Source organism: Diceros bicornis, chromosome 9 (assembly GCF_020826845.1).
Source record: "Diceros bicornis minor isolate mBicDic1 chromosome 9, mDicBic1.mat.cur, whole genome shotgun sequence".
Taxonomy (NCBI): domain Eukaryota; kingdom Metazoa; phylum Chordata; class Mammalia; order Perissodactyla; family Rhinocerotidae; genus Diceros; species Diceros bicornis.
In genome coordinates, this window is record NC_080748.1 from 82,827,307 (window position 1) to 82,899,395 (window position 72,089).

Consider the following 72,089-nt stretch of genomic DNA (forward strand, 5'->3'; position numbering starts at 1 on the left):
CTTTATTTGAATTTCCTTAGTTTTTACCTAAAATGCCTTTTCTGTTCCAGGGTCCCATCAGGAAACCACACTACATTTAGTCATCACGTCTCCTTAGGCTCCTCTTGGCTGTAACAGTTTCTGAGACTTTCCTTGTATTTGATGACCTTGACAGCTTTGAGGAGCACTGGCCAGGTATTTTGTAGAATGTCCCTCTATTGGGGTTTGTCTTATGTTTTTCTCAGGGTTTAGAGTTGGGTTATGGGTTTTGGGGAGAAAGACCACAGAAATGAAGTGCTATTCTCATCACATCATATCTAGGGTACATGCTATCAACGTGGCTTATCACTGGTGATATTGACCTTGATCACCTGGCTGAGGTAATGCCTGATGGGTTTCTCCACCATAGCATTACTCTTTTCTCCCTTTCCATACAGTAAGGCAAGATTTCAACCTCCCTGAACCTCAGTTTCTTTCTGTTGTAAAATATGGACAAAACCACCTCAAATAGTTTTGGAAGCAACTCTACAAAATTTTGTTCATCTTACTGGGGCAGTATCTACTCTCATCTACATCTAGATGAGCCTGGGGCAGCACCTACTCTCATCTACATCTACCTTGAGTAGGACAAGGAAAGTTATGTACTCACACGTATTTCACTCCCCAGTTCCAAAGCCAACCTGAGTCTTCTAAGAGTCTCTCCTCTAGCCCATTCTCCATGAGCCTGCAGGCTCCAACTGCAGATCCCATCTCCTTCAACATCTCTCCTCATCTTCTTAGTCAAAGAAATTTTGAAGCATAACACCAATCACTTAATACAGTCTTCAAGGGTACAAAAGTCTACTACACTCTCCCTAGTAAACCTTATGGTCACTTCTATTTAAAAGATTGGAAAATAGTAAGTGACAAATAATCTTTTATCGTATTCTGTTTTCCTATTTTACTTGTATAAAATGTAGTGTGCCTGGAATATAGGAGGATGCCCAATACATGTAGTTCTCCCATTTTCCCTCATTACTTTTTTCTGACATATCTGTGTAGTCAAGTCTCTGTTGATACACCCAAGGGAAGAAATGCTTTCAAAGAAACCAAGAGGGTCAAGGATGAAGCTGGAACTGAGAGTGTTTTACTTTAGGAGAGGTCTCTTATGAGTTGGGGCCTTGTGTGTGTGTGTGTGTGTGTGTGTGTGTGTGTGTGTGTTGGAACATGACTTCAACACTCAGCCAGGCGTTGACAACTCTGCCTTAGCCTTCACTTCCTGCTTGTTCAGAGCCTCAAGGTCAGCTGGAGGTGGGAACTTGGGACCTTCTCAGGTCCTATTCCTGAGCATATGCACAGCCCTGAGTATGGACATGACCTTCCAGACTCCCAGGAATATGTAGGAGCTTTTCAAGTGCCCTTATGGACATTTACTTTCCCTGCTATTCCTTTTAAGTTTTCTGGTTAGCTTATAGTTTGTTCCAACGTTATCTCAGCTCAGGCAGGTATGATGTCAAACAATTGCCCCGATTGTCTCCATCAATGCCCCCAGGGAAAAGGCTGCTTGCCCAGGACCATCTCTGAGTCTAATAAAATTAAAATAAGCCTTACAGTTGGGTTTTCAGGAAACTGCCAGATAGGTAATAATGACAAGCTGACAAAGCAGCTTTAAAGAACTCTAAGCCTCTCTGACCCCCACCCCCATGGCTGTAGGATGCTGGTTTTTACTATCATTGCGGGAGGCCGATTTTCCCTATAGGCTACTAGTTTTCACTGTCACTGGAGGATTCTGGTTTTCAAGGGAGCTGTGGAATTAGGGAGAGGGAATGTGAACAAGGCAGGTCAAAATACCATAAAGCTCGCCACTCTTTCCAAAATTCATCTGTTTTTCTTTAATAAACATCCCCTGCATTTTTGTAAGCCTTCATTTAATTACTAGAGTGCTAACAAAAAGTTGATTTTAACAAGTTTGCCGGTGTTCTTGTTGCTTTTATGAAGGAGAGGATTTTTGAGGTCTTTTCTCTGCCTTTCTCAATGACGTCACTTGATCTCATATCTAATCTTGTATTTTTAATTTGTTTTTCAATTTTCTTATAAAAAAGTCAGAAAATTTTACAAGCTTCAGACCTCACAAGACTTTATCTGTCCCTGGTGCCAAGCAATTATTTTAAGTCCTTTACAGATATTAACTCATTTAATCTTCACCACAATCCCGTGAGGTAGGTCCTGTATTATCACAATTTTACCTAGAAGTGTACTTAAGCTCAGAGCTGCTAAGTTAACAGCCCAAGGTCATACAGCTTTTTTAGTCACTAACAGCACAAAATCATCCAGCAGCTATATTAGATGCAGGCACACAGGCTCCAGAGTCCAGGCGTGCAACCACTGCCCTAACACATCTTAAAAGCGGTAGCAGGTGCTACCTGCCACTAACAATCCCCAGGTTTCACCCCAAACACGTGCTAAACCATCTCATTTCTGCAGTTCGTTTTTGCATATTTCTTAGAGTTAACTTTAGTCCCTCTGCCGATTCCTTGTTAGCCCAGATTTTTTTTTTGCTTTGAAATTAGATACCAGTGTTCCTCCATGGAGTTTCTTCTTTTCTAAATATCCATTAGAAATGCTCAGTTCCATAAATTATTCTTCAGCAATCTTATGGGACAATATATACTTACCAAGTTTTTGGCTCAATTACTGTTTTTATTGAAACACTACTCAGACAAAAATACAAGTATAAATATAAAATTGTACAATAATATCTAGTCAATTAACTAATAGGCATTTACTATATACCTCTATAAAGTACAACTGAGTTGGGAAAAATCCCTTAAAAATGTAGGTAAGAGATTGGATTTTCCTGAAGATCTACTAAGACTACTATAACCATAGATAAAGAGTGATTAAGTACTAAGTTATTTGGTTTAGGCCAAAAACACAATAGGGGTTCAGAGAAAGGGAAAGTTAGAGGAGGGTGTACATGTATGGAGCAGGTTAAGAGTTTTGAATGAGCCACATAAAACATGACGGACATTTTTAGGCAGAGGGATGGGTCAAGGGTGCTTCAAAATCTGTGAACATAACGCAAGGGTATAAATAATAATAATACATATATCTTTCCTGTCTTTCTTCCAGAAATTGTTTATGATAGACTAATGGGCCAGTGGGAAGCCTATCAATTAGAACAAAGATTTCATGTTGAGAAACTGAAGCATAATTTGAGTGTTGAAGAGGAGACAATGATGAATAGGTGATAGAGATCACTGATGAACAGAGGGGTATCTTCCATGACCAGCAAATGACATTCTACAGTTTCTCAGTCTCCGAGCCATTATTTTTTCTAATTGCTCTCTCTTCTAATTTTTATTCATTGTCCTTAATAGTCACGATCTGCAAGCTAGATTTTTTTATTTACATAGGAATGCTAAACTGCACCTGGTCATTAAGCTCATCTTAAAGCCTCCTGAGAGAAGACTGAAGAAACCAAGAATCATGATTTAGTTACAATGCATTTGATATATGCTGCCAACTTCCTAATTTATAGTTCCTCTCGCTTACACAAAGGACACCTCATGAATTTTTACTTCTTATCTTACTTTATTCTGATATATAGTACTACAAAATCAGTTCCTTGTTTAAAGAAAGTAGGGAAAGAATGTGTATGTGAGGTTCATTTTCATAGTATTCTATTCAGTAGCCTGGCCCAGTCAATCTAATGTGATTAGATTTCACAGCAGGAAGGACGAGAAGAACCGGAGTTCAGGTCTATGACATTCCTGCCCCTATTTGGTGTCAGCAAGACCATCAATGAATTAGAACTAGATGATACCTAACAATTTACAATTAGAATAAAACATAACTCCTGTTTTCCTATTAGTAAAAACTTGTGAAATAAATGAGGGAATCCTTAGAAAAGAATAGATGTCTGAAAAATTAAATTAGCCAAGAGAAAAATAAATGGATATATATTATGAATTCCACCAGGAGAAAAAAATAAGATTACTGATTTCAGTGTCCAGTTTCAATGTTCAGTGTCTCATTTTTAAGTTCGTACTAATTTCATTTTACTGGAACTTTTCCCTCAGTGTAGAAGTACTGAAAAACTCAGAAAAACACAAATAAAAAAAGGCATTCATAATTAACTGCACTTAACATATAATTGGTGTTCATATTTTGATAGATTATCTATAAGGCTATTTTTTTTCTATGCATTTAAAGTAAGCTTTTTAAAAATTGCATGCTGTATATATCATTTTGCATACATTGCATGTTATTAAATCTTCTTCCTCAATAATTTAATGGCTGTCTATCATAACATTGTATGAAGTATTCTATTTTACTTAACCATTTAGATTGTTTCCAGTTTTTTTCCTATTGCAAATAATATTGTGATGAGCATTCTTGCACATACACTTTCCATACATACAGAATTTCATTTTAAAGAGTGATGCTAACCAAGAACTAGATCATGAAAAATGTAACTCCCTCATTCTCACTATGTTCAGATAAATGAATAAGATTAAAATTATGCGTATCATCTCCACCTCTCCCGTCAGGTATTTGATGGGTAACTGATAATTAGCAACTGCTCCTACAGTGATCTCATTTACACTAATTAACAAAATCAAATAAGGTTGAAATTTATTGTCCTGTTCAGTGAATCATGAGTCTGGCAGCTGCTACTACCAAGGCAGGCGTTTGTGCCTGGCTGTTAACAGATTGTCTGAAAAAGTATTTTGCTGATTATCTTCTAATGAACTTATTCTTTGGAGACAATATTATAAGATATACATCACCAAATTTCTCTACTGAAAAAAGTTTACGCTGATTTTACATTGAGATTTCCCATACAAAAAGGGAAACTCCTTCAATTAGTAAATTTACTTTAAGGGAGAATGAAGATGCTCTGCAGAACAGCCGCTTTGAGATCCACTACGGAGGGCGAAACTGTATCTTCCGCAGGATTTTCCTCTGGTGATGTTGGTCAGAGAAAGACAGCACTGCTGAGTGGAGACTGAATCCATTTGGCAAGCACTGTACTCTTTAATCTTCCATCTCATCATTAATCTAGAGTATCCATTTGGGACATTCCAGATCTTATCTTTTTATCTATGTTTACAACAAAAGGACCAAGATCCAAGTGTGTTCCTTATCAGTGCAATAACAACAAGGACAGAAAGTGACAGGTCTCTGTTGTGATTAGACAAGTTGTTAGAATTAGTACTCATTCTTGAAAAACAAACACAAAACACAGTTTGAATTTAGCTTGGCTCTAATGCCAAACATGAATGCCAGGTAAATTTAATCACAAAAATGTGTGAAGAAGATAGTCAAGGCTTCTTAATCCAGGCTGTTTCAATTAGACAACATCCCTTAATTCCAACAAAATTTCTGTGTGGTTAAAGTGGCATTGTACATTTGAGTCTTTCTCAATAAACAAAAACCTTTTTATTTTAAAATACTTTATTTCTACATACTGAATAATCAAATATGATATAGTTTTTCAATACCAAAATCAATGCAAAAATCATGTTTAAGTTTTTCTACTGGAAGGATGGTTCTGCACAGCCACAGAAGCAAGGCAATAACATTTCCTACATCTTTGAGTGGCGACACGGCATGGATATTGAAAAACATTAAGGGCAGTGGCGATTATAGTTGTGAGCGTGAACAGGTATTTCACTGCCGGTCTTTCCTTGTTGTCAATAGATAGTACATAAACATAGTACAAAATTTAGAAGGCACAAATGAGTGTAAAGAAAGGAAACTTCTATTTCTTACCCCCATCTACTTAGCCCCTCAGTTTCCTTCTCCAGAGGAGGAATTTTGACAGTTCTTGTGTAGTCCTGAAGTGACGTGATAGCATGTATAAGCATACTAGTACATACCTCCCTTTAAAAACAAGAAAACAGGTGGTAGAGGACTCTACACAGCGTGCTGCAGCTTCCTTTTCTTTCCCACTGAATATATCGCAAAGATATTTCCATATTAGTATCCATTAAAATGTCTTATTCTTTCTAATAGTTTCATGTTATCATAGGCTGATGTAATATCATTTATTTAACCAAACTTCTGCTAACATTTACTTCTTCGCCTTCATTATAGTGTAATTTTATAGTAACTATTCTTGTAAATACATCCTTTGGTATACGTGTAACAGCATCTGTAATATAAGTCCCTGGAAATTAAATAACTTGGCCAGAGTATAAATGCATTTTACATTTTGATAGGTATTGCTATTTGCCCCACAGAGAATCAATATATACATAATACAAATATTTGCATCAAAAAAGCATGAGAATATCTATTTTTTGACATTCGCATCAACAGAAAATATTATCAAAGTTTTGGTTTGCAAATTTTGTAAATATAACTTTAAAAAGAAAATACAAAAAAGAAATATAGCAAAATAGCAAAAAACAGCAAAAAGAAAAATACAACTGTAGTTTGTCTTTGCTATGGATGAGGAATATATCTTTTTATAAGTTTAATAGCTATTTGTTTTCTTTGACCTATCCTTTTATGTTTTTGAACATTTTTATGTATAATTGTACTTGTTATTTATTATCTAGTTGATATTCTTTCTTAGAGGAGCCCTTCATACAATAAAGAAAAAAGTCATTTTTATACTATTTCCTTATGAATATTTTTCCTACCATGTCACTTCCTTTGAGTTATTTATGGTGTTTACTGCAGAGTATTTTTATAAATTTTATAAGTAAAATTTAGCAATCTTTTCTTCTCTGGCTTCTGTTTTTGTTTTCAATGCTTAAAACAGCCTTCCTCTAAATTTGAATTATTTGTATGGCTTCTATTATTTGTACAGCTTTATTTTCTTACTTTTAAATATTTGGTTTACCTGAAATATATTTGGTTTAAGCAACGAGAGAGGGGTCCAAATTGACTGTGTATTTTCTAGATGACTACACAGTTGTCACCAAACTATTTATTAAATAATCCATGTTTTCCCCCATTGACATGAAATACACCTTTATTATATACTGAAGTTCACATATAATTGGGTTTATTTCTGGACTTTCTGGGTCCTTGATCTGTCTGCTTAGTCATGTACCAGGACCACATCATTTCATTGCTAAAGCTTTATACTATCTTGTACTGTTGTCATTAGTGATGCTCAATTTTTATACTCTGTGTATAACATTCCCTTTCATTTCTCTTCCTTTCGTACTATTGCTTTATGTTCCTTCATAATATTTTCCAAGTACTGTTTTGAATCCTATTTTCTAGATTGAAAAAAAATCTAACATTATTTTTAAGTCTTTTTTTTTCTGGCATTATACTATTTATTATGGTTGGGAAGGAATATGGTTATAGCAGGATGTATCTCTGCCATCCAGGAGCTTACAATCTAATGAAATAAACAGACACCAACTTAGACATCATCTAGAGGACACAATAACAATTTGTATAAACAATTGACAGCATATCTAGAGAAACATGTTGTAGTAAAGTAACATGCAGTCAGGCAATAAAGTATGCTGCTCATCTGGATTTACTTACTGGGACAACATAATCTAGACTTTGATAGTCATGTAAGGACCAAACCAGAGGAAATGTGCACATATAACAATAGTAAATTGATTTCTTTAAGTTGAAGCTTCATGAAGAGAATAAAAGCACAACCTAGAATATGATCTGCGTACACACTTCACTATGTAGAAACAATACAAAATATAGAGAGAACAATTCTAAGAGTATTATATGATAGGATTCTGAAAATTAACTTCCAGTTCTTCCTCTTTAAAGACCGGACGCAACTCTTAGTATTTAGCTAAGGAAATAATTGCTGTTTTAGTCTAGTATGCATTTCTTTTCCTTTAACTTCAGCTCATAATTTGTGTCTCATTGGATGTAAATGTTCAGGAGGCAGAGTTCTTTATAACTCTCAAGCCCATTACCATGTTACCAAGGGTGAACATACAAATAGCATTTTTCAGTAACAGGTGCTATGGACTGAATGTTTCTGTCCTCCCCAAATTCTTATGTTGAAGGCCTAATCTCCAATGTTATGGTATTTGGAGGTGGGGCTTTTGGGAGGTAATTAGGTTTAGATGAGGCCATGAGCGTGGGGCCCTCATGATGGGATTGCTGCCTTTATAAGTGGAGACACCAAGAGATCTCTCCCTCTCTCTGTGCCACGTGAGGACACAGCAAGAACGCAGCCAACTGCAAATCAGAAAAAGAGTCCTCACCAGAATCTGACCATGCTGGCACCCTGATCTCAGATTTCCAGCCTCCAGACCTATGAGCAAGATATTTATGTTGTTTAAGCCTCCCAGTTCATGATATTTTATTATAGCAGCTGAGCTGACTAAGACAAGAGGTTTTGATGGGATTAACACTGTGGTAGGATTCAGAAAGGACCAAGGTTAGTGACATATATTTAATTTTCAGTTCAGAAAATTTACAAAAACAACAAAAAAAGAGATAAAATTTAACTAAAATTTTAAGGGACAGTTTTATTAGAGAAACTCAGACAATTGACATTTTGCATGCAAAAAACTGGAATCTAAGAATGGAACAGAGCATAAACTGACTGAAATATTGAGTGTGTTTACACACTGGGGAATGCAGAGATGGAGAAGCAGGTGGCTGAGCTAAAATCCTGGGTCCACACATTACCAGCCGTCTGATATTGAGCAAGTTATTTAACTCGTCTGTGCCTCTGTTTCCCCTTCCTCCTGCTTTGTTGTAAGGATTAAGTGAAACAGTAATATATGTAAAGCATTTAGGACAGTACTTAACATACAATAAATGCTCAATGAACAGTAGCTCTTTATAAGGATTGTTATGTCATGTTAAAGATTTTGGACTAAATTTTATAGACAATACAGATATTTGTATTTTAAAAAGAAAAATCTGATAGCAATTGAAAAATGATTTGGAAAGAAAAAAGACCATTTAGGAATTCTGTAGTTTATTATCTTAGGTAATAAATCTTAGGTTACTCCTCAAAATAGGGAACATAATTATACCCATCTCTCAGAATTATTGTGAGAATGAAATGAGATAGTATGCATTGAAGTTCTTAATAAACTGAGATATTTTAGACAAAAGTTAGTAGTTATTATGGTAAATTTAAGGAAAGAACAATAACATGGTTGATTTATTTAAATGGTCATTCCCCAATAGGTGAAAGTAGAAAGGAGGAGATGTAGGAAAAATAATATGAGGGGATTTCTAAAGGTGAGAGGCAAAATGAAGCTGCCTTCTCTTTGTACTCCTATTTCCCTAGTGTTTGGGGTCATATTTTCCTTACTCTGTAGTTAGACATTATAAATTGGCAGTATTGTAATGGATTCAATGCATTTGAAATTGTTTCATGGGAGACATTTTTTTTTTAATTAGAGAACAAATAAATCCTTCTTTCCAATCTGTTCAGTGTTGGCGGTATCAAAAAAAAACCTAATAGTTCTGCAAATAAAGTAATTACCAAGCAAGAAGAAAGAGCCACATAAGTCAATAGTGTCTAAAATCACATGTGTTCTTGATTCCAAACAATTAACTGCTATTTGTGAGTGCCAGATGCTAAAACTTTGACAGAACAGAGAGAAAATGTAGGAATCCAGATTACACTTCTGCTTCCCTGCCTAACTTCCTCTAGAAAGGCTAAAATACAAAGAGCTAATATACGATTGACATTTTTGAATGCTGCAGTACTCCTGAAAGCAAGATATTGTATATAAACAGAGGTGGTATCTCATCATTATTGCTCCAAATATAGTAAAATATCCTCACATTATAAATTGATCTCCTACAGTACAGTCGTGGACCTCCAAGAACAATTCACATTTACCGCTTTGTAAATGTTTAAAAAGGAAGAGAAATAGTTTATTTCTTAAGACTCTTTGGAAACTTACAGCCAATAATTTTTTCCAGGAAAGGGTGAATTTCCAATTCAATAGTCCTTTAATTCAGAAACATTAGAGAACAAATTTGTTAAAGGCAAGAATCAAAAAGTCTCTCCTGGAAATGCAAGATTGACACAACAACCAAAGAGGCATAGCTTTTAAATCTTATTTGCATCTTTCATAAAAATAGATAGAGCCACTAGAATAACCAACAACACAAATACAACAAACAACAATAAAACTAGGAAGAAAGTATCCCTGCTAACCCCTGAATATAAAGGGACAGGATTAAATCAATTACCATAGCAAGAGCTGTGTAGAAATAGCAGTTGTGCTAGACAAAAAAGAGAGAAGGCAAGGGGACTTCTGATGGTTCTCATAGGCGAGAAATACAGAAATTACCAAGCTCCAAAAAGGAGTCTCCACTTGGGGTGCAGGATCTGAAAACAAGGTTTGAAATTAGAAGGAGGATTAGAAAGCTTGAGTTTCTGTGGAGTACAGAAACTGGAGTACAAGGGGAGGAGTACAAGGGGACCGAGCTGAAGAAGCCTAGGCATTAAGGAGCTCTGAAATGAGTAAAGGACAGAGCCCTGTACTGAGGAAGATCTGTGAGAGAATACAATCCACATTGATTTGGCCTGGGATACTGGCGGTAAAGAAAATAGAAAGTTTAGATGGAGGGGAAAGAGGAGGCAGAGAACATCAAGTATTGGAGAGATGGCCACATGAAAAGATCGTATTTATAGTACTTTGTAGAAACAACAAAGATGGAACCCCAAAAATGTAAAGTTAACAAAGTTATCTTCACCCAACTCCATCCCCTAAATAGAAACTTTCTCCTAAAAGTATAGGAAAACAAATTTACTTAAATGCTAGCAACATAAAAGGTCTGCAGCCAAAACCCATACCAAGATATTGTAAGAAAAATTGAATAAAAAAAATCTGAATAACATTCTACAGAAAAGGAAGACATTAAAGAATATGGCCACAAAAGAGAGAAAAAAATGTAATCTAATATTTCAAAATATGCTATATTAAATTAAGAAAACAATGGAATCTATGGAAGAAAAGCAATGTACATCAAAATTACAAAAGATCAGTACTGGGATGTCTAAACAACAGAAAAACATGGAAAGCTCAGCTTGCTCAGAAAAGATTGTGAAATAAAAGAAAAACGGGTTTCAGAAATTAAGTCTAAACTTAAAGGAACATAAGAAAGAATAGAAATCACAGAAATTATTGTTAAAAAAACAGAGGATAGAAAAGAACATTTGGAATAAATACATAATGCAAAAATCAAGAGAGAGATAGAAAGGATTCTGTAAAAACTGAGAGAAATAGAAGATAAAGAATAACCAACATATGTAGAATAGGAGTCTCAAAGGGGGAAACTAAAGCAATACAGCAGTACTTAACGAATAGAATAACTTAGTAGGCAAGAACATAATACAAGAAAATATTTCAAGGAATAAATGCCTTGAAATCACATTTGGAAGGTCATACTGTGCACCTAGAAGAAGTAACTGAATTCTCAATACCAAGAAATAGTCTAGGAAAACATCTGGAACATTTTAAAAATAATTTCTTTTGGCGTCCAGGCAAAGTTCCCTAAAAGGAAAAGATAATCTAATAATCACACTTTTAGACATCAATGTTTTAGGCCAGAAGACAATGGAATAACATATTAAGATACTTAGGGAAAGAAAATGTGAGCCTATGATTTTATTTTCACTTACCTAAACTGTAAATATAACAGTCACAGGCAAGCTATTACAGAAATGTAAGAATTTAGGAATATTGTTTCCATAAACTCTATCTGATGAATTCACAGAGAACAAGTGTCAAACCATCAAGAATGACTGTAGAAACTCCGACAAAATAATGACCATTGAAACATTTTAAAATATGGAAATAAGAATGACAGAACAGTACGTAATGATAGATATATGACAACCATAAAAAAATGGGAGGAGAAGGGGAGGATATGTGGAAAGTATAATGCTCACCATATTGCCTTTTAGGTGTTAACTGAGAGTGAAAAATACTATATCAAAATACAAGCTGGGGAGGATAAAAAGATGTGTTATATATTTCAACATAGCTCTAATAGAGAACTAAACAGATTATACATTTAAAAAGAGAAAGGATTAAGGGTATTATGTCCAGTTTTATAAAGTTAATCCATTAGAACCAAAACACATTTTACCAATTACCAAAAAAAATTTTTTGAGAGGAAGTGAGAATGTGCAATAACAAAAGAAATCTCTCTATAAAGCTTATGTCACCTCAAATGAAAATATTGAAATGATCTGATGGTGCAGCAAGAGGCTCCTTTCTGATTCTGTTTAACCAATTCTTCTCCCTCCTTAAGGTATCAACTCAAATCCTACTTCCTTCCCTAGATCATCTCAATTAGGAAAGATCTCTTTCAAATACAAACATTTGTCACGTTTTCTACTACTCTGATCAGTTTAATACACTACCTACTACTGTCATCATATCTGCCCTTCTACATTACAACCTCCTTATGGGTAGGAATTCTACAGTATTTGAACCTGCACCAAGCATCATGCTTTTACACATAGAAGGTGTATAAATAATAAACTAGTGCTGAATTAATTTGTGAATGAAAGTAGGATTATATCATAACACCATAACAGTGCAAAGAAGCTAAGGTGATATAATAGATAAAGAACCTGTCGGAAACTGGCCATAGAATTTAGAAAATCAAAAGTTTCCACAGTAAGACTCTGGCTTGTCAAGAGAGCCTGGTCTAATTAGAGAGACGCTGAAAGTTAGTAAAGGAAAGCACAAGATAACCAGATTATAGTCAAGTTCTCACGAACAGATGAGACCTTAAAGGCCATGTGTTCCAACCTCCCATTGATTGTTGGCACGCTCTGCAGAACCCAGTGGAAATGGCCACCTTGGCTAGGCTTCCAGTACAACAGAGAACTCGGCCCCCAAGGTAGCTCATTCCACAGTTAGTCTGCTATTCCTTTCTCCTGTTGAGGAGAAATCTGCCTCTTCCCAATTTCAGTATTCCTATTCTCCCCCTGAAGACATTAGCAGAGAAAATATTCCCTCTTCCCATGTCAGTTCTTCTGGATTTGAAAAAAGTTGTCTTACACTCTGAAAATTTTCCTGGTCAGACTCTAAAGCTTCCCTGGTAATACTTCTCTCGCTGCTCCCTATTTCTAAATTTCACTCCCAAAATGAGGTACCCAGGAATGGATGTTGTTGATGGACATGAAGCAGATTCATCCATGCAAATACATTTCACCAAAAACTGACCAAGCCAAATCCCACAGCTTGGACTTATGCCTCGACAAGGGTAGCCAACCCAGATTTACCCCAGTATGTCACCAACACATACTTTATCCAGGTTGGTGCTGAGTTAAAGATAACATGGTTATATAGATCTAGAGGTTAGACTCTGTGCCCTAAGAGGAAAATATCACATTAGGTAAGCTCAAGAGCTATATCGAAACTTAAAGACATTTGTAGTGTCAAAGTACTTAATTATGTTAATGGGACATGATTTACACTTCTTCCTTCAAAAAAAAAGCATACTGTATTATACTCAGTTTCTTGGTTTCTTTAAGTTTTTAAAAATCATTTATTGTCTTCATTTTATCATACACAGTCCAAATTATACAAGGACTCATTGGCCAAAGAAAATCAGTTTATAAACATAAGTAATAGAAATTTATTTCTATGAATTATTTCTGTTTCTTCATAATCATTAAAGTGGTATTATGGATTCTTGCTACTGCTCTCTCTTGCTATATATAGTGTTGCAAAATTGGAAGAAATTTACTCTAATTTAGCAAACATATCTCAAAGCAAAATCTATAGTTTTCTTGATCATAATGAGCTAATTTATATACAGTCATATCCCAGCTATCTAAAATTGGCTTAGGTCCCTGATGCCTATCTTTCTCATTATAAACGTTCCAACTTATCAAAAATAATTCAGTATTGCTCAGGTCTTTGAGGCTTGGCTGTACTGGTGAACAGGGAAGCTCACAGCAGAGGCCTTCCAAAATGGTAATTAATAATAAATAGCATTTACATAGGACTTTACATCTTCAAAGGACTTTGCAAACACTAATTAACCCACATACTAACCCTTTTAAAGGAAGTAAGCAGGATTTAGCGTTCGTTTTATGAATGAAAAACTGACTTGCAATAAAGCTGTGATTATGCACGGTCTAAAGGAGTTACTCACAAGTAATATAATGTCTCCTCTCATTACATTTCAGAAGATTCTAGAACAGGTTTTCTCAACCTCAGCACTATTCACATTTTGGTCTGAATAATGACTTGTTCTGGGGAGCTTTTCTGTTCATTGTAGGATGTTTAACAGCACCCTTGGCCTCTACCCTCTAGATGCCAGTCACACCATCCCAGTCTTGAAAACCAAAAAGTCTCCAGATGTTGCCAAAGCCCTGGGGGGCAAAAATCATCCCCTGTTGTGAACCACTGTGTAGAAGAAAGGGCAAAAAAAGATTGATAATGCCTGTTACAAGGTTTTCCCTTACAAACACAGTTCTTTTCTCCAATTCACATTCTGCGATTACTATCACAGAACCTCTGCACCTACTATTTTTCTTCTCACATTATGTACAAAAATAACTGACAAGAAAGAGTATTCTAAGCGTTGTTCTAATACACATCCATACATGCATGAGTACACACACACATTTAGTCCTCAAAACAACCTGGTAAACTAGGTACCACTATTATCCTGTTTTATACAAGAGGAAACTAGGGCACAGCAATGTTCCGTAACTTGCCCAAGTAGGGAAGTCTGGGTTCAGACTCAGGCACTTTGGTTCCAGGGTCCATGCTCTTAACTACTGAGCTATACCTGTAAGTATGTTTTTTCCAGCAGAAAGTTTTTCAGCAATGGACACTGTTAATTTCATATGTGCCAGCATAAAATCTCTAAAAACAACAGTGACACAGTGGATAGAGAAAGAAGAATGTCTCAAAAAAGAAGGGGTAAGGTTATATTCCAAATGTATTTATGAGTCATTCAACAAACACAAGACACAGTGAAGCATTAAAGAGTCACACAGCATTATTCATATCCTCAAAGAGCTAACCCAAAAGATAATATCAGATAGGTAGATTATGATATGGTAAAATATCATGGCATATAAGCTGTGCTTTAAAGATGAATCAGATTAGAAATTTGAGAATTGTCATAGCAGATGCCCTCAGAGAGGGTATTCCAGAAGAGGAAGCAGGATATTCATGGAAGTAGAAAGGGTGAAGTGCAGTAAGTCAGTCTGGCTGGAATTAGCTAGGCAGAGAGGGATAAGACTGCAAAATTAGTTTGAGGTCAGGTTATAAATGTATTACAATCACTTTGGACTTTTTTCCAGTAGGTCTTACAGAGCAAATGAAGGAGGAGGAGGAAGTATTTCTTTATTTGCTGAACACTGCTGAGCACTTTGACATACATTACCTTATTTAATCACTGAAGTGTTCAGAGAGAGGTGAGCATGACGCACTGTGTATTAGTTATCAATTGCTGCGTTCTCATCTGGAGGCTAAACTGGGAAAGTATCTGCTTCCCTGCTCTCTTGGTTGTTGGCAACATTCAGTTTCCTGCAGCAATAGGATCCGTGACAAGGAGCTCTGTTTCTTTCAGTCCAAGCTGGTGGTGTTTCTGCTGAAATAATTTTCTCAAGAACCTTGTGTGTCTCCTGAGGATTTCAGTGGGGTTCACTCTGCTGGACAAAAGCGACACAACAGGTCTTTGCAAGATAAGACCTTTTTTACTTTAGCCTCCTGCTGAGATGGCTCTGAGGCAATAGAAACTGGAACAATATTCATAACATATAAGTCCAATTTTTGTTTTTTTAATAATTAAATTCATTTTAATTGTCTTTAAATGAATTATGAATAATTGGAAGAAATTTTAAAATGGCACACCATATCACATTTGGGAACCTATTGTATATTAAAATATATGCTAAAAATTAGTTGTTGTAGCATGAAGAATGTATAAAAATATTTTCACTTCCTGATTTTTAATTTTTGCAAATTGTACTTCAAAAAAATCAAGTGGATTATTTCTTTTAAATGGTTGTAGTTTTTTTTCTCTAAGTGGTTAGAGAAAGAATGGAGTTGTTCTTTGTAAGCACTACTCTACAAAAAATACATTGGGGGGCCCGGCCCCATGGCTTGGCGGTTGAGTGCTCACGCTCCCCTGCTGGCAGCCCGGGTTGGGATCCCAGGGGCACACTGACGCACTGCTTCTCTAGCCATGCTGGGACCTCGTCCCACATACAGCAACTAGAAGGATGTGCATCTATGACATACAACTATCTACTGGGGCTTTGGGGGAAAATATAAATAAAATTAAAAAAAAATACATTGGGGTTGTGAATAATGCTCTATTACCAATAAATAAAGGGAAAATTGGAAATGGTTGTCAATATAGCTTATCTTTTGTTTAACATTGTTTGGGAATGGCTAGAACTTTGGAACTTGATGATATATAGAAATTTTGATCTGATGAATACAATATTAATCTGGTGATCATCTTGATATGTATGTGTAATATTACTTATAATGCTCTTTATTATTTTGTTTAATTTTAATGTGCCTTATTTTTCCTCCTCTAACTAAAGATATATTATGAGAAAAATGAAGTTATACGCAACTAAGAATTAAAAAAATTTGAAACTAAATAACGGCCCCAACCTCCATGCCAGCAAGCGGTGCTTGCTTAATTTTCACTCGGAGAATTTCAAATGACTCCATTTTCAAAGGAAAATTAATTATCTTAGTTATCTGTTCATATAAAAAGCCAAAGATATTAAAACAACTACTAACTTTAGATGGAAACATCTTTGTAAACTCTTGAGGTCTCCAAACTATCAGTTGAAAAATGATGCTCTACTCTAAAGCCCAACACATTACAGATTGCCTGTTGTCACTTAAGACCAAATTATATGACTCACAGCACCCTCTGCAGCTATTAACAACACCAAATTTCTGGGAGAAAGGAAGTAATTTACAGAATGAAATGGAGGGAAAAAATTAGCACAATTACTCCTACTTTCTTTTGGGACTGTAACCTCCCAAAACTCTTGCTCCAATAATTGTAAAAACCATTGTTAGAATCATAAGGAAAAGGATGTATCTTACTTACTTAAATTATGTAAAGCATGAAATTTAGGAAACGCATAGTGCTGAATGGTATTTTTGCCCTTAAATATTATGATTCATATTTTGTAAGAATTTGAAGGCCTGTATTATTCACTGGATTCAATTTACTTTTATTCCTTGAAAGGATATACCATAAATTCATAGTAGCTGCCAGATTCCTTAATTAGCAAGTAGAAAAATCTAAGAAACAGTAGTGCTGTTCATTAAGACTATCAGGAGCTTCAGGAATTTTACAATCATTAACTAAAAGTAAATAACAAAATTTCAACTAACTGAAATTCTCAAGAATTCATGAGTTTGGGTTCATTTATTTGTCTTATTCCATAACAAAAAGGATACTAACACTGATATAAAAACAACATCTACTATTATTTGAGCAACAACCCTGTTCCAGGGTTATGTTAAGGTTTGGCTTTTAATCACCATGCTATACTGACTTTGATAGAGGTTGCTGGAATTGCAGTGGCTGCTCCTGAATTTCTATACAGAAATTTCTCTGTAAGAGGGGCTTAGCGAAGGCAATCTGATAGGAATCATGTTTGCATTGTTGGAAGAATGGCAAGATGATTTCTCTTCATGTGCATTTGTTTAGCAAGTAGTTCGTTCATACTTATATTGATGTTAGAGATTAGTAAAAATGTCAAATCTATGAAAGATAATTTTATTTACATAAGATAGAGAAATCTCATATGTCCAAAGCAAAATGTTTTTGGAAATGAGAAGCCATTCCTTGGAAAAGCCACTGCTAGATCAAATGTCATAATTCTCCTCTGGATCTCCCCATCAGCTGCCCACCAATCCCATGTACCAACCAAATCATCACACTAGCTCAACTTCTCATCAAAAATGAGAGGCACACTAAAACATGAGGTCTAGTTAGCAGCAAATGGCTTTTGGATGTACCAGAATGTTAGAGTTGGAAAGGATCTCAGAGATCATCACATTTATGCTCTCCTGAACAGCCAAGGTGCAGGAGGTTATGTGGCCTTTTAAAGGGTCACATCTGGGACTAGAATGCAGATTTTTACTGCTGAATCAACACAATTTCCACTGTACCGTGCTGCTTCATTTTTTTCTCTCTTCAGTTTTCCCACTTCCGTTCAGTTTTTCTTCTCTTTGTTTTGTTTCTTTTACTTTCTCAACCAGTCGTCTCTTGCATGTGTCCTTTCTGTTTTCTGCCCCTCAAGTCTCCCATGTCCATGTTGTCCTCGTTGGATATTGGGGAGTTTAATCTGCTCTTCTACACAGCTCCCTTGAACTTCATTCACCCTACCAGCATGAGAGATTAGACTCAGGAACAGCAGATAGAAAGCTACAGTAGTATTTCAGGTTATTAGAATCTGAAGTAGGTAGTAGCAATGACAGTCATGATGGTGGAGATAAAGTAAAGATACACTCCTCATTAAATAAAAACAGCTAACACTTTTATAGGGCCTGCCATATGCCAGGCTCTATTCTAAATGCTTTAGGTATTTCAACTCATTTAGTCCTCCTAACAACAGTGTGGGGAGGGTATCTCCATTTTACAAAGGAAGGAATGGAGGATCTCGCCCACCTAGAGCAGAAAGTCCCACCCAGGCAGCCTTGCTCCCTTGTGTAGTTATCTTGGGGTGGATTTTCTGAGTCGCAAAGTAGGTATATAACTTTATTTTAAAATTACCAGTTTTTCAAAGTGGCACAATTTTATGCTCCCACTAACAATGTATGAAAGTTCTGGTTGCTCCCAATTCTGTGCTTTATTTGTTAGGTGTCAGTATTAAGGTTATGAAACCCTAAGAAATGATTTGGGTAAACTTCCATGTTTTTTCTGTGCTCCAAAATGTTTCAAGTATCAAAGTAATTATCTGTTTCTTTAAAAGCAATCCCCCCAGGACATGTCACTCAGGAATCATCAGGGTTTACCTGGTTAAGCTGGCTCCCTGGGTGGGTGTTCCCGTCTTCCTTCAATGTTCCAAGCACATTTCTTCAGAAAAGGATTATCTTTTCTTCTTGATGGAAGCTCTGTAAGTGTCTGTGCTCCCTTAATAGAATCTTCAACAAGCTCTTAACACTGATGGGATGTAGCAATAGAGAGGTCAAAGACCTTATAAGAAAATTATATATGTAATTTTAAGAGTAAAAAGCCCGGAAATGAAACTAGCAGTTTAGACAGTTCTTTAAAACTGCTTGTGTATGAAAAGAAAAATCAGTAAAAGAATACAGGGTTGTTTCAGTGCTGAGGGAAACAGTCTGTAAGAGAGAATGCGGAGACCAGAGAAAGAAGGAATCACTGATTATCCTCCTTCTGCTCTTACCCACTAAATTGTAAACTAGAGGAAGACAATTTTGCCCATTTTGTGTACTGCTGTTTGCCCAGGAACTAGAACAGTGCTTGCGGCTTAGAAGATGTATTTGTGAACAACTAAAAAAGGCAAGGGGGTGCTATGGATTGAATGTGTCCCCCCAGAATCCCTCTGTTGAAGCCCTCATCCTCAATGTGATGCATTGGAGGTGGGGTCTTTGGGAGGTGATTAGGTTTAGACGAGGCCGTGAGGGTGGAGCACCCATGACAGGAATAGTGCCCTTACAGGAAGATGGAGAGACTAGATCTCGGTCTCTCCCCACCACGTGAAGATACAGCAACAAGGCAGCCATCTGTAAACCAGGAACCCAACTTTGCTGGCACCTTAATCGTGGACTTCCAGCTTCCAGAACTGGGAGAAATAAATGTTTGTTGTGGGATGGTATGTTTGTCTGGGATGGAAGCCTCCCAGTTGATGTTATTTTCATTACGTCTGCTCAAACTAAGCCAGGGGGAATCAAGAAATTAGCCTTAGACAGGAGCCTAAAACATCATTTACAATCCTTCACTTTTCTTAAGCACCAGGTACAACCCATATTCTGTAGTGTGGCATTTAAGATCTTTCAAAAGCTATCCTAATTTATTTACCTAATCTCCCCCTCACACCTAAATCTGAATATCTTACAAATATCCTTCACACTTTTGTACTCCCTGTGCCTTTACTTAGAATCTTCCCTCTGCCAGGAAAACCCTCCAGACCACCGTGCTTGATGAAATTCTCCTTATCTTTTCAGAACCTATCATTTACTAACCCCTATGGTATTAATTAACCTCCACTGGGGAGTCCTGGGTAAGAGCAGCAGACAAAAGCTGGAGAGCCCTTCCTGTACGCTGGGTGCTATAACTCTGTCCTCAAACACTGTGGGTGAGATAGGTGCTATTTCCATTTGAAAGTCTAGAAACTAATGTTCAAAGAGCTTGTGATTTGCTCAAAACAACACAGATAATTGGTGGCTGAACTGGAATTGAGCCTCAGATGACTAGATTCTAAAGTTTGTATTCCTTTCACCACAGCATATGGCTTTCCAGGGCAACCCATCATGACTTTAACTCTGAAAACACTTTTCTTTTGTATTTCAATTATCTTTATCTTTCAGAACACTGTGAGTTCCTTGAGGGCAGAGACTGCCTTATTCATCTTTTCACCCAAAGGACCATCAAAGAGAGTAAGATCTTACTATATGTTGGTTGAAAGTGAACGGTAGCAGTTGTTTAGAGAATAGCCCTAGTGCTGAAAGAATTCCATATTAGATGCTTTAAAGCTACACTCAAACTATTTCCCCAAAAGTGAGAATTCCAAGGGTCCAAAGCAACCTTGTATGAGCCAATCCCAGGCAAAGCACGTGAGTATGGGGCAGCTAGACCAGCCATCTGACTTTCAGAGAAGGTATGAATGCGCTCTCTCAGGGCAGTTCTAAGTCATCTGGGATGCAGAAGAAGGTGGAGGAGTTCTTGAACAGTAATTATCTCCTGCTTTCTGGCAAGAACCCACGGCCTTGGAGACTAAGAGCAAAGTAGGTTTTTCAGTCAGCTTCAGAGGATTTATTCCATAACTATTTATTGAGTACTGATTACAACAGTGAACAAAACATACCAAGTGTCTTCATTCGTGGAGTTATTTCTAGTGGTAGGAAATAAAGAGGCGGAAATAACAGTGCCTTGGAAAAAATAAAGCCAGGTGAAGGGATAGTAAGTATTGGGGATGTAGATGGGGGAAAACATGCGAGCTGCATGAGGTTCAAAGTAAAAGCAAACAGATCAGAATGTGGTGAGCAAGGCAGGTAATTGGCAGGAAATGAAGACAGAGAGCTAACTGAAGCCAATAATGTGGGTCCACGTCCAACAGGACATGTTAAAGACTGTGGGAGTTAGGAGTGAAGGGATTCAGTGGTTTTGACCAGGGGAATAACATGATCTGGCTTGCATCTTTGAAAGTAAAAAACTTGTTCTGGAGAAGAGAGAGTAGTAGAGCAAGAGTACAAGGAGGAAGGCCAACAAGGAGGCCATTGAAGTCCAGTAATAGGGACGTAGACTGTTGTCATTGGTAAGTGGTGAGAGGTCATATTCTGAACGTATTTGGAAGTTCTAGCCCACAAGATTTGCTTTGTATTGGAGAGAACAGACGGAGTTCAGGACGACTCTGGTATTTACCTTGAGGAGCTGGGTGAATAGATGCACTATTTAGTGAGAAGGGGAACACTGGGAAAGAGCATTAAGTGCGTGTGAGAAATCAAGAGTTCTATATGGGATATTTGTAGATGAAATTGTGTGATCTAAGATTACTTCATAATAATCTAGAGGTCTGTAGATATGAAAAAAGATTAATCATTGATAATTGTTGAGACTAGGTGATGTATCCATGCAGGTTCATTACACTATTCACTGTTTTGCATTTTAAATTTCTTCTACGATAAAAATTTTTTTTTGGGGGGTGAGGAAGATTGGCCCTGGGCTAACATCTGTTGCCCATATTCCCCTTTTTGCTTGAGGAAGATTGTCCCTGAGCTAACCTGTGCCAATCTTCCTCTATTTTGTATGTGGGATGCTGCCACAGCATGGCTTGATGAGTGGTGCATAGGTCAATGGCGGGGATCCAAACCCGTGAACCCTGGGCTGCTGAAGCAGAGCGCAAACTTAACCACTATGCCACTAGTCTGGCCCTATGATAAAAATTTTAAAAAGAATAGTTATGATTAGACACATTATGTATGAGAAGCTCATTAGACTTCATGTGGAGATGTTATATAGATAGTTACATATATGAACTGGAGTACAGCAAAAAAAATCAGAGCTAAAAACATGTGGGAGTTATCACCAAATTTAAAGCCATGGGACAGGATGAGAATACATGTGGAGTGAGTGAAAACAGAGAATAGGTCCAGTACTAAGAAAGTGAACTCTCTAACATTTAGAGATGAGAAAGATGTCAAGAATCTAAAAGACATTTTTGCCAGAATTCTGCAACACATATCAAGTCACCAAAAAATACACAACATTGAATCAGCAATTCCATTTCTGAGTTTATAAGAAACAAATAGGACTAGCGTACACAGACTATGTAAAGATGTATCACAATGTCCAGCAGGAAAAGAAAAAGGGGGTGGTGGTGAAATAACCAGAAAGTTGAATGATGACGGGCTAGCTGGATAATGACAGCACATTCAATGCAATACTGTGCAGCAACTACAAATGATGTAGGTATATTTTAGTGACCTGTAAATATTTTCACAATGTATTAAGTGAGAAAAGCTACTCAGATGAAGCTTTATAGTTTGTTTTATACTTATTTGTTAACACTGTAAATATGTATTTTGCACTTTCCTTACCATCAATAACAAAACAGTAAATGTTATCATCTTTGGTGGTAAAATTATATACTTTGTCCCCCCACTATACTTATTTGCATTTATTCTGTATTTTTTCACAATAGACATTATAAAGTTCATTCAGTAATATGAAATACAAAGAACCTTACATAAGAACCTGATTTGAATCAGCCAAAAATTATACTGATACCATAACATCTATCTGACTGAAATAACTACTATGAACTGTTTTAAAATAAACATAGCGGGGTAGCCTTGTGGCCTAGTGGTTAAGTTTGGCGTGCTCTGCTTCAGCAGCCTGGGATTCACTTCCCAGGCGTGGACCTATACCACTCATCTGCTGCCATGCTGTGGTGGTGACCTACATACATAAAAAAGAAGAAAGATGGCACACATGTTAGCTCGCAGCAAATCTTCCTCAGCAAAATAAATAAATAAACAAATAAATAAATTGTAAGAAATTATTTTAATAGTATATTAAATATTTTATTTAAATTAAGAAAGATAACAAAATTACATACATTTGTTCCACCGTTTGGATAAAATTTCAAATTACTTACAAATAATCTACACACAGTTCCTTGGGTACCAAATTCCAAGTAAGTCAATGGTGTCACGTAAACACACATTTTTCAAAATGTATAGGCTATACTCCAAAATTTGGTACATAATTCCAGACGTAATATATACTATATACACTGACTTTAAATAACATAAGGATAAAAATCATTTTAAATAGTCAAAGCAATTTACTTCTCTATAATGAAAGTTATAATACACAGGCCATTTTGACACCTACTCAACGGATTACATCTAGGAAAAACACTCTTTGTGAATACTATTTATACTGGAGTATGAATTCACATAAAAATACTTTCCTTAAAACATGCTTTATTTTAGAAAAAGAATTAAATACGGGCCAAGTACTTTTAAAATTGCAAGTTTTTTTTTTTAAATCAAATTATCTAAGTTTTTAGACCACTAAGCCCATCCAATTTCCCTGATTTATCTAATGACATCATTAACAAGGTCTTATTCATGAGCTTGAACTTCGCTTTAAAAAATAAATTTGTTTACAACATTTCACTTAAAAGAGAAATTTTCAATTTAAAAGACACATTTTTACAAGTCCAATTGTAACAATTTTGTTTTTTTCTTGCAATGTTTTTATTAGATAAAAACTATTATTAAAATTTTGATTTGATTTCAGAAAACCCTGTTTACGTCAATACTTTTAATGATTCTAAAATCTTCTAAATGTATTTTATTAATATTTGAGTCAAAATTCTAGATTTCTCTAGTGATATTATATAAACGCTTGTTTTAAACTGCTTATTTCGTCTTGGTTATAAAAATCATCATATACTACAGTGGTAAAAGAATTTTTCTTTCTTGGCTTTGAGCCATTGTCTTTTCTATCTCTAAAGTTAAAACTATTATTTTCCTATATCTAATAATACTCTTTAAGCATAAATTTTAAGAGATAATAAAAGGTAACCTGTTGCAACTAGTGGGCCAGATCAGAGGCTCTCCTCACTAGAAAAGCTAGCTTCAAACCAAATATTTGTTTTCCTCCTGTAACTCACACTTGTCTATTGAATCAGTTACCCAGCCTTCTTGCAGGATTTTAAACTTTCTCCTAAGGGTTCTTCGAAAAGCTTTTAAAGCTGCAACACGACTATGATCCTCCCCAATGATTACATGAGACACTCCCTCAGCTAAATGAGAAGCTACTTTTGCTCCACGAAATCGAAGTTCCAAGGCTGTAATAGCTAATCTTGTTCCCTTGATTTTGGTACTCAAGTCATTAATAACAGCATACAAGTCCAAATAAATGGTGTGGTGTCGAAACATACTGAGAGGAGAGCAGTCCCAGGAATATCGATGTTCTAAATCAGCAATCACAGAAGCCATTTCTTTAGGAGTCTGTTCAATAGAATTTTTAATTCCTGAGAACACTTCCTTCAGTTGGTTCAAATCTGTATCAACAAAATAACTATCACCATAGCAATCATATTCACGGGCAAAATGTTGTTTTGTTGATGGGCACATATGAATCATAAAGCGAGGCTGCCAGGGCACACAGCTTTTGGTCTTAAAACACTCTAACAGCCACTCAGGCTTGACAACATCATGTTTATCTGAAGAAATTATGTTTTTCACTCTGATGTTCTCAGAACCTGCAATCACACAGTACGTGTCTGGGCCTGGATTTTGTACTATATAACCACCAAATTCTGCAATTCTGTTCTCCAGATCAGGCTTTGGATGGCTGTCTATTCCACTCATAACACAAAACTCCACATCTTCAAATATATTAGAAACTTTATTTATGTTAGAAAGGTTAGGTGCTTTTAAGTGCTCGATAATTCCAATAACCTTCTTAATCTTTGGGGTAGCTTTCCGCTTCTTCTCTTGTGGTTCATCATCACCACCTACATAAAGGTGTTTAGATGCAAGCTTCCCAGATGCCTTCCCTCGAAGCTGTTCTAAGTCATCCAGAGTCGTACATTCATACCACTCTTTGTCTTCTCTTATCTTTTCAATTCGTGGAAAACGCAACGTGCAGCCAGTTTTATACATATCACTGGAGACAATCTCCGTCGCCTTAACCTGAACAATGACTGAATTACAAGGCTCGATGTACACTTCTGGCTTCTCTATTCCACATAAAATGCTACTTGGTGGAGCTTTTTTATGAAAAGGCTTCCAGTGTTTAGCCAATTTCAAACCCAGATCATACAGTTCTTTCATGGTGTAACCTGAGCCAACACGACAGAGAGTATGAAACACCAATGGTTTTTCACCAGAAGGGGGTTTCTCTGCTACAGCACACAAAAAATGAGACATCATTCCACCCCGTGAACCTTTACCCCAATAGCCTCCGACAATTAAGATGTCCAGTTCATCCATCAGTCCATTTACATACTCTGGTTTAATTTTCAACCATCCCTCACCTCTTTTGTCTGGCTTGTAAATGGACAGAGGATGTTTTACCATGATTCCCTCTTCTCTTTTATCTATTGCTTCATTCAAAGCATCAACTACTTCTTTCTTAGTATGAGCTTGTGTTTTTTGCACCATTTCTATTCTACCTGGTATTGGTGTAAAAATACTACTAAGAATTTCATACCTCTGTCTCAGGGTCTCACGTCCTAGCTTTTTATTATTAACCATCAATACATCAAAAACACAATAACAAGTTTGCAGATCAGAATCTTCTACCATCCTTTTAATATCAAACTTGTTCCCCTTTTGCATAAATGTTTGTGTAGTAGGGTTGTAGGCCATCATCTCACCGTCAAGAATACAGATTTCTATATCTGGTTTGAATGCATTATGAATGAATGGTGTAAGAGAACCTGCCTGTGGAGAATCACCAAACTGATCTGTATAGTCATATCCATTTCGGGAGAAGTACTGATACACATTCCCACGTTTGTGCATTTGCATACGCTCGCCATCTAGCTTGGTTTCAATGTAGAAACTCTGGTGTTTCATGTCCTTCTCAATTCGCTCAATATCTGCAATAGCAGCTAACATTGGTTTAAAGGCAGAGAATAAAGTGATAGAAATATCACTGAGTCCTATTGAAGGATCATGCAGTTGCCTACAAACTTTTTCCAGATCTGTGGTGACATTATGCAACTCAACAGCATCATTATGAAAAACAGAAAATACAGTTTGTTGACTAACACCAAGCTTTAAGTCCTTTATGATCATCCGTATAAGCCACTTTTGTTCAAGTGCTGAACTCTGAGCTATAAGCTGAAGAAGACTCTTCTTTATTAGGTCCTTTCTTTTGGCAGAATTATTGCTGGCGATTGAGTCTAAAATGTCATTTACTTGCTGTATAGTTAAACTTCCTTTCTGTAAACATCTTGGTTTCAACACAAAGTATGCAATCATTGCAAAGTCTCCGGCATCTCCACGAGTTCCAGTAGGTGTTCTGTAATTTAAAAGTTTAAGGGCATCTTTTCCTTCTCTAGGTAAATTAAGCAATTCAATATAAAGCTTAGCAAGCATAGTTTCTTTGATTCCGTAGGCCATCCTCTCTCTTTCTAGTTGAGGAAGAATAAGTCTCATTGCTGGATAAAAGGAGTCTGTGACATCTTTTTGGTTTTTATGAAGGGCATCATGAAATTTTCTCCAAGAATCTAAAAATTCCTTGAAGTGTCTGATTTTTTCCGCACGTCCTTTACTTTTCTGTATTCGTTCTAAAGTTGAACATAAATCTGCAAAAGGAACGTGCGATGCAACAGTCTGTGAAGGTTGTGAGGCAGCCATAGAAGCGATGGTGAATCCTCTGGGTTAACTAATAAAGCAAAAAGAGAACAACATTAAGTAAAAGATAAAACGCAATTAAATGTTTAATGTAAAGACCTTCAGAGAGTGCCTGGTTCATGATAAATGTTTATTCATATTTGCTAAATGAAAATAGACCAATGCTATAAACGATGTCTCTTTTCAACCTCTACATTTAATGAAAATCAACTCTTTTACTTCAATCCTATTTAGTATTTATTATCAAAAGTATCGCCAGCCCCATTCCCTATATTTACAACACTGAAATTAATCTTTTAATTATCTTTCTCCCTAAATTCCAACTTCCATTAAATTAATTATTCCATTCCTTAATTATTCAGCACATAATGCAAAAGAATATTGCTAATGATAACAGAAAAACAAATCAGCCTCAATTCACTTCATTTCTGGGCTTCTGAGGTAAGGCCTCTCCTTCTATTTCGCCTCCTTTTCTGTCAGACGACCACACAGCACCAGAAACAAAACTTTTTGAAGTAGATGTTTTTAACAAATCACTAGCTCACTGAACTGAAATCTGGCTTGGTAGGAAGTTTGAACTCCTACATAGATAGGGCCTTTCACAAAAAATAGGCATCCTCTTCTTCCAGCCAAAGAAAGCCTATGACTATGCTTACTGTCGCTTCTTAACCGCTCACTGTGCCAAATCACTCGGCATTCAAAACCTGACTCAAAATACCCTCCCCATGAAGTCCTCACCTGACCTCTCTTTTAACTCTATTTTATCATAGTTACTTACAGTTTTATAAATTGCAACTCATTCATACATTTTTTTTGTTCTTATTCCCAGGCCAGTTATGCCCCAACCACTCACTGACCACACATGAGCCAAGCACCAAGCTGTGGGCACACAGTCTGTTTCTGCCTTAAGAGAGCATACATTCTGTAAAGAAAAAGGGATGTAATGGGAACCAGTTATAAAATGCTAAGTGCTTAAATAAAAATAAAACAAAGTAAAATGTCACGAGACAGAGCTTTTCACTGAAGTATCTTTTGAGGTCAGAGAGGAGATAATGGGTACCTTGCTGGGCTAGGGTCTAGAATATTTCCTCAAGTGGTCACCACAAGTATGAAATTTCTTTGAAGTTTTAGATATTCAGGCAGGTTTCATTAGAATCTATAAGATGTCAGAGCTACTTTGACACAGTTTAAACTATGTAATACTAAAATTAACTTTTCCAAAAAAGGTTTCAAGTAAAAATGTGTGCTCCAGGAGTACGAACCTTGTTTTATCTTGGGGTTTCAGACACCTTCTGGCACATCTTATGTCACCCAGAGAGCAGAGTCAGAGCAGATTCACAGTGAGTGGGTGCCATGTAGTGTAGAGACCACGAGATTCTCCACCTCAGCTAACGACAATCGCACACACTATCAGCACAAGGCTACATTATCTAACATCTAGTACAAGAAATCGAATGGCCAATAACGGCACCGCATTTACTAAGCTGTCAGTCTCTGGAGGTCAGAAACTGTGTTGTAATTCGTGCCAACAGCACCAAGTTTGTTTGCTGAATGAATTCCTGAATACCTGGAGTTGAGTTCCTGGAAAAGCACACTAGGGAAGGCCAGGAGCTAGTTACAAACACACACCCCAAAACCCCTGGTGGGATTCAGTCTTGTTAAAAACATTCAGCAGCTATGACCGCACCAGGCAAGTTTCACACAGCCATTTGGTGGCCTATGGGGAAAAATGCTGCACTTCTCAGTCTGACTCCTGACAAAGGAAACCCAACTACTACTGAGTCGGTTAGACCAAAAGATAAACCCACGAGAGACCCCGTTCCTCAGACTTTTATCTCTGACTACAGTAACTGCTTCCCCTCACTCTGTCTCATTTGCATAACTGACTGTACCACCTGGTTAGGAATGTTCAATGTCCAACATCTCCAAACACCTCCCTCAAGTTATAAGGCATGGCATATAACATTACATTTACAATTTATATATAATGTATATAAAATGAAGTATGTTAAGAAATACTTCTTTGAATGTTCAAAATTAGTATACAGTTTCTGATCTATCTGTAGATTCTATATGGTCCCAAAGTCCCAGTTTCCCTCAAGTCCCAGGCAAAGACTCAAATTACTTTATAACAAGGTTGAAATCTAAGCAATGATGTGGATACACATGCATCATAAAGTGTTACAGAGATAACAAGGATTACAAAATTAGCATAAAATGAATAGGCTTAAATATTTTTACTTATTAAAATTGTATAGAAAGTCAAATATTAGGATTTCCACTACTTTTTATATGCTATTTTTATTTTCTGGATTCTGAGGTTTTTATCTGATGTTTTTGATTTGCAAAAAAACAAAACAAAGAAGTCAGTGGTTAGGGCACAGGCTCTGGAGTCCAATAAATCTGAGTTCAACTGTGGACTCTAACATTTAACAGCTGTGTGATATGGGGCCACTACTAAGCTTCAGTTTCCTTAAGCGTAAAATGAGGTTAATAACCATGCAGAAATGAGAACGACAACCGATAACTTACAGAAGGTGCTTAACACAGTACCTGGCATTCAGTGAGTCCTTGATCAATTTTAACACTATAATGTTTGTTGATCTAAGCGACATTTAACATATAAATAAAATACTAAGCAAATAAGAAGGGGGGGACACTTCACTTTTTGATAACGATCAGCAAAGCTTTCAAGAGAACGAGTACAAGTAATTAGTTCACAAGAGTGACTCATCATCCATTCAGCTGCTGCCTTTATTGTCCTGAAATGACACAACCGAACCCACTAGCAAGGTTGCATTCAGTGAATACGGGAGATGTTTCAGTGCTCTTTTATTGGAGAGAAAGTGACCGGTACAATCGAAGCCTGCAACTCTTGACAAGACACAGGGTTTACAGTAGCCTACCTTCCCCTGCACTTTGTGACATTTTGGGAGAATCTGGGCAGAAAGAAATTAGCGGTAAGAAAAGGTCAGAAGGCTGTGGGATGTAGAAAGTTAACGCAAGACAAAGCGTAAGAAGAGAAATAAAGCAATTCCCTCCAACTCCACAAAATCCTGCAAAATCACGGGAGGGGTCCTCACCACTCCTCCGCCCCCAAACCCCCAACAGACCCCAGGCGAATCCCGGCCTTGGCCAGACCTCGTCACCTCTCGTCCCCAGTGGCGGGGTGGTCGTCGGAATCAGACCGTACGCAATCAAAGCAGCCACCACGGTTCTCGAGAGCCAAACGCGGGAGAAACTCCAGTCCCCTCGCCCCACGCCCCGGGGTAGGGGTCTGGATCAAGAGCCCTGAACCAAAGACCCGGCTTCCGCCGCAGCGCGGTCGCCAAGGTGGTCCGCGCCCTCCCCTGCGACCCCGGCGGGCGGGGGAACGGAAGGACCTTCAGTCCACGAAGAAGAAGAAAACTAACTTCTTAGACCACAAGCATTTGCCGGACTGGCAAGACGCGAGACGGCCGCCTCCTGCTTTGTCACCCTGCCCAGCCTCCGCCGGCCCAGCCCGCACCTCTGCCCGCTCCGCGGACTCCGAGCTCCTCCCCGGCCGAGCCGCCGCACAAACCTCGCGTCAGACCCGGGGCCACAGGCGCAGTCACCAAACCGGAAGCCAGAGCCCAAGGAGCCGGTTCCGCCAGCTGCTGCAGGCGCAGGCGCAGTCGCCACCTGCGGGGGGGATGACGTCATGGGGATAATGTGCGCAAGCGCAGTGACGGCCGGGGTGGGCACTGGGAGGACCGCCCACTTTACAAGGCTGCGGAGGACCCGAGGGAGCCCCCCTTACAGTGTGACTACCAAAACTTGTTCCCGTTAGCCGCAGCAGCAGGTGCTCTTTGCAAGGAGCAGACCCACGAGAGTGGATTTCGTCTCTGAGCGAGACCCAAGAACACTGTGCACTGGCTTCTCACTGGGACCATGAGCCTGAGCCCCCTCTCTGCTTGGCCTGCTCGTTAGCGAGGGACAGCCTCTCAGACTTGTATTCCCTGTATATAAACAGTGGTACCAACACTCATCTCGCTGGTTGGTTATGAAGGAGCCCAGGGGAGAAGAGGACATTTCCCTCCCAAAACGTCTGCTATTTCATTTAAATGGAAATATAAGTTTTTGCAAAATTGTTTAAGGCTGTCCTTTCCTATTTGTTTTTCATGATGGTGCAATTGTGATGTGAGTTCTTGTCTCTTAATGCAGAAATAACACATAATTCATAATCATACATAATTTGTAATTCATAATACATAAACAAACAGTTGCATGCCCAGAAATCAACTATGGACTCTTCTAGTATCTGTTCAAGGATCCAAAATAAAGTAATTCAACAAACCTTTCTTGAGCACCTACTATGATATAGTAATTGTGCTAAGTATGCAGGATTGAGAAATGAAAACAAACCCAGTTTGTTCCTACGTTCCAGACGCTGTTGATTTCTACCAATATTTTGTTATGGCTTGTCCTCTTCACCAAGAATTGAGAAATTATTCATAAAGGGTGGGGGTAACAACTTTTAGAATTATTTCCTCTTAGCATAAAATATTCTTGCCTTAAAATGAAAGTGAAATTTTGCTGCAACAGGCTCTGAGAAAACATTTTAGAGCTGTTAAGTGTCCTTAGGGATTCTCTAATCTACAAAAACCTCATTGTATAAACTGAGACACTTAATTCACAGCACAAGTTTGTAGCAGAGCTAGACTTAGGGCTCCTTCTAGCCCAATAACATTCAATTAATTTCTTTGTATGTCTAATACACCTGAGTTTTCTAAATATTTCTCTGAAATCATCTACGGAGTTGTAAAGTCACATGATACTGTTTTGAGTAATTTCTCTACCTCCTATTCAACTTAATTATCAATTTACCTTGGAGGAGGACCCGATGGTGTTAAGTTAGAGGACCCCCACGTGCCAATCTTATGAGAGGGCACTTGTCTGTGTACACTTGTACCTTGTTCAACATCTACTGAGCTCCTGCAATGTCAGATACTACACTGTATTAGTGATAAGAGAGGAACCATGAATATGAAACTAGACCAAGTCCAAGCCGATTCAAATCCCAGCCTCCAATTTACCACCATATTTCAGCCATTCCAACGCTTGGTTCAAAGAGAATCAAGAGTTTTTCATTAAGTATCTGCTAGAGTTGCTGTGAGTATGAGTTTATTTATGTAAGTGGTTTACCTTAGCGCATGGCACTTATTAGGTGATCAACAATGGGGACCTATTATCAAGTGCCCTGCTTTGACCGGGAGCTCTCGATCTGGTAGCAAGATATACATTAAAAAAAAAAATTATACAAAATATACGATATAGGGAATATACAAAATAGGATACGGGGAATAGGGAATGACCAAGGGAAGGAAGAGACATCTGCATATAAACAGTGCAGTACAACTTGGTGCCCAGGGGAGATGACAGGGAAGCTAATGAAGCTCAAACTTCAGAGGCCCATTTGAATGGCCACTTCCAAGGCCCTGGGGGCCCCCTAACGATGTTCCCGTGGTCTTGTGCTTCGAGAAAATTTGCAAAAATAAGATAATGTTGCATTCTTTTTCTTTAAAAGGGCCCTCTAAAGCCTCTAAGGTTCGGGCCTCACAACACCTGCATCCGCCCGTGAGGGTCCACTCTGATAGCGGTAGGAGACGGCTAGGTCCAGAGAAGATCAAACAAGAAAAATAGTTCTGGAAGCGCCTCAAGTACTGGAACTCACTCCCTATACCCTTAACAATCCTATCAGGCAGGCACACTGTCTTCTGCGAGAATTGCGTCCCGCAGAGAGACCTGGCGGGCTCCGCGCTCTCACTCCCGGGCCTGGAATGCGGGGCGGGAGGCCTCCCGGTGCTCCGAGGGCGGAGAAGCCGCGGGGCAGCCCACCTCGGCCCCGCTAGTCGTGCGCTCGGTCAATACCCGCGAGTCGGCGGCCCAGCGCCAAGGTATCTTGTCCGTCCGGGCCACCGTCGCGGGGACTCCGCTGGCCGCGGTTTCTGCGCATGCCCAGGAGGGCGGCCGGGTTCCCACTCCCGGAAGGAGGGCGGAAGGCAGGTGATGCGGGAGCCGGCGGGGGTATTTGCCGGCTACACCGAGCGTGGGCCGGAAGTGGAGGAGCCGAGAGCGGCGCCCAGGAGCTCCGGGGTAGACCGTGGCGACGGCGGCGGCCCCTGGGCTGGAGGAGGACGATGAGGAGCGACGGAAGCGGCGCGGGGGGAAGCTGCTGCGCGGCGCCGGGTTCCGTGTCCGCGGCCGACTGCGCAGCCTGCGCGCGGGTCTGAGTAAGTGCGGGGGCGTCGCGGGGGCGGCCGGCGGGGCCTCGGGCCGGGACCCGGACCGCCGCCCGGGGGTGGCGGCTGCGCGGCCGGCGGGCCCGCTCCGCAGCCTGCGGGCGGGGGGAAAACCGGCAAACGCCCGTGGGAGAAACTGAGGCGCGCCGCGCCCTGACGGCCCCGGGAGCCGCCGGGACTGGGGCCTGGGCCGCCCTCGAGCGCGCTGTCGGGGGCGTCTCCGGTCACGTGAACGCACCGTGCTGAGGAACCGTCCCGCGCGGCGCGGGCGAGCGGTGCGCCGGAACCCCGGCCCGGGTCCGCGGGTGGAGGCGTCCTGTCTGGCCGCGGCGCCGGCGGGGTCGCACCTGGGGTGCCGGGGCGGGAGGCCCGGGGTGTCCGGGGCGCAGCGCGGGAGCGCTCCGTCCAGTGGAAGTCCGTTTGTCAACAGCTGTTTTCTGCAGAATGCGTTACTGGTGTTAACACTCAGGGTGTCATAGGCTAAAGCCTTTTATGCCTGTGACACGCGTTTACTGTGTCACAGTAACCGAATAGAAAGACGCAAGAGGGTATGGGCTCTAAGTTTGGGTGTTTGATTTTCATTGATCCCCTCCTGGTTCCTCTTAGCATGGGTTAATTCTTACGTGCATGCTTGGGTTAATCACGTATCTTTTGCTAAAAGGTTAAATTTTATTCCGGCAAAGGAACTGGTGACTGTTGGTCTAGTGTTATGTCATAATTGTCCTACTTAAGACGTAGACTGCCCAGTTCAGCAGTTGTTACTGGAGACTGACTGTGTGCCAGGCATTGCTGTCTACTGACAGTACAGAGATGAGTAAGATGAAGTCGCTGTCGTCCAGGAACTCACAGTCTGTGTAAAGCAATGAATTACACTCTGGTAGTACGTGCCACCACGTACATTTCTACAAACTGCGGAATGTGGTGTGGCTGGCAGTAGGGAGTGGAGGTCCAGGAAGGCTTTCTGAAGGAGTTGCTGCCTGAGCTGGGTTTTGACAGAAAAGGAAGGCATTGCCCTAATTATTTCCTGTGTGCAAGTACTCAGGTATTCTCCGGTGCGTCTCGTCCGTTATTTAATCCAAGTGTGGTAGAACTTCTAGTTGTCCTTACTCTGACTTACTCTGCTCTAGTAGGTAATAAGCTGCTTTACGTGTTGTCGCATAGAAGCAGCTGCCTGTATTAACATACTTTGTATGACATTTGATCTCAGCAGTTTCTCAATGATGTGTTTCATCCCCTTTTTACGTATGAGGAAACATATATTTAGGGAGGCTACGAGTTGGCAAAAGCTACCTAGCTATTAACAGACCAAGCCCGAAAACACTCTCCTTTCCCCTGCACCACACTGCCCATTGATAGTCACTTTGGAATGAGGAACGGAAGAACGGTGAACCTAAGCCAGTGTGTGAACATCTGTAGGTACACATCTCCGCACACCACCTGCCTTCACAGGCACCCCTCAGGCTCCTTGGCATCCACATGAGCGGATTTACTAACCAGGTTGTCCTGGGTTCACAGTATGACTTAGTGGTGGGTGCAGGGAACTGGCCAACCTAGTATTTTTCAGTGATCTCCCCTCTCGTCACTTACTCAGAGGAATCTATTTCTGTTATTCTGTTTTTTATTTATTTAGAACTCAGTTATTACTCAGAGATTCTAAAATCTTTCTAATTCTTTTTTAATCACCTCAGGAATGTCTGAGGCCCTTATAAACCGTTTTAAGAATAGACCTAAAAAAGGTTCTAATTCTTCTAATTAAGATTTTTTCCCCTCATATGATAGACTTCATAATAAATTATTACATTCTTTGTTACCATTTCTAATAGGTCTAAATTCCTACAGCAGTGCATTGTACTGCAATTGCAAAGGTGTAAGATTTCCAGGACACGAACTAGATGCATTTATGACCTAGCCTGAGAATATTATAACATTGATTTTATAAGAAAATAAATTCTCTGTTTCATCCATCTAATTTATAGTAAAGTATTTAGAACTTTACGCCTTCATAAGTTGGAAACTCCCTGGATTTTATCATTGTACACTTAATTCTAACATTATTTGCATTTTTAGTCTTATGGATCCATTTTTTGTTTTTTTTAAGCATTTTATTTCTTACAGATGTTTATAATTTCAGAACAAATTGTGATTGGCTTCCATAGCAACAATAATCTGTCATCTTGGTTGACTGTTTGCCAAGTCTTCCATGCTTCAAATGAAGGGGAAGGCACAAAAATGGTACTCTGTTGCTGCCTAGTATAACGTTAAAGATTTATCTGCTCAAGCAGATTTAAATTCCAGTTTAAAATGCCCTCTGAACTATTCAATTGCTATGCAACATCTCCATAGGCAGTTACTGTTCATTTGTCCCATAGGACTATTAATACACACTTTTTCATTATTGATGACATGTGGGTAACCATTAGGGAAATAGATAATTCATTCTGTGGTGTCTCCAACACCCCGATAGCAGCTATTTGTGTTTCCATTTCAGCTGTGCAGCTGGCATGGTTTCTTAACTTCCCAGTGCTTAGCAGAAAAGGAGATATATTGCAGCAAGGCTGAATCTGAGTGCTGTATTACTTGAAATGTGATTGGAAGCTATAATTCTCCCGGGGTACTTAGTGAGTACCAGGGGATCCTCATTCTTCCCCTGTGATGTAGATGTTAGGAAGGACACATGAATTTGCTTTCCACTTTTTTACAGTTTTCTCCTGAAACCACATGCTGTTCTGTCACTTGTAGGTTTGTTTTTTAATGTATGAGCAGTTTTTATTTTTAAATAAGCTTTTCCTAAAATTATCAATTTAAGATGGACTTGGGGGCCTTTAAAAATAATAGTACATTTATGACTTAGGACTTTTTTAATTGTATTTATAATTGGTTAACCTTTAGTCAAATTGTTTTTAGGGAATTCATATTTAAATCGTATGTGGGTAAAACATGTTTTGTAATTCTCAAAGACCTTTTAATTGTTAGTGGATCAATATACACTGCAATTAGTAAATCAGTATACACTGCAATATAATGTAAACTTCTGCAATTAAAAATTATTAGAATAATTAGCATTTAATATTTTTTTGTGAGAGAGTTTTTTCCTTTATTAAAATGTAATTTTATCTGTGACTGAGAAAATAGCATATTTGTCCGATTTACTCTGTTAGTTATTGGGGCAATAATAATTAAAATGTATCCATTCCCATAGTTTGAGTTTTAGTTCTTGGTATATTTAAGTAGTTATTTTTTATTTATTTTTAATTTTTGGATAAAATATTTCTGGATAAAGAACTGATCTGAATAGATTACCAACTTCAGAGGGAGAGCAGTAATATTCTTTGACAAGGAACAGGTTGAGGTGGTTGGTACTCTAGACTTGAGATTAATCTTTGATGTACTGTTTGCCATCATTGGCGTTAGTTTTTATTGGAGAAAATAATGTGAGTTCCATTAACAACATAAAGAAAAAACACTAGAGTTTATGGAAACTCATGACAGTTCCTTGTATGTTTATTTCCGGCTTTTCTTTCTCCTCTCCCATGAATTACTCCTGACACATACTGTGTCTGTTGTTCTATGTAAAGATTGTTTGACTGGAGTTATTTTCTACAACTTGAACTGTCTGCTCTTTAAAAATATATTACTTTGACAATAGTGGTCTGGGAAGGACACTGAAAGTGTATGATGAATAAAATATTTTACGAACGTCAGTTGAAATATAAAATCACTACAGCTGCACATCTGAGATTTCTATTTTTAATCTTAGGTGCATACTTACCTTTCTTACTAACTTTTCAATTACTGTTAGAAGTCAAATAACCTTCTAGTATAGTAGAAGTTAGTAAAGACGATATTGTTTATAATCTAGTGCCTATTTTCCAACTCTACCTTTAATTTTTCTCTGTCACCTGTAAAATAGAATTTGTAGACCTTACAGATTATTCAGGTAACTGCTTCCTTTTACAAATGTAGAAACTCAGACCCAAAGTAAAAAAGTGATAAAAAACGGGTCCCCACATTTAAATGTGGACTTGGCTAGTGATCTGAGGATGTGCAAAGCAGCACTTACTGGGTAAAAGCCTTGCTCAGGGGGATACTGGGCCCTCTCCCAGGCTGAAAGGTTGTCTCTCTAAAGCTTGTAGTATGTTTATGGTCCTTGGGAACCTGAAGAGTGTTAGGTGTTTTTATTGGAGATAATTCTCCTCCAGCATCTAGCAAGCTTTAGTAACCTATATTTACTATAATGTACAAAAGATTTAAATTAATGTAGTACATCATTCTTAATTTGAAGGAGACGAGTCTCTGGGGAAGAAGGCAAAAGGTTATATGGTTAGGCAGTATAGAACAGTGGTTCTCAAACTTTTTGGTCTCATAATCCCTTCGCATTTTTAAAAATTATTGAGAACTCCAAAGAGTTTTTGTATATGTGGGCTATATAGAGATATTTATTGTGTTAGAAATTAAAACTGGAGAGTTTATAAAATACATACGGTCTCTGACAAATTGGTTCGACTTAGGCTTTGTTGACTTGATGATGGTGTGAAAGCGATACACATTCAAGTAGAAACTGTACTTCGAAATTTGAGTTTTGGTCTTTTCCCAGGCTAGTGATGTGCACTGTGATACTCTTGTGATGCTGGGCGGCAGCAGGGAGCTGCAGCTCCCAGTCAGGCATGTGATCACGAAGGTAAACAGCTGATACACTTACCACCTTTTTTACCCATGCAACCATTCTGTTTTTCACTTTGAATACAGTATTCAATACAGTACAGGAAGTCTTCAACACTTTATTATAAAATAGGCTTTGGTTAGGTGATTTTGCCCAACAGTAGGCTAATGTAAGTGTTCGAGTGTGTTTAAGTTAGGCTAGGCCAAACTATGATGTTTGGTAAGTTAGGTGTATTAAATATATTTTCGACTTAGGATATTTTCAACTTATGATGAGTTTATTGGGACACAACCCCATTGTAAGTCCAGGAAGATCTCTGTATAACTATCATTTAAAACCAGGAAGATGTGTATATAACTTTATCATTTAAAAATAAGACTAAAAAATCCATGACATATTAACAACTGTCTTTGCAAAAAAATTAGGAGTATGGCATTGTTTACATTTTGGAAATATCTTTAATGTCGACTTGATAGAAAACAGGCAGATTATCATGTTTCTGCATTCACTCTCATATGGTGGGTTGTTTTAGGTGAACTATATGAAGAAAATCAGGCCCACACAAATTTGTAGTTGTAAATATTGGAGGAGTATTTTACTAGTCTTTTCAGATAATTGTGGTTATTCTTTGATATTTCTCCAATACTGAACAGGTGATAGTTTCTTAAAGCTCAGTTACATCATGGAATATGAAACCGAAATCAAAGAACTTTTCATCTCTATTACATTAAAATCCATTGATTTCTCTAATAATGAATTTTTTACCCATGCTTGATTTTGTGACATCATTCATCGGCCGTTTGGAAGATACTAGTTTGCCATGTTTGGTAGATTTCTTCCAAATATTGACACATTTAATAGGTTATCAAAAATCACGTTTGTTAATATGACCACCATGATTCCATCGGAAAAGTCTCAAGTCCTGGGAAGCTATTGGCAACTTCATTCATTTTCCAGATGTCTGCCAAACACCTAAGTCTGAATAACAATGGTTTGTGAGTTGTTTTTTTCAGTAAAAATGGTGCCACCTATAAAAAGCAGCTAGTTCAGCTCACATCTCCAGTGTATTTCAGAACGCAGCACCAGTGCTCTCTGTGTCCTCCCCATTTTGTCATACAAAATGTTAAAAAGATACGTACTCATTGGTTAAGATATAATTAAATTAGTGATTTTTACTGCTTATTCAATGACATTTTTAACTAAAACTAATTTTTCTTCCCTTTCCTGGAGTTTGTGGTAATAAAGAATACAATGACTCCACATTTTGGTGCCACTGCCTTGATTCTTGCTAAGGCACAAGCAGTTTTACCCAACATTTGTTTTGCAGCATTAGTGCAAATGTCAAACAGTGAAAAGGCAAATGATGTCTTAGTATAACTGTAATACTGATCTCGAAGACCCCTTGAAAGGGTCTTGGGGACCCTCAGGAGTCTGCAAACACCTTTTGAGAACCACTGACATGGAAAGATCTCAGATTTAATAGGGACCTTGAAGTTCATCCAGTTCAGCTGCTCTAATTTCCTCTACATGATTCTTGCCAAGTGTTTATTTAGATTATGCTTAAATACTCCCAGTTCCTGTGAGTAATTGTGCTAAATGAATAAAAATAAGTGGCATAGACAGCTGTTTGATGGAAATAGGAGAAATTCTTAACCCTAGAGTTGTGCTTTGTCCTGTTTTGTAAAAAGTTTGCATAAAATTCCGCTTGGTTTCTATAAGTAATCAAGCATGATGAAATCCAGAGATTACTAAAATTATGTTGTGAAGGACATATAGTTAAGGTTTTGTTTTTCATTTGCTATATTTAAGGACAATGGTGATCTTGCTTTGATTTTCTTTGTCTCCTCTATAATTAAATGAACTTATGTTAGACATGAACAGTTATCTATGTCCATGTCTGTTTCCTGAGTAGGTCATGAGCTACTTGAGAACAAGGACTATACCTTTATACTTTTTAAATAGTCTGTAGTGCCTGAGCACTATGATTCATATAGCAGATGTTTGCATATATTTGTGGCATTGTCTTTAATATTTAAATAGCGTGGTAGAATGCATTGGGAGCTGATGAGGCTGGGAAACCAACCTTGGGACTGCTTCAGTCAGTGGTCCAGGCTGTTTGAGAGCTCCGCTGACGCCTTGTGTTGTATTCTGAGGACTCATATCATTGAGTTATTGACATAACTTCAGTATTGATCTCTCTTAAGCATCAGCTTATAGAATAGTTATTTAGATATTTTTCCTGAGAAATGGAACCATTTGCGGTCCTTCAAGGACATCTATGAGGGAGCCCATGAGGTGAGTAATGGAGATCAGATGAGTGTGTCCATCACTCCCTCAGTTGACTTAGCACTCAGCTAACACTGTAGCTAGCGTGGTGGTTCTGACAGCTTCACGGCTTTAAATTGTTTTTATTTTTAGTCTTAAATTGGTTATTGTATTCTCATAATGGGTTAATATTTAAAGACAGGAAGCATATGGAGCACTAAAGATGAACAAAACAAGTTAATGAGGACCATAAAATTCTCAAGATGCTCATCACAAGACCTATAAAGATCAGATTGCATTCATATGATCAAAGTCCTACACTATATAGTGTATCAAGATGTTGGTGGCATTTCAGAACTGTTCTTTTAAGAGGAAAACAATTGTAATTATATCTACTTTGACTATACATTATGATAAAAATTAATCATGCTTTCAATAGATTGTTTTTTGAGAACTGCTTACTAATATCAGTTTGACACCTCTAACCACTTCATCTAAAAGAAGCACGAAAATTATAGGTTGACTTTTTTTAATTCAGATACAAGACCTGTGCATGTTATACTAATGTGTCTACTTTTGATACTGTAACACATAATTAAATTTCAGGTTACATATTGAGTCCCAGAATCAATCCTGTGTTTTTAAAAATTGTATTTGTTTACACGTCATGCTTTTTTGTTCATAATTAATATGAAGCATGCCAAGCATTAGGTGAGGAGGAGGATGTGCTTAGTTTTAGGTAAGTTTGAGATGTTAATGGAGCATCAGGTACTCAAGGAACAGATAAATTGAGGTTGTAGATGGAGTAGATATTGTTAACAATTTGTACACAGGTATGATAGTTGAAGCCATGAGAAAGAATGAAATTGCTGAGGGAAAGCAGGTAAGTGGACAGGACCTTGGAAAATGCCGGCATTTAGGGGTAGGTCAGAGGGAGGAACACAGGAATTTGGGTATGCTGGAACCTGAGGAAGAGTCAGTGCTTTAGAACCACTTAGGGATGTGGTGTTGGAATGTGGATTGAGAAAAATCCGTTGGGTTTATTAGCAAGTGAGGTTAACTTTTTATGAGAGATCATTATGAGAGCTCATGCATCAGATTCTCAGATAGTGGTTGAGGAGTTACTGAGCATTGGTTCAAGCCACAGATATACGGGGTTTAGAGACATTTGACGTGTGAGAGCTGGTGTGATAGCATAGCAAAAAGCAGAATTGAGAAATAGGAATGTCAGATATTTCAGATGTAAGCGTGAGGTTTAAAACATACTAATGTAGAAGAAGCATGGAAGATGAGAAGATATTAGATGACTAATTTTCTATGCTGTGCAGGTCTAGTGTTCTTTCCTTCTAAACAACCCTTCTAATTAGTATAAAGTTTGATTTAACTTTGAGTATATTAAACTCACCGGTTCTCTTGATTGTTTATCATGCTCAGATGTTATCAGCAAATGCATTTCAGTGTGCAGAAGAACCCGGCAAATAATCCGTCTCTAATGACAACACATTTCGTAAATGTTTTGCCCCTTGGATGTACTTCAAGGGATAACTAATTGCCTCCATTAGTCTGCATGATGAGCAGCAGTGGTCTTGGGTTCAGCTGGACGTTCACACTCACAAGACCCGGTAGACCACCCTTGGTGCCAGCCTCTCTCCACTTTGTTGAAAGAGATGGGGTAGAAGACCCAGCATGTCAGCATCAGGTGTGTTGTTCCTGAGTGAAAGATGACACATGGGGGAGCAGGCATCACCTAGCTGCTTCATGCTCCACAGGAAACAATATCTTTTGTAACAGTACACGGGCATGGCGTCCAGGACTCAGCAAAGGACACACCAATTACAAGTCATATCCCACTTAGAGAAGCCCCTCTTGATACTTCCCACTTCGATAGCCTGTGTAGTCTTGCTCACTGTCTGCTTAGTCTAGATTTAGCTCACCAGTAGGAGTCAAGTTTACCACACAAAATGTTGCTTAGAAATTTGTCTGATATCCCACTTTTATGAAGTTTCCAGGGAAACAGTGTTAGAAGGTTAACCAGAGGTCATTTTTTTTCATGTAGGTTAACCCTTTGCTCACACTAATTTATTGACAAAATAAATAAAAACTTTTATACTGCTAGCTGTAGGATCTATGCAGTGGAATGTATTAGAGGCAGTGTTCATTTTCATTGACTCTCATAACATCTGGATCTACGTGAAGTTGTTTTTACATTTCAGGAGATGGCTAGTAATTTTACTTTGCTGATAGTTTCAGCAAATTCAGTACATAAAAAATTCTTGCTATATTAAGTTTGCTTGTTCCAGTTCTTTTAAGAGCATGGAGATATGATATAGACTAGGGAGCAGAAATTATTGGCAAATTGGGTTAGGTAAAAATAAGGCAGTCTGGGGGGCCAGCCCCGTGGCATAGTAGTTAGGTTTGCATGCTCTGCTTTGGAGGCCTGGAGTTTGCAGGTTCGGATCCTGGGTGCGGACCTACGCCTTGCTTATCAAGCCATGCTGTGGCAGGCGACCTGCATATAAAGTGGAGGAAGATGGGCATGGATGTTAGCTCAGGGCCAGTCTTCCTCAGCAACAAGAGGAGGATTGGCAACAGATATTAGCTTAGGGCTAATCTTCCTCACAAAAATAAGTAAATAAAGCAGTCTGTGAGTGGAGGTCTCATTCTAAACCACAAATATGCTAGAAAGTATTAAAGAGAAGACATGCACACACACTCACAGGGCAGCTTCTATTAACCTATCCTTAAAATTGACTTATATTTGATATTCCTCAGAATAAATTGACTTTTATTCTGACTTCCACAGTTTAACAATCCATTGAAAGATAATGTTTGTTTATCACAAAGTCAGTTAAGGTGACTTTTCAGGAATGCTTTGTGGAAAACTGCAAGTGTAATCCATGTTATCTCTAACCAATAATGGACTCAAATATGCCATTTTTCTGATGTCTAGTCTTAAACATATATACTCAGTGTTCAGAATATAGTTATGTTTTCTTAGAAGTCTAATAATTCAGATATATTGCTGGATTGTTCATTTAAAGAACATTTTGGTCCAGTATATGTGAAGTGGTATACTGCCCAGTAGAGATTCAGTAGTGAAAAAGAGAAACACAGTCCCTGGCCTTATAGATTTAAATTCAGTATTGTGTGTTGAAATTAGAAATGAAAGAGGCTACTTAAATAAAAAGATAATTTTTCAAAGTTTGAATAATTAAAAATTTTAACTATACAGATTTAATCTATACAGATATGTGTGTGTGTGTGTGTGTGTGTGTGTGTAGTTTGACTTTCAAAATATGCCTTGTGCGTGTATTAGGAGCTTCATATTTTATCCTCGTATTGTAGTAGTTTTTTATAAGAACTTTAATTTGAAAATTGAGTCAGCTCACTCCTAATTATCTAGGTTATTGGAGGGCTCTGTCATGTGCTTATCAAATTTCTAGATTATTTTTTGTCCTATAGGTGCATGGTAGATTCTGATATTGTTAATTTGGGGGGAACATGATTAAGAACGTAGTAGTATAACCAGAAATACTAGTCATGAAGGCAAATAAAGTTAATGTATCTATAGCAGTTTACAAATGCTTCTTTTAATTAATTTCATTTGATATTGCTAACCAGCCTTACATGTAGGCATTTTTTTAAAATTCCTATTCTACTGAAAAGGAAATTCAGACTGGAAATAAGTGAATAAAGATTATTCAGCAAATAGTAGAGCAGACTTGAAGGGTGATGGAATTTTAGTGTTTTTTCTCCTATATAGCCAGATAAATGATGTTTGAGTTAGTCATCTCTCTGTTTCCTCTGTCATACATGATTGGCTTGACTATGAAAAAAACAATAAAATTTTTCACTAAAGAAATATCTTAAATGGTATCTTATTTTCCAAATAGTGCAGTGCTTATTTGTATTTTATATCCCAAACCTTCTTAATCCTAATCATTACACAAAAATTCTTTTATTTTGATGTACAAAGTTAATGCCAGTGTGTTTTCAAATTTCCCCGATACAACTTCTGGATGCAAATGAAAATCATTCAGATATCACTTTATTTAAAAAAAATAAAAATAAAATTATATAAACATTAGATGAAAAGTTTGTGACCAGATGTTTTCTTGAGACATACCCACCACAAAAAAGGAATATAGAATAGCCCTATCTAATTTAAGCTGTTGATAAATAGCAGTCGTAAATTATAAAAGGCATTGATTATTAACCTGGAGCATTTGTTCAGGATTCAGTGTAATTGCCTTGTTTGGTGCTGTAGTGCAGCCTCTTTCAGTCTGGTTTTTAACCAGGTCTGACACCTAATGCTCAGGTATTGAGCTTCTCTAGTTTCTAAGCTTGGATTTTTGTTTTACTTTGCCTACTTGCTTTTCTCTATTTTAACATAGTGCTCATTGTAATAAAAGTTGCTGCAACTGGGTGGCAGTGTTGATTTCTGAGAAACTTCAGAAAAATGCTATGCTGTTGGTTTATGTTCAAAGAGAGTCATTTGAACAAGAATTCAAATGTGAAAGTCTATGTTTAGCAAAATAGTAAAATATGTTTCTTGAAATAATAGTGAAAAATCAAATCTGTTAAATCTTCTAACTCATTGGCTTTATAACCAATCTAATTTAACTTGATTTTATGATTTTTTTTCAGTGTTTAAATCTAATCGATGAACTAAAATGTCACCTTTGTTGGCTTATGACATACAGCAAAATTTTAAAAATCAGTCATTAAAAATTATTTGTTAAATTTAAGAATAACTTCTTTATAATAGTTTTGTTAGTAAAAGAGAATTTAATATTTTTTAAAACTTGGTAAATATATAAGTAGATTACTGTGTGAGAGAATTTATATCTCCCCTCTTTTGCCTTAAGACAACATGCATAAACTTTTTTTATTTGATAAAAAAATTGACTTTTGATAGCTTTCCTTCTGTATTTTCAGTTATATTTAAAAAAATTTTTTTTCCAATAAGTCATTTTCTTTATTTATCTCTGGTTCTCAAGGACAATTGCTGTATCTTTGTTTCAGACTTATCCCCCAAGTGTTTATGGCCTTATCACTGCATCATAGTGATCTGTGTTGACTCACTGGTATGAATTGCAGTAAGCAATGTATACAAGATTTTGCATATTTCATTACACTAGCAGTCTAAAATTTCTTTTTAGTCACATGTGAAAGACAAATGATTAAACTTTTTCTTAAAATAATACAATATTAGAATTCAGTGGTTAATGTAAATAATTTTTTAAGTTTAGCTGTGAAAACCTCCAGATAGAAGATATTTATTTCTTATCCTAGTTTGTTTAGTTATAATTTTTTTCTATAATGTGAAGAAGAAAATTGACAAATTATATCAGGTTGGTCTTGATAGGTTAGATTAGACTTTAATAACTACCTCTTTAATAAAATTTGCCCTCAATCTACCTAGCTAGGTAGTGTCAGGATACAAAATCAGTATACAAAAATCTGTTGTATTTCTGTACATTAATAACGAACTATCAGCAAGAGAAATTATTAAAACAATCCCATGTACAATTCCATCAAAAAGAATAAAATACCTAGAAATAAATTTAACCAAGGAGGTGAAAGACCTATACACTGAAAACTATAAGACATTAATGAAAGAAATTGAAGATAACACAAATAAATGGAAAGATATTCCATGCTCACGGGTTGGAAGAATTAATATTGTTAAAATGCTAATTATGCTAAACAAAATAAGTCAGACAGAAAAAGATACCATATGATCTCAATTATGTGTGAAATCTTTCAAAAAAAAGCCTCACAGATACAGAGAACAGATTGGTGTTTGCCAGAGGCAGGGGGTGGGAAGTGAGTGAAAGGGATCAAAAGGTACAAACTTCCAGTTACGTGATGACTATAGTTAATAATACTGTATTGCATATTTAAAAGTTGCTAAGAGTATAGATCTTAAAAGTTCTCATCACAAGAAAAAAATTTTCTAACTATGTATGGTGACAGATATTAACTAGACTTATTGTAGTGATCATTTTGCAATATATAAAAATATCAAATTATGTTGTATACCTGAAAATAATATAATATTGTGTCAGTTATACCTCAATAAAAAAACAAATTGCCCTCAACCTACCTAGCTCACCAGTGGGTGCACCAGGAGCTTTGGAATCCTGCGTATTGGCCTCTGGGCTCTTCTACCTGCATAACTGGGACCACGGCCAATCCACTTATGTCCCTGAGCCTCTATTCCTTCATATAAAATATTGGGAACATGGCATCAACCTATTTTTCTGTCATATCAAGGAGAATACCTGAATGAAATACCTGGCAATAAATAAGCACTTTTTAGGAGACGGCTCCGTGGCTTAGCGGTTAAGTGCGTGCGCTCTGCTACTGGTGGCCTGGGTTCGGATCCTGGGCGTGCACCGACACACCACTTGCCTGGCCATGCTGAGGTGGCGTCCCACATACAGCAACTAGAAGGATGTGCAACTATGGCATACAACTATCTGCTGGGGCTTTGGGGAGAAAAAGGGGAAAAAATGAGGAGGATTGGCAATAGATGTTAGCTCAGGACCGGTCTTCCTGAGCCAAAAGAGCAGGATTGGCATGGATGTTAACTCAGGGCTGATCTTCCTTACAAAAAAAATAAGCACTTTTTAAAAAGAATGAATATAATTTGACGAATATTTGTGTTTCATAAATATAGCAGTGGAGGGAGAAAGGAGGCTGTTGAAAACAGAAGGGACTAGGGGAATTAGAGCAGTCGGTTTGTGGATGGGTTGATGTAGGCTTCCAAGAATTCAGCTAGTACCATAATTTATTATCTCGTGGATCTAACTTTTAAAATAATAAGTGTATGTTGAATTACTGATTCTGTCTCTCTTTCTTTTTAGGGTACTTACAGAGAGCTACAATGGAAAAGCCCTGGATGCTGTGGAACTTTGTTGAAAGATGGCTAATAGCCTTGGCTTCATGGTCTTGGGCTCTCTGCCGTATTTCTCTTTTACCTTTAATAGTGACTTTTCATCTGTATGGAGGCATTATCTTACTTTTGTTAATATTCATATCGATAGCAGGTATTCTATATAAATTCCAGGATGTATTGCTTTATTTTCCAGAACAGCCATCTTCTTCACGCCTTTATGTTCCCATGCCCACTGGTATTCCACATGAGAACATTTTCATCAGAACCAAAGATGGAGTGCGTCTAAATCTTATTTTGATAAGATACACTGGAGACAATTCACCCTATTCCCCAACTATAATTTATTTTCATGGGAATGCAGGCAACATAGGTCACAGGTTACCAAATGCATTGCTTATGTTGGTTAACCTCAAAGTTAATCTTTTGCTTGTTGATTATCGAGGATACGGAAAAAGTGAAGGAGAAGCAAGTGAAGAAGGACTCTACTTAGATTCTGAAGCTGTGCTAGACTATGTGATGACTAGACCTGACCTTGACAAAACAAAAATTTTTCTTTTTGGCCGTTCCTTGGGAGGAGCAGTGACTATTCATTTGGCTTCTGAAAATTCACATAGGATTTCAGCCATTATGGTGGAGAACACATTTTTAAGCATACCACATATGGCCAGCACTTTATTTTCATTTTTTCCAATGCGTTACCTTCCTTTATGGTGCTACAAAAATAAATTTTTGTCCTACAGAAAAATCTCTCAGTGCAGAATGCCTTCTCTTTTCATCTCTGGACTGTCTGACCAGTTAATTCCACCAGTAATGATGAAGCAACTTTATGAACTCTCTCCATCTCGGACTAAGAGATTAGCCATTTTTCCTGATGGAACTCATAATGATACATGGCAGTGCCAGGGTTACTTCACTGCCCTTGAACAATTCATCAAGGAGGTCATCAAGAGTCATTCTCCTGAAGAAATGGCAAAAACTTCATCCAATGTAACAATTATATAATGTTTTTCTTTTTGATTATTGCACTGTATTTTAATTTGTGCAGAATGATAAAGAATATTCCTTTCCAGAAGTGTGTTATGTCTGTACTTGTCTGAAGAGTGACATTAAACTTTGAGAGGACTTCATTGCTCCCTTAAGATAATCCAAATAGCTTTTTACATTTGAAGAACTATAATTCTTGGGATTATTTCATACATTTTCATCAAACTTTTCAATGTTGTTATGTATCCATATCTTTAATATGCCAGTACAATGGCATATTCAAAAGTTTCTTGTTGCTGAAGTGGTGTAATCTATGTGACACTTAGGTTAATGATGAGGTGTGGAAGGAGGCATGTAAACAAGAAACCTTTGGGTATCATTTCTTTAGAAAATGTTGGGACAATCATGGTAAGCAAACTTAGTTCTGTAATTGCGTTTTTCACCTTAAAAGTTGAAATGAAATGCATGATGGTATTTTATTCCTTGAATTATGCAATGCAATGTTTTTAATGTAAATAGCACTGATCATATACCGATGTATATGGTAACTTGGGTTATATCTATTTTTATGTGAACTCTATTTTGTTTTTGGCAAGAGGTGAAATTGAGGCCTGTGTGCAGGTTGCCATTGAATTTTGCTCTGGTGAATGCTGAGATCCAGCTTTTTCTTACAAATAAATGGGGCCCCATTTTCCAATATAAACGTACCCTGTTTTTGTTAGGTACAGTCTGGATCATGGCATGTAAAAATAGAAATTTAGAATTTTAATGCAGCTTTGATGTGCATATTTGAACTTTTTAACATTTGTAATTTTGGTGGCAAAGAGAATTTTAGCTTCTGTCAATTTTGTACGTCCACAGCTGAACCACTAATAGCAGTCATAATGAAGATTAGAACTTGTTTAAGAATTAAATTAGGAAGTCTTATCATTACGATTGTACATACTGCTTTACAAAAATTCCCACATTTGGTTTTTAAGTCTCAGTATCTAGGTATATCGACCCACTAAAGCCAGGATATCATTTATTGGACTTTCTGAAAATAAAAGTTACAGAAACAAAAGCAAAAACTATGTTTTTGGTTTAATGTTTTCAGTTGCTATGAAATAGAAGAATTCCTGCATCAAAAGACAGTTTTAGGGAGTCTTATTTATTTATTTTGTACATGTTAGGAATGTGGGAATGAAGGCACTCGAGAGCTTTTTGTCACAGAACCTATTTACCACATTTAACAGTTAAATGGCTGTAAGTGGGAAGTAGTATTTAGACGTATAGAAGAATAAGGAAAATCTTACTTAGGAAAAAAAAGAAGAGTCCCTTAAAACTTGCAGGATTTACCTTAAAAAAAATATAAGCTATGAGACATAATTGTGCTAAGTTGTTTTAAGCAGTCCTCAAAAATTAGATGTAATTGAGCTCTGTACATTGTTATGTCAGCTTTAACATAAACTATTTTGGATATTTTAGCTATATTTATTGGCTTTGTGCAAGCAACTAGAGCAGAGAAATAATGGGTCAATAATCTTGACCTTAATTTAAAACTCTTTCCATGGAGATAGGGCTAGAAATACTTTTGCCAAATAACCTTCTTATCATTCACTTTATGTCAGTATTTAGAGAAGAATAAATTATAGCAAGTATGATTTCTAAAGGATAATGTTTTTCTATAAATTATTGTAAAAAAAAAATCATGATTTTTTTAAAAAAAGAGTTGGTAATGCATATCATGGAAGGTGTATTTTGTATGTATAAATTCAGTGCCATTAAAGGCTACTTTTCATCCTGTCAGTCATTGCTATGTAGAATGACTATCCTAGATAGTGATGTATTAAAAAGAAAAAAGTTAATACAACAAAATGTAATGTGCTTACATGAGCTTACATGGCACACCTTAGACTTTATCGTTCTTTGAAGTTTACAAAGTACTTTCTTATGTTTTCATGTAATCATTTAGACTACTACACTGCAGAGGAATTGATCAACTTTAGTTGTAAATGTTATGCTGATGAAGTATAAAAGCTTATTCTTCATTGGTTTTTGTTCTTATGCTGCTTTTTTTTTTAATACTCCAGGTTTATAAACAATCTTTTTTTTTAAGCCAAGACTTCAGAAGTTGTAGAGTACTTGTGCCCATCTCCACCTTCATTCTCTTCTTCAGGTTAAGGAGCCTCTCTTTCTGCAGCAGAGGGAGGAGGCTGGTCTAGAGTTGTCGTACGTCTTTCTTTCCTAGTTTCTGTATTTGAGACCATTTCTTTAGATGGGAAGAGGGTAGAAAACAAACTCTTATTATCAGGGGTCCATGAAGCCCACGGCATCATTTTTTCAAAACGTGTCTAACTTTTACATTTACATGACATTTACATTTATGCCTAATTTTGTTGCCAAAGCAATTGGTCTTAATAAAATGTGATTTCTTCATGAGTCACTCCTTCATTTGGACCTGTCTTTTAATGGGAATAGAAATATGTCTGCCGTGTGCATTACTTTCTGGCTCATTTATGTAGGAGCAGCTATAGAAATTTATGAATGAATTTTAAGTTATTAAGCTACTGAAATTTGGAAATCCTAGAATGGTTTTAAATATGGCAAGATACAATTCATTTAGATCAAAATCCATTATTTTAAAAGGGATTGTTGGGAAAATGGCAAAAAAAATACTAAAAAGGATATTGCAAAATATGAGGAGAAATAATTTTTTACAGATAAAAGACTACTAAATGGATAGAAACAACTGGGAAGGGAAATGTGACATTCTTCTTAACTGTACATCTAGGAAGTACTTAACTGATGAGATTGGTGAAAAGGAAACCTAACAGTGCAGAAGGATACACTTGAAGGGAAGGCGTTTCTGACAAAGAAAGTGACTGGAGTACCTGGCATTGCAGCCACCCAAAGTTTGTGCAAATACTTGGATGGTAAAATTGATATTTTCATTAAAATGATATTCTGAATTGTGTCACAGGGCAGCTTAAATTTATTTTTTCGTGATGAACTGTAGACACTTGATAATTACCCGCCTTCCATCTTTGTTATTGTGTCACAGATTGATTATATTGTAGCACTTCTTGTTGAGAATTCATACCAGCTGATGCTTTCATATTCGTTTTTTATTTTATAAGATTTGGTTTGAGGTGGGACTAGATTTGTTTGGTGGAATTAATGAAGACTGTATTCAATTTTATATAAATTATCTTGCAAGCTCAGTTTAAGTGTAGTTTTTGTTACTGTGTCCCTTTCCTCGAGGTTAGGAGTAAATGAGGTAAACTTAAAAAGGATGTCACAGAAGTCACTTTTTAAATTAGGTCATGATTGAGATATATTGAAATCCTCCACTGACCTTTCCTCTCTCCGTTTTTCCTATTATGTTTGACAACAATTATACAGAAAAAAAGACTGAAAAAAATTAGTCATAATGCTTTTGGATTATCCACTTAAATTTACGTATTTTCATATCACTCAGGTAAAGTTGGAAATGGCAGAGCACAGACATCTATTTTTTAAATCAATAGGATAGAAAATGAAAAGTACTTCTGTTTGTTTATATTAGCATATATGTACATCATCTTAGCTAATGAGAAATATATTCATTTGGATGGTGAAGTAAATGCATTCATCCTAATAGTAGTCAACACGTTTTTGCCAAATGGCGCAAATATACCTCCATTTATATTTTGTATCTTAAAAATGTAGTTTAAAAATAGTACTATGTATAAGACACTTTTTTACAAAAAGTGCCGTATATACATATGTAACAGGGATGAGTGTGTGTTGTTTAACATAATTTATAACAATTTCTGTCAGTACAGCATATACTGAAAATTCAAGTTGTTTTCAACATATTTAAGTATGTTCAGGATAAAATAATCCAATTTCATAATGTAAATCATATTTTTGTTATTTGCCATATTTTATTTGAAGCAGTAATAAAATTTTATAACTCGTTTGAATGTTACAGTACATTATGTGCTAACCATGGAAAGCAAACATTTACATTTGTTTTTTTACAATAAATTTCTTTTAAAATATACTTTCTATTTTTCTGTACTGACATATGCAATAAATTGATACATTAAAAGTTTGATTAATGTCTTAAGATAGTTTGTATTCAGTCTTTCTTTAAAAATTTTCTACTAACCTAAGTTATATGGTAGGACATTAAAGTTTCCTTAATGGTTAAATAAAATTCCTGAATTTGTACTGAAATTAATTTTTATTGTAGTAATGGTGTGGATAAAAAGTAGACGTTTATGTTCCATTTCCTCATATCCTCCCACATTTAATTTAGGCCATATTAAATATTTTCTGTATATCCACTGGTGAATGAATAGGCCCCAAAGCATTTGATTAGTTAAATGATCTAGGAATGAGTGAATTTTAACTGTTCATAGTCATGGTGCCTTCAGATTTTATGAAGTGCCTTTTCACAAAAGTCTGTTGTTTTTCCTCCTGTTAGTATTGAATTAATGGTTTGGGATGATTAAAAATGGCCTAGTGTTCATTCAGCCTTTAGGGGTCTCTAGCTTGCTTTCCCTAACAAGAGACTTGCGTGCTTGAGTAGTGTCAGTTGGATGATAGGAACTGTACGACAAACCTTAAATGGCCCCCTGCAAGTGGAGATAAAGAATTCACTTAATTGGAGACCATCTTACCGTGGGTAGATGTGGTGGGAAGTAGGATCTCTCATGTACTTCCCTGAAACATTGCCAACCTGAATCCCAGGGTGAAGCAGTTTACACATCACTATTTCTTATTTTCAAAAATAGTTTTTTCACATTCCTATTTCACTCTCCAACTGTTCTTTTACATTCTGTTACATCCTAAGGATCGTGAACAGTTGCATCCGGTTAGAGAATATAATTCCTATCTTATTAAGGGGAAGGGATGGTAAAGACATTTTTTTAATACCTGCAAGTGTAAGGCTCAAGTGTAGAATGTGTTAATGTCGTTGAACCCTCACAACAAATCTTTGAGTGATTTGCAATCCAACTTTACAATAAACAGGCTGAGTGGTTCGGTAACATGCTCAAGATTACCCAGAGTGGAGCTGGGAGTTGGATCTGCCTCCAGTTCTCCATCTAGGACAACTACATGTTGCCTCATTTACTCAAACAATTTGAAAATTTTTACTCATATAGGATAGATTTAAGACATTGAAATGAAACTAAAAATGGACCAGTTCATCGGGAACACTCAAAAAATTGTCTATGAATTGAAAATTAGGAATTTTATGCAATAAATCATATTTTTCAAAGTAGTTGTGTGTGTTCCTGCAGGAAAATCTGGAAGTTAATTTACCTTATAAGACTTCTCCAGCCTTTTACAGATAACCAAAGCTCAAAAAATATGGGAGCCATCTTCCTCATAAAGTTAAACTGATACTTTTGAAACGAATCTTGCTGTTTAGTTTTCCAATAAGATTTATTTTTCTAACCTTCCCACTACTACCATACCAGTTCCTGAAGTTATTTCATAATAGCTAACCTTTTTGTTGAATGCGTTTTACATTCAAGTATTGTTCTCACTCCCTTTTGTCATTTATTCTTGATAACTGAATAGTCTATGAACCAGTTTCTAGCTTCACTGATCCTACTCCTCGATCTTTGTCTTGTTCTGACTTGCCAGAAAAACTCTATACCTTTCCCTACAGAAAGCGTTTAATGACTGCATTTCTCATTAGCTCAAAGTCAGACTTCTTGGTCTATAGGGTCCTTCACAAACTCCAACATGTTGTAAAAGATATCTACTCTTTCTCTTTCATGAATCAAACTCATTCCTCTTCTCTGTGGTTACGCCCAATGCTTTAACCCCTTGATCGAATGTCCTCTCACCTTGCTAGGCTCCCGAGTCCATGACACAAACTCATGGTGGCTCTACAATAGTTTCTCCCCTTCTGAACACCTGCTGCACTCATTGCATTTTGTATTCTGATACTTGATTATATCTGGTCCAGTTCTTTATTACACACTATCCTATTTCCCTTTTGTGTGTCTTGCTCCTGCAATAAACCAAGATCTGGCAGGCTGCTACATGATTCTTTGCTGTCTTACACACCACCTAGCACTGTGCTGAGCACATCGTCATGCTAAATATATTTTCTGTGTAGAATGTGCTCCCTGATTATAAACTTAGCCCAAACATTTCTTTAAGAAGGAAAAAGATGCACAAAGGCAATTACTGTAATATTTTATATTTCTTAAAGGTTTAGACCTAGAATAGCAACAAACCTGGAAGGGAAGTTAAGCACACACATGCGCTAAACCAATGATTAAAGTACAAACATCAGAAGTTACCCATGTGATTAAATCGCTGTTCAGGAAAAAAAAACAAAAAGACAATAATTATGCAGGACATGTGCCACTTGCAGGATCTAGCTCAAGCTGAGCAGAGGAAAGAGACGTGCAGAGGGTACATATGGAACAGAGGTCAGATGAGGTCAATAAGCCTAGCAGTAACTAGTAGAACTGGTGTAGGAGAAGACAAGAAGGACCAGAAAGTCAGGAGGGCACGTCTGTAAAAGGCCCAGAACCCCTGCCATGGGGCGTCTACTCTGGGCGACAGTTATTATGTCCCAGCTTTGATTTCTTCCCTTATATTTTTCCCTGTGTACTTATGGTTACCTTTAAAAAATTTATCATTATCCTTATTATTATCATTTTTTAAACCAATGAGATGTCACAGGCACTTAAATTAATGTGACATATTGGCTGGTGTTTTTCGTGGCCTTTATTCCCAGGATATCTTCCTTGGGGTATCAGTGAGTTCAAGGCTCCTCTATAGAGATCATGCAAGCCTCTAAACACAGGACAGACTGGGTTAGGGGAGAGTATGGGGGAAGCTTAAAGTCTCTGGAGACAGTAAACAATTGTAATTCTCACTTAAAAGTGAACTTGGAGATGAATGAGAACAGATTTAACATTGTTAATGTCCCTCCCAGTCTATTACTCTATTTCCCCATTCTCTATTATTTGGACATCCTGTATTTTAATCATTAGCATCTTACATTATAGACACAACAGACACTGAGTATACAGTTTCACCCACTAGATTGTAAACTTTGTGAAAGTGGGCATAATTTTGCCATCTCTCCTCATTGCCTTGGGCATATAACTGAAATTCAAAAAATATTAGATGAATGAAAAATATTTCTGCTATATAGCAAGTACTCCACCATATGATGATATCAGTGGAAATATATGTAAATGCTTTTGCACTCCAAAGATGTCTGCAGGAGCAGAAAACCCTAGAAATTCTAGTAGTCTCTATTTGCATTGCTGTGTCATGCATCACCAAAAGCCCGTAAAGGCTGCAGTATGCAGGTCAAAGTTAGCCTGGGTATTGAAGTTAAGGTGATTGTAAAGGTCATAGCTCAGTATAAGGGATATTTTTAGAACTAAAACACAAACAAAAAGATTAGTTTACATGATATATGTTGTTTACTAGAATACCAGGTTGTTGAGGTAAGTGGCTAAGGAGGTTTTATATATTTTTCCAATGAAAGAATAGAAGCTTTGGGGGAGGGGGACATTTAAGCATTTTCATATGCTCTTGAAGAATTGTAGGCTCTAGACACTCTGCTTATAGGTCCTAATAGAACTGTCCTGTGAAGATCAGTTTTTCTCAATTTGACCTCATATTTGATATATGTATGGTGCATACTTTAATTATTTGTCTTCCATTTTCTAAGGGCTAGCTAATGTAAAATATAAACCATTTGTGTTCTAATTGTATAACTTATTTCCCTTATTAGAATAATTGTTGCTCAGAGCCTAAAATTCAAAAAATGTGTATATTAATGAGTAATTCATTGCCCTTTAATTTTTATTTATATGAGTAAAACTGGAAGAGAAGAAAGGCTGAGGGCAAATCTATCTGGGAATAGTTCAAATGAAGGTCATTTTAGCAAAGTGTGTTCTTATCTCCTACTGAGACATGGACAAAAGAAACGCAAAGGAGTAATAATACCGGAACGTGAGAGAAGTATCCACCTCAATTATAATGTGGCACAGAAAGTAGCCCTCTTTTTGACTTTCCTCGAGATTAAACTGCCCTATGGCATTTTGTTGAATTTTCCTTCCTACTTTAACCTCTCACTTCCTCTGGAGATATTAGTAGTTTTTCAATTCTGGCCTGCCTTCCCCCTTCTTTATTCTCTACCCACCCCTTTATTATTATTATTATTTTTAACAATCACAAACTTACAGAAAAGGTGGAGGTATGGTAAAAGAACTTTTAATTAAGCATTTGAAAGTAACTTCCCAAGCTAATGCACTATCATCCCTAAATATTTCAGTGTGTATTTGCTAAATACACTCTCCTACATACATAGCCAAAATGCAACCACTGAAACCAAGAAATTAACATAGATACATTACTACATTTTATTCTCAGATCCCATTCAGATTTTGCCCATTATCCCAATAATATCATTTATAGCAAAAATATCTCCTTATGAATATAGGTGCAAAAATCCTCAGCAAAATACTATTAAACTCAACCCAACAGCGTATAAAAGGATTATGCAGCATGACCAAGTGGCCTTTATCAGAGGAATACAAGATTGGTTTAAAATCTGAAGGTCAGTTAATGTAATACACCACCTGTGTTAGTCTGCTTGGGCTACCTTAACAAAATACCACAGACTGGCGGGTTAAACAACAGCCATTTATTTTCTCACAGTTCTGGAGGCCAGAAGTCCATGAGCAAGGAGCCAGGAAACTCGGTTTCTGGTGAGAGCTCTCTTCCTGGCTTGTAGATGTGTCCTTACATGGCCTTTCCTCTGTGAGTGCACGGAGAGACATCTCTTCCTCCTCTTATGAGGACACCAGTTCTATCAGGTTAGAACACCACCCTTATGTCTTTGTTTAACTATATCCCTTTAAACATCTTATCTGCTAATACAGCCACATTGGAGGTTAGGGCTTCAACATATGAGTTTCTGGAGGGACACAATTCAGTTCATAACACCATATGAATAGAAGAAAGCATTTGAAAATATCCGACATACCTTCTTGATGAAAAACTCTCAACAAACTAGGAGTAGAAAGGAACTTATTCAACCTCATAATGAGCATTTACAAAATACAGCTAACATCATACTTAAAAGACTGAAAGCTTTCCCCCTAAGATCAGGAACAAGATAAGGATGTCTACTGTTGCCACTTCTGTTCAACATTGTACTGGTGCTTTTGTGCAGGGCAATTAGGCAAGAAAATAAAATAAAAATCATCCAGAACAGAAAGGAAGAAGTAAAACTCTATTTACAGATGACATGATCTTGTGTATAGAAAATCCTAAGAAATCCACTAAAAAATATAACTAATGAAGAGGTTTGGCAAGGTTTCAGGATTCAAGATCAATATACAAAAATCAACTTTATATCTATACATTATCAATAAACAATCCAAACATAATAGTGTTGAGGGTTGAATTTTGTACCCCAAAAAGAATTGTTGAAGTCCTAACATCTGGTACCTGTTAATGTGAACTTACTTGCAAATAGGGTCTTTGCACATGTAATTAAGATGTAAGTTCAGATGAGGTCTTAGTGGAGTAGAGTGGGCCCTTAATACAACATGACTGGTGTCCTTATAATAAGAAGAGAAAAGACATAGGGACAGACACATAGAATAGTATGTGAAGACAGAGACACACAGAGGGAAGATCATCATGTGACAATGATGGAGATTGGAGTTATGCAGCTGCGAGCCAAGGAATGCCAAAGATTTCTATCAGGCATCAGAAGTGAGGAGAGAGAGCATGGTCCTGCTGGCACTTTGATTTCAGATTCTCTCTTTCAGAACTGTGTGAGAATGAATTTTTGTTGTTTAAGTCACCTAGTTTGTGATTCTTTGTTATGGAAGCCCTAATACAGTAAAAACAATTCCGTTTATGATAGCGCCAAAAATAATGAAATACTTAGGGATATATTTAGCAATAAAGGCAAAAAATATTCTCTGAAAACTACATAACATTTTTGAAAGAAATAAAAGAAGACCTAAATAAATGGAAAGACATCACATGTTTAGGGATTGAAAGACTTCTTATTGTTAAGATGGCAGTACTCCCCAAATTGATCAACAGATCAAACACTTCCTATCAAATTTTTTTTTTTTTTGGCAGAAACTGACAAGCTGTCCTAAAATTCGTGTGTAAATGCAAGGGATCCAGAAGAGCCAGAACAATCTTTAAAAAGAAGAAGGAAGTCAGAGATGTCATATATCCTGATTTCAAAACTTACTGCAAAGCTACTGTAAGCAAGACCTACAGGCATAGGGATAGACATACAAATCAATGGCCTAGAATTGAGAGTCCATAAATAAACTTATGTATTTATATATGTAAGTTTATATATTACATATATTACATGTATTACTTATATATTTAAATATATATATTTACAGTCAATTGGTTTTTGACAAAAGTACCAAGATAATTCATTATTGAAAGGGCAGTCTTTTCAACAAATGGTGATGTGTCAACTGGATATAGACATGCAAATGAATGAATTTGGACTCCTATATCACACCATATAAAAAATTAACTCAAAATGGAGCAAAGAGCTAGAAGAAAACGTAGATACAATCTCTGTGACCTTGGATTAGGCAATGGTTTCTTAGGTATGACACCAAAAGCACAAGAGACAAAAGAAAAAAATAGATAAATTGGGCATGATAATTTTTTTTTTTAAATTGTGCCTCAAAGAACACTATCAACAAAGTGAAAAGACAGCCTACAGAATGAGAGAAAACATTTGCAAATCACATGTCTGATAAGGGACTTGTTTCTAGAATATATAAAGAACACATACAACTCAACAATATAAAGACAACCCAATTTAAAAATAGATTTGAATAGACATTCTCCAAAGAAGATATACAGGTGGCCAATAAGCACATAAAAAGATGCTCAATGTCATTAGTAATAAGGGAAATGCACATCAAAACTACAATGAGATACTACTTCACACCCACTAGGATGGATATAATCAAAAAGACAGACAACAGCAAGTGTCAGTGAGGATGTGGAGAAGTTTTGAACACTTACGTTGCTGGTGGGAATATAGAATGGAGTACCCACTTTGGAAAACAGTCTAGCAATTCTTAAAATGTTAAAAATGGAGTTCGCGTATGATCCAGGATTTCTACTCTTGGGTATATATCCAAGAGAGTTGAAAAATATGTGTTCACACAAAAACTTGTACACGATTGTTCATAGCAGCATTATTCCTAATAGTAAAAAAGTGAAAACAATTCAAATGTCCTTTAAGTGATGACTGAATAAAGAAAACAGGAATCATCCATACAATGTAATGTTATTCAACAATGAAAAGAAATGAAATACTGATAGATGCTACAATATGGATGAGCCTTGAAATCATTATACAAACTGAAAGAAGCTGGTCACAAAAGACTATATACTGTATGATTCCGTTCATTTGCAATGTCCAAAATAGGCACCTCTACTGAGACAGAAAGTAGATGAGTGGTTGCCTAGGTTTAGGAGCATTGCGGGGAAATGGAGAATGACTGCTAATGGATACAGAGTTTCTTTTTGGGGTGGGAAAATGTTCTAAAATAAATTGTTGTGATCAATCTATATCACAACTTTGTGAAAATACTGAAAATCATTGAATTGTACCTTTAAATGGGGTGAATAGTGTTGTATGTAAACTATATCTCAATGAAACTGTTATAATGGGTGAGACCATTTAGGAATATTCTAAGTGAAAAATCTTGGATTCAAATGATAGTAGTGGATCTGGAGAGAAGTGGATGGATTCAAGATATACTCGGGATGTAACTGATGAGGAGGAATGCAGGAGAATACAGAATGCATAACTCTATACCTCTACCTTTAATACCTGGATGACTAGGAGGACACAAGAAGGTTTTGGGAGAAATACCAGGAGTTCAAATTACATTCATAATGAGTTCAAAGTGTCTATAAAACAAAGTAATGAACATTTTTCATTATTTTTGGCTGCCCAGCACCTGCCCTCTGCTTTGGCAATTCTTCGTCTGACAGGTCAGGGCCAGTCTCCTAGTATGGGATGCTCTTCTCACAGCTAAGATGCAGGTTCTGTACATGACGCAGACTGTCAACCAGACACACTAGCTCCAGACTCGGAGGCTGGTGACATGGAAAAGCAAGGCCATATAAATTGCATGCTAATATGGACGGTAGCGGCGAGCAGCAGCAGCAGCAGCAGCAGCCAGATGCAGAGTTCAGAGCCTCCAGCACCTGTGGTTCTAGCAGTAGGTTCCCAGGTGTATGAATGCAAATACAAATCCAAAGCTAAGGATCTGTTCCCAGTGGTAACAGCAGTGGTATTTTTATGGGTCCAATATTGCCTTGTGATTCGGAGAGGATATATATATATATCTAAGCATGATTCTCTAATTATTTCCAAAGACAAAGATTTGGGGAGTTACTCTAAATCTTTTCAATAAAATCCTTTTCTATTTAATTAGCTAGAGATGGTTTATGTTGCTTGCACCCAAGAGAAACCTGAATGATATAATATCCAATAGGAGATGCTGAAAGGCTGTTAAGTTTTGGGAAAGGGATCTGGGCTAAAGGTAGGCATTTGAGTAGCCATCAGTGATACCACAAGAATGGATAGTACACAACAATGTGAAGGTACTTAATACACTGAACTATATATTAAAAAATGGATAGGGGGCTGGCTGGTGGTGTAGCGGTTAAGTTCATGTGCTCTGCTTCGGTGGCCCGGGGTTTGCAGGTTCAGATCCTGGGTAAGCACCTATGCACCGCTCATCAAGCCATGCTGTAGCAGCAACCCATATAAAGTAGAGGAAGATGAGCATGGAAGTTAGCCCAAGGCCAATCTTCCTCAGCAAAAAAAAAAAAAAAAAGAGAGAGAATTGGCCACAGGTGTTAGCTCAGGGCTAACCTTCCTCAAAAAAAAAAAAAAAAAAAGGATAAAGTGGTAAACTTTATGTTATGTATATTTTACCACAGAAAAAAAAAAAAAAAAGAAAGAGAATGTTTAGGGCAAGAGTCTAAAAGGAAAGGGGAACCTAGGAGCTAACCTGAGGAATTTGAAAATTTAAAGGATGGGAGAATGAGAGAAGATGTCCCGAGAGGAGAAAGAGAATGAGATCTTTTATTTAGCTCTTTGTAGAGTAGCTATCGCTTGACAGTTTGGAACAAAGTTTGTAGCCTTGTTCAAAATTAGAATGAATGAATGAGCTTAATCTTCAACTAGAGAACTGAGCTTGTTCTGTTAACTGCTCATGTAAATACACATGGGTTATAAAATTGATATGTAGTATCATGGTAAAAAAGATTCGCAAATTGATGTCATGGCAAAGAGCGGCGCCTTTTAAGAACGGCTCCTTTTAGTACAGTGCAGAGTCCACAGGTATTAAGGAGGAAGAGGAGACTCAACCCAGGACTATTTACTCTGCATGTAACAACAAGCAAGGTGCCGTTTTCTGAAACACTTTGCTAACAGTCTTAACCTAGAATCATGTTCCCAACATATGCTTTGATTCAATTTATTGCCTCTCTGTTAAATGCGATTTATTAATGAATTTGGGTCATTATCAACAACCTTCATTACTACTGGATTGTCACACCTTTATTTGCTTAATAATGTCAGCTCCTCTACGCTGACAATAAGAATGGTGACAAAGTTAGTTCTTATATTTTCTTTTCTTCCTTAGCTGAATACTTAGAGGTGGCAGAAATGAACATATTTACGATAAAGATAACGAGTAAGAGAGAGAGATGATGACATTTGCGTTTAGACTTTCCATTACTTGGAAATTTTTAGATTGGGATTTATAACCACTCGTTGTCCAACAACAGATCAAGGCGGCTGTAGCAGCCTCTGCTGCCATTGTACCAACCCAGAGAGAGGGAGAGGGAGGGGGAGGGGGGAGGGGGAGGGGGAGGGGGAGAGAGACAGACTGTTTCTGGCCTTTTTATTCTATTCCATTGACTTCTCTATCTTTATTTCAGTATCACTCTCTTACTTATTGAAGCTTCACAGAAAGTTTTGAGATCACTTGGTGTAAACCCTCAACATTTATTCTTTTTCAAGATTTTTTGAGTACTCTAAATCATTTGCATTTCCATACAAATATTGAAATCAGCATGTTACTTTCTTTAAAAAAAGCCTACAAACTGATGAACTATTTATTCATTTGGGTTAGAATCTTAAAAATATTCATCTTGTGGGGCCGGCCCAGTGGTGCAAGCGGTTAAGCGTGCAGGTTCAGATCCCGGGCGTGCACCGATGCACCACTTGGCGAGCCATGCTGTGGCGGCGTCCCGTATAAAGTAGAGGAAGATGGACATGAATGTTAGCCCAGGGCCAGTCTTCCTCAGCAAAAAGAAGAGGATTAGCAAATGTTAGCTCAGGGCTGATCTTCCTCACAAAAAATTTAAAAAAAGAAAAAAAATATTCATCTTGAGGCTTTCTTTAAGTTCTCTCAGCATTCTTTAAAATTTTACAGTTTATATTCAAATGATATTATACCTCTTCACATACAATGTAAGAACATTTAAATGGTGTACTTATGTTTTTCTCCCTCTTGCCTTTGTGCTATTTTTGTCATATATTTTGCTTCTATGTATGTTATAAATTTCACAATTGTCATTATTTTGTCACCAGTCAATTATCTTTTTTTAATTGTGGTAAAATCACATAACAAAATTTACCATCTTAATCATTTTTAGTATATTAGTGTTAGCGCTATGCATCTTTTTGCGCAACAGATCTCTAGAACTTTTTCATCTTACAAAACTGTAACTCTACGCCTGTTAACAACTTCCCTTTTCCGTTTCCTCCAGCCCCTGGTAATTATCATTCTGCTTTCTGTTTCTATGAATTTGACTACTTTAGATACCTCATATAAGTGGGATCATGCAATATTTGTCTTTTTGTGACTGACTCATTTCACTTAGTGTAACGTCCTCAAGGTTCATCCGTGTTGCAGCGTATGACAGGCTTTTCTTCTATTTTAAGGCTGTGTAGTATTCCGTTATATGTATAGACCACATTTCCTGTATCCAGTTATCAGTCACTGGGCGTTTAGGCTGCTTCTACCTCTTGGCTGTTGTGAATAATGCTTCAGTGAACATAGGTGGGCAAATATCTTTTTGAGGTCCTGTTTTTAATCCATTTGGATATGTATTAGGAAGTGAGATTTGCTGGATCATATGGTACTTCTATTTTTAATTTTTTGAGGAAACTTCATGCTATTTTCCATAGCAGCTGAACCATTTTTACATTCTCACCAACAGAGCACAAGGGTAACAGTCTCTCCACATCCTTGCCAATGCTTTATTTTCAGGGTTTTTTATAGCGACCATTCTACAGAGTGTGTGGTGATATCTCGTTGTGGTTTTGATTTGCATTTCCCTGATGATCAGTAACGTGGAGCATCTTTTTCATGTGCTTATTGGTCATTTGTATATCTTCTTTGGAGAAATGTCTATTCAAGTCCTTTACCCATTTTTAAATAAGGTTATTTAGGGTTTTTTTGTTGTTGTTATTGAGTTGCAGTTCTTTATATATCCTAGATATTAATTCTTTATCAGATATATGGTTTGCAATATTTTCTCCCATTCTATAGATTGTCTTTTCATTTTGTTGATTGTTTCCTTTGCTGTGCAAAAGTTTTTGAGTATAATGTAGTCCCATTTGTCTATTTTTGCTTTTTATGCCTGTTCTTTTGGTGTCGTAAAAGAAATAATTGTCAGATTCAACCTTATGAGGTTTTTCTTGTATGCTTTCCTCTAGTTGTTTATAGTTTCAGGTCTTATGTTTAGGTCTTTAATCTATTTTGAGTTAATTTTTGCATATGTTGTAACATAAGGGTCCCACTTCATTTTTTCGCATGTGAATATCCAGTTTTCCCAGCACCACTTGTTGAAGAGACTGTCCTTTCCCCATTGTGTAGCCCTGGCAACTTTGTCAAAGATCATTTGACCTTATACATGAGAGTTTATTTCTGGGTTCTCTGTACTATGCTGTTGGTCTATGTGTCTGTTTTCGTGCCAGTACTATACTGTTTTGATTACTGTAACTTTGTACTATGTTTTAAAATTAGGATATGTGAAGACTCTAGTTTGGTTTTTATTTTCTCTTAAGACTGTTTTAGCTACTCGGAATTCTTTGAGATTCTATATGAACTTTAGGATGATTATTTCTATTTCTGCAAAGAATACCATTGATATTTTGACAGGGGTTGCATTGAATCTGTGGATCACTTTGAGTATTATGGACATTTTAATGATACTAAGTCTTCCAATCCATGAACATAGAATGTCTTTTTATTTATTTGTGTCTTGTTTTATTAATTTCAGGAATGTTCTGTAGTTTCAGTGTGCAAGTCTTTTGCCTACTTGGTTAAATTTATTCCTAATTATTTTATTCTTTTTAATACTATTGTAGATGAGATTGTATTCTTAATTTCCTTTTCAGATGGTTCATTGTTATTGTACAGAAACGAAACTGATTTTTGTATGTTGATTTGATATCTTGCGACTTTGATGCATTTATTTGTTAGTTCTAACATTTTTTTTTTGGTGGAATCTTAGGGTCTTCTATATGTCAGATCATGTCGTCTACAGATAGAAACAATTTTACTTCTTCCTTTCCAATTTGGGTGCGTTTTATTTCTTCTTCTTGCCTAATTGCTCTGGCTAGGATTTCCAGTACTATTTTGAATAGAAGTGTCAAGAATGGGCATTCTGGCTTTGTTATTAATCTTAGAGAAAAATCTTTCAGTTTTTCATCATTGAGTATGATGTTAGCTATGGGCTTTTCATATATGGCTTTTATTATGTTGAGGTAATTTCCTTTTATTCCTAGTTTGTTGAGTGTTTGTATCATGAAAGAGTGATGAATTTTGTAAAATGCCAACAGAAGCAGAAGCCACTATGACCATTTGGTCAAAGAACCAATGAAGGAGGCTTCTCTCTGGCTTGCTCTCGAGTCACATGGTCTCACATCTCTGCTGTCTCTTAGCAGATCTAATTCTGCTCTGATTGGATTTAGCCCGTAATTGGTGCCACCAAAGATGCCCTCAGCTCCATTACTGAGTTACTGGCCTATTCGTGGAGCAGATTGCCCAAGAAGGAGATGTGAACAAGGGAGGAGGACACTATGAACGTTTTTAGTACAAGTATATTTCTTTTGGAACATATAAGTCGTAGGAAGATTCGTTGGTGATTGTATTTTAAAACCATAGAATTTAATTTTTAGTAAGATTAGTATAGAATTAGGACATTTCACCTCAGAGATAGCTGGAATAACAATTTAATTTGGCGTCACTGTATGAACAAAACTCTGTTTTGTCTTTCAAGATTAACAGGAACAAAATTTAAGTGGTTGATAAGATCCTGTCCTGGCAAGGGTACAAGGAAGTGTTGCTGGCAGGTTTACCAATTATTATAACATTTTGAAGACAAAATTGCATATATCTATGAAACTTTAAGATTTGTTTTATCACTTTCAACCTGGTGTTTGCACTTTGGGAAGTCTGTCCTAAAACTGTAATTAGATGAGAGCATGGATAAAATTATAGTTTAATGTAGCATTTTTCGTAGTAGCCAAAACAAACAAAAAACCTATAAAACAGTTTGAAACTCCATCAGTGGAAAATAATAGAATAAATTATAGAAGGAATTAAATCTATGTTTTTTGATCTGGAAAAATACCCACGGTAAATACCCTGATATATTTTCTTGAAGAAAATCTGTTACAGTGCAGTGTGAATAATATTAGTCCATAGAGAGCATGTATAAAAATATACATACATATGTATATATATGTGTATATATGTATATGTGTATACACACACACATATATATAGAGAGAGGTGTTGGTATAGAATTTGTCTGTATAAGTTATCTAACTGTATACATAACACACACAGTATGTGCATTAAACTGTTGATTTAGTTACATGTCAGGGAAAAAGACTGCTGTAGGGAGGAGAAAGAAGGAAGAGATCATTAGTTGGTATAGAACTCAAAATTATTTGCTTATTATAACTAGCATATATTATATTGACCCAAAGTATAAGTGAAATGATTTTTAACCAAGAGGAACTTTGGGAAAAAATGTGGGTTTTGTTATACTTAACATGGAAAAGATAAAGTTGAGGGAGGCTTTTTGTGTGTGATTGCTTTAATATTTTCCCCTCCCCTAGTTCATAGAAGAAGTCTAGTGATACGGTATTAGAAGTGGAGGTGTTGTGGATCACCTTGTAAATTTGCCTGAAACAAAGAAAAGATATTTAAAATAGTTTAGTTGTAAATTGCCATTCAAAGAGCAGTCATTATATACATACATACATACATACATACATATGTACCTACAAAATATTGCATGTGTCCCTCATCTATTTATCTATATCTATTCTCACTGACTCATTCTTAGAGAAATGGCAGCATTCTATACACAATTTTCCCCACCATGCATTTTTTACTTAATATGTTTAGGAGTATTTTAAAAATGTAAGAGAAGTATTTTCATGTTGTTGAGATTTTAAGGATCTAAACTTAATTGGAAAACACAAAAGCTTATATTGAATTTCAAATTTCAAGGCCCTTTAACAGTTTATTTGCTAGATCATCAGCTGTAGCAAATATCTGCTAATATCTGCTTATATTTGTAAATATCTGTATTCTTTAGATGTTAGAGGCAGAAGTGTATGAGACCTACCCCCTCCACCTAGCAACCGGGTGGGATGTGACGATGAGAGTGAGTCTTAGACCAAATTTCTCCAAGTGCACAGACTCTAATTAGCGAGCAGTCATGGCCACATTGGATAGAGGGGAGAGGTGCCTTTTCTGCCCTCTGGTAGGGCAGAAAAAAACCTTGTATCAATGGGTCACTCCAACGTTATTTGATAATGTTTTTGAGACAGGATCTGCATGCTTCATGAATCAGCAGCTCAGACAGCAGGATTTCCCTTGAAATGAGAGACACAGGGTTAACAAGATCCATACTTTCAAAGCACCATGGACCATGGGCTTTCCAGCTTCTTATCCTTGCAAGTGCAGACGCAGTGGGTCCTTTCATATCATGCCTCACTAACTCATATCTTGAAGTCCACCGATTTTGCTAATTAAAGGTCATTTCTGACAATCTTTATGGTTCTTACAAAACCTAAGGTGTAATACAGACAAGATAACTCTATAAAATAACCAACCTTAATTAATTCTGATTAATTCACATACATCATATTTGCCATACTGAAGTATATAACAAGTTAAAGTACCAGAAATCTAATATACTATCAACCTAAGACATGCTGATTAAGATTTTGTTATGGAAGAATATATATATAAGCTTCATAAATAGACAAATGCACATTTGGATAAACTAACCTAAATTGTTGATTATATAGATATGGCAATATGTAAGCACAGGTAGCCTATGCAACGGATACTATTTATTGCATTAATTCTTTCAATGAATGGAGCGTCTACAGTACATCTATCACTGTACTATATTTTGGTTCTATAAAGGCAAACAAAACAGACAAGCTTCTACCTTCATGGAATTTGGGGAGATGAACAATTAACAGGTAAATAAATGTTATGCACATGCAAACATGCAATACAAATAGACAATAAGTGTTATAATGGGAAAGAATAGATTTCTCTGAAAGAGAATGACTCCCTTACACTTGGGAGCAGGAAATATCACGTTTCCTTGTTTTCTAAATCAAATTAAATATGACTCAGCTCTCACTGACCTACCTGGCTGGATTGTCAATCTTGATGATGGAGTGGAGAATGGTTCTGATGTCAGGATATCCTAATCTCTTCCTTGGAATGGTTCAAGAGCCATTTGACTTCAATAGGAGCAGTGCTTCTGATGTTCAGTATATTGTGATAACTGCTGAAATGCTTGCTGTTTAGGCCTGTATTGGGCCATTCTAATCCAGAGTTTTTTCTAAGGCAGTATCATTCCTTCCACACCAGGTTCAGCCATGAGTTCATTTTCCATGGGTTCTAAAGACACCATTTGTCTCTAGTACCCACACAGACACTCCCATCAGAGGTCCTACAAGGTGGCAGGTACAGGTTCCCCTACTTGGCAGAAGCTGTGCCCCTTGTCTTCCCAGTCTGTGTCCTGAGTGCCTTTCTTTTGGAATCCGACAGAGATGCTGTATGAATTAAAAATCCAGAATCAACAGTGCATGCTATGGGCATAGACTCTGAAGGGGGAGAGTAAAAAGAAGCTGATCTGCCTTCAGGAAGAAAGGGCAGAAGCAAGAGAGTGTCATTAAGGCTGGCACAGTTGTTTAGCTGGACTATTTTCACGCTAAAAACTCAACTGCAAATGCAGTGCTATAAACAAGAAATAATGGCTAAATCAAAAAGCTACTTTTTACACCAACTTTGTGTCATCATTTTAATTTTTAGAAAAAGGATTGCTGTGTACATGGACGAAACACTGAGATGCCACCTCCAACGTTAGCTTTCCACAGAACTTATAAACAGAAAAAGGTGATTGACTTTTTGTTCCATTTAGTGGGATTACAAAATTTTGCAGACACAGATGTTGAGATAATAGTAAAATGGATAAAAATTCTCTTGTCACTTAGATTCAGAGTTTGCTTATGTTTTTCTGCATATTTGCTTCATTTGTCTGTCAAGCTGTTATATGCATCATGTATCTATTCTTTTATGTTGAACTATTTCGAAGTAAGTTGCAAGCATGACGACACTTTACCCTAAATACTTCAGCATGCATCGCCTAAGAATAAGGACATTCTTCCACATAAGCACAATATCAATATTACACCTAAGATCATTACCAACAAAGTAGCCAATCCATATTCAACTCTTCTCGATTTCTCCCCAAATGTCTTTGAGGTTGTTTTTTTTGAAACTGGATCTTCATCTGATTGTACATTGCATTTGGGTTTTATGTTTTATACTACAGAACAAACTATAATAGATTAAATATATGCAAAATCACCTTAAAAAATGGAATGGTCCATGGGAGGAGACTAACAAATCCAGAGGAAAAACTATGTCTCCATTAGAAAGAGGACTGGTCGGGAGTGGGGGCTTAGAAAATGGAAGTCAGATTGGCAGTAAGTCTCCCATATGACCCAGGAGACAGTGACCTAGAGAGTGTGGGTGTTAGAGCAGGCGGTGTCCTTGCAGAGGATGTAGGTTTATTTTGCTAACATGTGTTGGTAACAGTAACTATGAAATTAACGCAGCTAAATCCCCTCGTCAACTCAGCTTCTAATTTTGCTTTGCTAGTGTATTTGCATATGAATCAGCATATTTGAGAAAAATTGCTGATCAATGAACAAGAAATGTCTGTCTATCTATAGTTTTATTTCACATTGTTCATGTTAGCATGTATGTTATTTAAAAAAATAATTTAGAAAATATATATGTTGGTTTTTGACCCTGGTTCCTGACACACAGTTCCTAAATCCCTTGGAATATTGTAGGTGATAGCAGTGTCTTTGTTCTAATGAGGTGACTCCTGGTGGGCTCCTGGATGGGGGCTGGTCACCAAAAAGACCAAGCCATGATTAGAAGCTTGCAATTTTCAGCCCCACCTCCTATTTTTCCAGAGAGGGGAGAGGGGCTGGAAATGGAGTTAATGATCGATCATGCCTAATGAAGCTTTCATACAAATCCCCAAAGTATAGGGTATGGGGAGCTTCTGAATTGGTGAACCCATGGAGGTGCTGAGAGAGTGGCATTCCTGGAGAGGGCATGGAAACTCCGCACTCCTTCCCACATACCTTGTGCTACACATTTCTTCCATCCAGATGTTCCTATGTATCTTTCATCACATCCCTCTATAACAAACTGGTAAACAGTACTGGTAAACAGAATTTTCCTGAGTTCTGTGAGCTGCTGCAGCAAATTAATCGAACCTGATGAGATGGTTGTGAGGACCTCTGATTTACAGCCAATCCATGAGAAGCACAGGAGACAAGCTGGACATGTGATTGGTATTTGAAGTGGGGTGAGGGCAGTCTTGTGGGACTGAGTCCTTAATCTGTGGAATCTGACACTATCTCCAGGTAGATTGTGTCAGAATTGAGTTAAATTATAGGACACCCACCTGGTTTCACAAAGAATTGCTGATGGGGGAAAACTCCCACATTTCTGGTGTCAGAAGTGTTGTGAGTGTGGTAGTAGTGTGAGAGTAAAAGAGATACAGAGGAGGAAGACTGAGGTTATTTGAGAAAATTTGCCAATCAATGAACAAGAACTGTCTGTCTATCTATAGCTTTATTTCACATTGTAAATAAGTTAGCATTACTGTTATCTTTTTGAAGTAATTTTTAAAGAGCTTTAAAACATATTCATTGTTCATCACTAATCAAGGAAACAGAAATCAAAACCACAATGACATGTCACTTATATCCATTAGAATGACCACTATCAAAAACCAGTTAATAACAGGTGTTGGCAGGGATATGGAGAAACTGGAACCCTTGAGCACTTTGGTGCAATTGTAAAATGGTGCAGCCACTATGGAAAACAGTATGGAGTTTCCTCAAAAAATTACAAATAGAATTGCCATATGATTCAGTAATTCCACTTCTGTGTATATATCCCAAAGAATTGAAAGCAGAGTCTCAAAGAGATATTTGCACCCTCATACTCATGGCAACATTATTCACAATAGCCGAAACATGGAAGCAACCCAAGTTGATTATTGAGCAACCCAAGTTGATCACCATCTATGATTGATGGATGAATGGATAAACAAAATGTGGTATTGTATTAGTCAGGGTTCTCCAGAGAAACAGAACCAACAGGAGATATATATATATCTATATCTATATCTATATATATATATAGATATAGATATAGATATATATACATATTCCGGTACAATTCCGAAGGCCTGAGAACCAGGAGAGCTGATGGTGTAAGTTCTAATCTGAAAGTTAGCAGGCTCAAAACCCCAGAAGAGCCAATGTTTCAGGTCAAGTCTGAAGGCAGGAAGACCTATGTCTCAGCTCAGCAGTCAGGCAGGAGGAGTTCCCTCTTACTTGAGGGAAGGTCAGCCTCTTTGTTTTATTCAGGCCTTCAATGGATTGGATGAGGGTCACCTACATTAATCACAGGCATCCACACAAAACGTGGAATATTATTTAGCCTTGAAAAGGAAGGAAATTCTGACACATGTCACAACATGGATAAACTTTGAGGACATTATGCTAGGTAAAATAAGCCAGTCACAAAAACAGATACTGTGTGATTCCACTCATATGAGTATCTAGAGTAGTCAAAGTCATAGAGAGAGAAAGTACAATGGTGGTCACCAAGGGCTAGGGGAGAGAGAGGAGAGTTGTTAGTTCAATGAGTATAGAGGTTCAGTTTTGCAAGATGAGAAAGTTCTGGAGATGGATGGTGGTGATGGTTGTGCAACAATGTGAATGTACTTACCACTACTGAATTGTACACATAAAAGTGGTTAAAGTGGCAAATTTTATGTTTTTCACCACAATTTAAAAAAAAAAGTCTAGGGCCAGAGGAGGGATTGCAGGCCAAGGATGGTCCTGGGGATTAAAATGCCTTTCTCTGCACTGATTAGAGGAGAGGAGACCTTACATTTCTACAGAAGAATAAGAGGAGACGCGAGAGGGAAGTGACCAAACGAGTCACACAACTGTAACTAGAACCCAGATTTTCTGAGTGCTGGCTGGGACTTTGTTCCACGCACTCTGGTGCCTTCTGAAGCCTGCAACGTTGTGTGCATCCTCAGTGCTGGATGCACAAGCTGTGACATGCAGGTGTTTCCCAAGATGAAATAGGTTTCCTTGTCTGGGATGGAGTGAGAATTGTAAATTCAAAAGTCAACTATATTAAAGAGAAATTGACAAATGACTTAAAAGAGGGTAAAGTGGTAAATTTTTTATGTATATTTTAACGCAATTTTTTAAAAACACAAAAAATGTCTAGAGATAATGATTTAAGATTAGTGTTCCAAAATGGTGACAGATTTTAATAGTCACTAGCAGAGAACAGTTTCTAATACTTTATTTATTTGATTTAATGTGTTACCCA

At 37.1% G+C, this 72,089-nt stretch overlaps 2 protein-coding genes across 5 annotated transcripts; one reads left to right on the plus strand and one right to left on the minus strand.

Annotated features, from left to right (window-relative positions):
* Window positions 1-23,149: 23,149 nt before the first annotated feature.
* LIG4 (DNA ligase 4) lies at window positions 23,150-30,560 on the minus strand. Of its 4 annotated transcripts, XM_058548469.1 has the most exons (3): window positions 30,475-30,536; window positions 28,229-28,349; window positions 23,150-26,997 (listed from the first exon to the last, which is right to left on the minus strand). In XM_058548469.1, the coding sequence occupies exon 3, from the start codon at window positions 26,967-26,969 to the stop codon at window positions 24,234-24,236; it is 2,736 nt and encodes a 911-aa protein (XP_058404452.1). In that variant the 5' UTR covers window positions 26,970-26,997; window positions 28,229-28,349; window positions 30,475-30,536; the 3' UTR covers window positions 23,150-24,233. The 4 variants fall into 4 exon arrangements, with proteins under 4 accessions (XP_058404452.1, XP_058404451.1, XP_058404453.1 ...); XM_058548468.1 differs by lacking the exon at window positions 28,229-28,349 and having other exon boundaries at window positions 30,475-30,560; XM_058548470.1 differs by lacking the exon at window positions 28,229-28,349 and having other exon boundaries at window positions 30,529-30,557.
* A 2,580-nt stretch (window positions 30,561-33,140) lies between these two features.
* ABHD13 (abhydrolase domain containing 13) lies at window positions 33,141-52,127 on the plus strand. Its single transcript, XM_058548471.1, has 2 exons — window positions 33,141-33,220; window positions 47,027-52,127. The coding sequence occupies exon 2, from the start codon at window positions 47,047-47,049 to the stop codon at window positions 48,058-48,060; it is 1,014 nt and encodes a 337-aa protein (XP_058404454.1). The 5' UTR covers window positions 33,141-33,220; window positions 47,027-47,046; the 3' UTR covers window positions 48,061-52,127.
* Window positions 52,128-72,089: the final 19,962 nt, after the last annotated feature.

Bases quoted from the DNA above. Each gene is read 5' to 3' on its own strand.
- ABHD13 (XM_058548471.1), top strand. From the start codon at position 47,047: ATGGAAAAGCCCTGGATGCTGTGGAACTTTGTTGAAAGATGGCTAATA.
- LIG4 (XM_058548468.1), bottom strand. From the start codon at position 26,969: ATGGCTGCCTCACAACCTTCACAGACTGTTGCATCGCACGTTCCTTTT.